The 72,089-nt window shown below is 35.3% G+C and overlaps 3 protein-coding genes across 3 annotated transcripts; 1 reads left to right on the plus strand and 2 right to left on the minus strand.

Annotated features, from left to right (window-relative positions):
* Positions 1-2,136: 2,136 nt before the first annotated feature.
* On the minus strand, positions 2,137-26,656 carry LOC109083934 (cholecystokinin receptor). Its single transcript, XM_042763377.1, has 5 exons — positions 26,128-26,656; positions 10,537-10,785; positions 7,752-8,013; positions 5,837-5,964; positions 2,137-2,871 (listed from the first exon to the last, which is right to left on the minus strand). The coding sequence occupies exons 1-5, from the start codon at positions 26,288-26,290 to the stop codon at positions 2,342-2,344; spliced, it is 1,332 nt and encodes a 443-aa protein (XP_042619311.1). The 5' UTR covers positions 26,291-26,656; the 3' UTR covers positions 2,137-2,341.
* Positions 26,657-31,468: 4,812 nt separating this feature from the next.
* pdzk1 (PDZ domain containing 1) lies at positions 31,469-38,684 on the plus strand. Its single transcript, XM_042763378.1, has 9 exons — positions 31,469-31,598; positions 33,310-33,521; positions 33,613-33,841; positions 34,456-34,592; positions 35,036-35,231; positions 36,583-36,779; positions 36,936-37,148; positions 37,341-37,667; positions 38,288-38,684. Exons 2-9 carry the CDS (start codon positions 33,315-33,317, stop codon positions 38,357-38,359), a joined length of 1,578 nt encoding a protein of 525 aa, XP_042619312.1. The 5' UTR covers positions 31,469-31,598; positions 33,310-33,314; the 3' UTR covers positions 38,360-38,684.
* A 9,343-nt stretch (positions 38,685-48,027) lies between these two features.
* Positions 48,028-59,927, minus strand: LOC109053761 (Golgi pH regulator-like). Its single transcript, XM_042763379.1, is given in 14 exon segments — positions 48,028-48,995; positions 49,984-50,049; positions 50,295-50,384; positions 51,254-51,349; positions 51,439-51,531; positions 51,779-51,867; positions 52,486-52,595; positions 53,124-53,202; positions 53,302-53,430; positions 53,714-53,815; positions 54,104-54,210; positions 54,289-54,392; positions 54,477-54,536; positions 59,743-59,927. Coding segments are annotated over 14 exon segments (1,374 nt in total). The 5' UTR covers positions 59,785-59,927; the 3' UTR covers positions 48,028-48,788.
* Positions 59,928-72,089: the final 12,162 nt, after the last annotated feature.

Raw genomic sequence — 72,089 nt, forward strand, 5'->3', positions numbered from 1 at the left:
TGATACATAGCAAACAAAGTTTTGCTCTTTGGTGGAATTTATGCTCAACTGTACCAATTGATGTAAGGAATCATTTTGCACATGATGTTTGAATTGAGCATGAACAATGTAAGTACAAAGACAAAAGGGACTCAATACCATGTTTTAAAGAAGTGTTTCACATCCATTTTTGCCTTATGTATCCCAAAGCCCCATCTGTAAAGCTCAAGCATCCCTTCACCAACACCAAACCTGAATTGTAAATTTTGGTGAAAACAAGTCTTCGTAGTCATCAAGGATCATAACGCAAGTCTGATAACTGAAATGTATGCTGTTCAAATCAATCATTTATGTAAGAATTATTTTTTGCCCCTTATTTTGTTTTCTTTCTTTACAAAGGAACTGAAAAACATCATGACATGAATCATGATTAATTATTCTTATTTCTGTTTCATAGGTTTAAAAACAATATCCCATGGGATAGTCATCTGTGACCATTTGAGGAATTGTAATGTTTGAATTTGAATCTTAAATGAGTTACTTGATGAGTAATGAGTTCATGCAAATTATTGGAGTTTTTTTTTCTTTCTTTCTTTCACGTTAGCTGTTAGAAAAATAAATCAATGTAGAGGAAATACGTTGTAAAACTATTTCCATAATTATGACAAAAATAATATTTGTATACATACATTCAAAGTGTCATAACTTCCTGATTAATTTTATTAATCAGTTTTTGGATTTTCAGCTTGATTTTTTCATTAGTAATTAAAATCAAAGTGGCTGTAAAAGTACAATGAACTCATCACAGGTTGTCACATTAACACTTAAACTTGTCATTTAATTTTTACTAAAAGTCAACCATTAAATTTTTAATTTTAGTAGCTTGAAATATTCAACAGTCACTGAATCGTGTCTGACTTTCCATGGGTCCCACGACACTCAAAAATATCTGACATTTAACCAAGCCTCTCTCTCTAACCTGCCTAAAAAAAAAAAAAAAAAAAAAAAAAAAAAAAAAAATTCTCTTCTAAAAGAAGGACAAAAACACAAATCAGGTTTAAGTGTTCTTTGCTTTTTGTTTGATGAGGACAGTTTGGGAGGACCTTAATATGCTTATAGCTATGAATTTATGAGGACATTTGAAAGCAGTCATAAATCAATCTGTGAGATTATGATAGATTGGAATGAGTTCATCCCAATTAAGGGGTTTAAGCTCATTCAGTTGAAGTCACCTACAGCCACAGACTGTGAAGGCCATGAAGGACAGCTTCAAAAACAAAACAAAACCTCTTCAGCCCCAAAAATGAAGATGAAGCCAACTGCCAAAAGCATTGTCCTCTCTAGCAACCGACATCATTAACCACATTATAATATTGTAGAATATTGTGACTTTCAGTATAAGCGTGTTGGCTCAGACTTTGGAAAGCTGCTATATGCCATTGTTTTAGAGTTCTGATCTTATGAATGAAATCTCTCCTGATGAACACTGACCTCAGAAAAGATTTTAAAAACACTATGCAGGCACTTAAAACTACAACATAAGGATAACAACATTAAGTGTAAGGCTTGCATTCTTCTAGCCATTTTCAGTCATTTACATAGTCGTTTGAGCAAGTCGGTTAATGCAGCCATTTCTCAGTGAACACTAACAGCTCCAGAAACTCTGCTTCCTGCTGAGTTGATTGTCTTGCTGACTTTGACAACATCTAGCAAGTTCAACATCATCACTCAGTCAATAAAGGTCACCAGTGAGCACCATCCAACCCCTAACAATCATTAACATTCACTCACCTGATCCAAACTTATCCAAAAAACTCCCTCAAACGCAGATTGTTATTCATGGTAAAAATTACAATTTAGGGTTCTTCTGCACCAAAACGATATTCCAATTCAGTCAGAAAGAAATGTCCCAGGCAGTCATTTGGTTTCTTTTTGGTTTTTAATGGGTGCGAGTAACAGACCTTTGACAGGAGAGGGTGAGGTTGGTGTGACCTTTCCTACCAAGTTGTTAGATGCCACCTTACATGTATACATTTATACAAGTCTGTAGAGTATATGTGTAACAACATGATGATAAAACAATGACTGATGTTAATGTAGCATGTGGTTTGCTTTGCTGTTGTTTCAACCCAACTTTGGGTCAAATATGGACTAACCCAACTTTGGGGTTAAAAATTTAATGTAAAAAATTAACCCATGGTTGGGTTAGTCCATATTTGACCCAAAGTTGGGTTGAAAAAACCAAGCATTTTTTAGAGTGTAGGTGATAAACAATCTAAGCCTTCTACCAAAGTAAACCCTCACCACGTGTCAACAACAACCCAATTCTTCTCCATCTTGCCCAGCCTGGGTCCTCTGAGAATCAGCATGGTCCCATTGTGCTGACAGTGGTGTAGCTGAACTTAGACATGGACGCTCCGGTGGCAGTAACCTCATCGTCACCTTCCCTGAAGCCTTTTCTGTGGCAGGGCAAGCAGCAGCAGGAGAAGGTGGTGAGAAGCGCCTTTCGAAAGCGCTTGTTCATAAAGCAGTAGATAACTGGGTTGACACAGGCGGATGTGTAGGACAGCAGGTGGATGAATGAGATGGGGGCTCCAGAAAGAGCCCTGTGGGCCGAGGCAAGGTCGAACGCTTTCCAGGTGTTGACGGAGTACAGGGGCATCCAGCAGATAAAGAACATAGCCACAATGACAATGAGCATACGGATCACTCGCTTCTTGGCCATTAGTGTAGCCTCGGACGTGTTGCTACGAGGTCGGTCCACTTTTGCGGAGCCCGTTGGGGAGAGGGATGACATCTCCATTGAGTTGGGCCTCTTGGACACCTGGATGTAGCAGCCGTCTCCATCATCACTGCTATATAAGACAGTGGTGCTGATACCATTTTTCATTCCTAAAGAGGAAACATTGCACATTCCTCAAGAAAAATCTCTGAGGGATTATTTAGATAAATACAGATCAAGGGGAAGCTTACATTTTGAACCACATTTGCATTTCCTGCAAAGTCAGTGTGTAAAGGCCGTTCAATACTGAGCGCGGAAAAGCGAAATGAATATCGGACGCAATGACGCGTTAGAATAAACAGATTCCTATGGTATCTTTCACATAGACCGCGAATATAAGCACACCGAAAATGCAAATGTTTTTTTTTTTTTAAACCAGTCCGACAAATCTTTTCAGTTTCGCAAAGCGAAAACACGGGCTGTCCAATAAGATTTGAGCATTACATCATATGGCCAGATCAACCGCTGTTACCCAAAAGGTCGACGCAGTGGCACTAAGAGCTCAGAAGACTGTATTGAGCACGAGCGAACAAACACCGAAGTAGAGGACTTGTTTCCCGGAAGAGAGAAGAGTGGATGCTAAGTTCTTTTTATCATTGGTATTTAAGAACATACTTATTCTCCCATGTTCTTTATATGGAATAACATTTCTATTAATTCTCCACTGAATTATGTGATCTGAAGAGCACCGTCCATTTTCTTCCACGAGTGCGAGTGTTAGAGCACGTTCACTCTAGACCTGTCAGTCATGTAATCATATCTCTTGCCCTTCCGTATATAAAAAAGAGAAAAAAAATTCTACACATGAAATATGAAATCAAATAGACCTATGATTATGAAGATATATTTTCTGTATATGTTTTTTTGAAGCTCATGGTATTTATTTTTTTTTTAAATAAAGGATGTTTATGACACATGACAAGCAGATAGTATTCTATCCATTATAAAACATACAAATAGTGCATATCTGCCTATTATAGAATCAAAATACATTTTAGATCACAATCGGAAGTTATTACAAGCACTCAGTGATGCTTTTAAAGTGGGTTTTGAGCAAACATGTTAATAATTACATACATTTTGAATGTAGCTTGATGCTAATTATACCTTTAATTATATTTCCAGATGTATTATTGTAAGCATTATGGATAGTTTGTGTTTCTGATGAAGAATCAAAAGTTATTTATATTAATTTAATGCTGAATATTGAACAGCGGACGGTGTTAACCATACGAGATACAAACGCTACATGAAGAAAAAATGCATTGCTGGTCAGCGCCACCTAGTGGCCAGCATGCATTAGCAGAAAGCAAAAAATCTTTCGCGCTCGGTGTGAAAGCATCGTTCATCTGCGATTCGCCTCGCGTTTTTGCATCACATCAGTGTGAAACAGCCTTTAGGCAGTTTGGCTAAATTAACACTTGTGGCAATGTTAGACTTAAAATTTTAACATTTTGATTTTTTTTTACTTCATCAGAATGGTATGAAACTTGGTGAGTTCTGTGGTACTTGCTATATGCACATAAACATTGTCGACATGAATAGAAAAGGCTAAATGGTCTTAAAGACTTGTAATCTTTCTTGTCAAAAAATGGCCGCCTTAGGAAATGAATGGTAAAATACGAAAATACAAAGCAATTTTTTTGGGAAGGGGTACAATCTACATCCTTTGCTATGTTTTTATTTAAACTAAATTAATTGAAAATACTATGATTTTTTTTTCTTGTATGTGTATTATTTTATGTAGAAATAAACAGTCCATAATTTAGAGGTGAATGTTGTGTAGTACTGTGAAATATCCTCAAAATATGAAATATTAAAGAATACATATTATTGAAACAAAATACATTATTATTATTAATAATAATAATAATAATAATTTTAGTGGACTATCACACTTGACCATTAAGTGACAAATACCAATGGGATAATGGTAAAATATTGTGGAGAAAAAAAGGAAATAAAAAAATAATACACAATTTCATGCCCTAAAAAATGAATCAAATCAGTCACAATCCAATGCCTTACAATCAGATTCATTTTAATAAATTAGTCAAAATGACTCACAACTCAGCCTAAATCTCTGAATGAGTTATGAGTCTGAATTGCTTTAATGACTCATTCAATTACTGAATCAGTTTGAACAGTTTTTGGCTGAATCATTACTTCCATCATATCCTAGTGGAAATAATTTAAGAATTTGTTCTGTAGTGTGTATAATTAAGGCTCATGAGACTTAAATAAATGTACTGATCTAAGTAGTAGTTAAACATTTGGAAAAAACTTTAGATTTTTTTTAATACTCTATGAAAAGGGGGGTATTCTTCTGTAATATATAGGACAAATTTAGACTAATTCTTTAACAATTCCATTAATGAAATAAATCAGTAAGGAACTGTAATCAAAAAAATGGAATCAGAATCATTACATTCTTTATGATTCCCACCCCTTGTGTCTTTCACTAAACAATAACCTTCATAAGCAGGTTGTATTTTGACGTTCTTGAGTTCAAATTGTTACTTATAAAATGGGAAAGGAAACAACATTTCACTAATTCAAATGAAAACATTAATGGGCAGAGTGGTGACTCAGCGCTGGAGTGTTTGAATGTTAGATTACTGCAGTGCTGGGGAAATGGGGGCATATTTGTAACATTAATTGAATTTGATTTAACGTAGAACAGCGGGATTCAGGAGGAGACATAACCTAAGCAATCCAGCAGTGAATTCAACTTGTAAGAACTCCATCAATGAGCAATTTAAGGGTAATATTCAAGTTTATATTTCCTGATTTTTTTTCTTATTGCTTTTTTATGGGTGGTTGCGGAAATGTTGCACAGCTGCAATTTTATTTTTCGAAAATCCAATAGGTCACATTTCATTACTTGGGAAATTGAGCCTCATTCACAAACAGATGGACATGACTGTACACACAAACAATTAAATCCTCAGGGTAGGTCATCTAATACAATCACAGTGACTAGCATGGTTAGTACCCTATGGGACAGTCTGAGGCTTACTAAAACATGACACTAAATTAGACTGTAATGTGTAATTGACTTCATAAATGTCTCACCACTCTGTCCCATCTTCTGCTCCAATTCAAACTGTATTCCACGGTAGAGTTCTCGAGAAATGAGCCCATAAGCAATGATCATCACCACTCCAGGAATGAAGAACAGAACAAATAGCAACAGGATGCACCTGAAACACAAGGGGACATGAAAATAATTTGAAACCTTGTTTAAAGGAATAGTTTACCCAATTGTGAAATGTTCTGAAAATGTAGTCACCCTCAGGCCATTCAAGATTCCAAGATTAATGGGAACATATATGGAGAAATTTAGCATTACATCACTTACTCTGCAGTGAATGGGTGCCGTCAGAATGAGAGTCCAAACAGCTGTCCATCAAGTAACGTCTTGTGAAGTTAAAAGCTGCATGTTTGTACTAAACAAATCCAACAATAAGACTTTTTTTTTTCAAACCGATGCTTACGACTAAAATATGTCTTCTATCCATAATATTGTTTTCTCCAATAAAATATTGGTCTCATCTGAATCAGGAGAGAAATATGCCAGATCAGACACCGTTTACAAGTGAAAACAGTCCACAAATATGCCAGTGTTTTTTGATGAGATGACAACAGGGGATGTGCTTTTTCACTAGACGAAGCGTTAATATAGGTTATGGCCAGAAGTGATAGTTTAAAGTCAAAATGCCTTAATGATTTATTTGTTTCTTAATTGCTGGACTGGAGTCATGTACATTACTTGTTGAATATTGTGATGTTTTTATCAGCTGTTTGGACTCTCATTCTGACGGCACCCATTCGCTACAGAGGATCCACTAGTGGGCAAGTGATGTAATGCTAAATTTCCTTAAATCTGTTCAGATAAAGAAACTAACCCATTTACATTTTGGATGACCAAAAAGATTGTTTGTTCTACAAAAGTTTTATTTATTCTGATTATAATTCTGAATTAATTTAAATATTGATAATTATTCCAAGAAATGTGTGGTCATGCATTCTCAGAGCTTGAAGGGAACATTATCGTGATGTGCCTAACAACACCTCTTCCCTGTAGTAAAACCCTTATTATGCCCACCCTCTCATGGGTTATTGCTGTAACAGAATATGTAGAAAGGATAAAAAAAATTTTTACAAGCAAACTCAGAGCACTGAACATGGAGAAAGAGTACTGTTGTTGTACCTTGCTGTCTAGCTAGCAACAGCTGTCATAAAACATAAATGTACCACAAGAGCTGATGTTTAAGACCCCGGCTCCTTAGTGCTGCAGAATGACCCTGTTTCTGTCTTTGCCTCTCATATTGAGACAAACGCAGATAGTCAGTGATGTTATATGAGTGATAACAGGATTATTTCCCATTAAAGGAGATTTCAGAGTTCAAAACAACTTAAGCTCTAAGGACAGCATCTGTGACATGCTCTTGATAAGAACTGACAATCGTTTTAAGTATGTTAGTACACAAATAAACATTGTGCTTAAAGATGTTTTTATGTTTTTGATCAAAAGTACAGTAAAAATTGTAATATTGTTAAATATTAGAATACTAAAATAACTCTTTTATTTGTTTGTTTTTATTTACAAAGTTGCAATTTCAGCATCATTACGCCAGTCTTCAGTGTCACATGATCCTTCAGAAATCATTATAATATGCTGATTTGCTGCTCAAGAATCATTTCATGTGTTGAAAACAATGGTTGCTGCTTAATATTTTTTATGGAAATCTTTGGTAGTGTAAACTCTATGACCCTATCAAAAAAATTGTTTAAAATATTGTTAGTTCATGCATCACAGCCGACACTTGATGTAAACTGTCCGAGCAGTGTTGTAGTGGTTTTTGCATGTGCTCAGGACATATATATATGCACTGCTGGCTCTGGAGGAACCAGGTTTGAGTCTGATCTAGGTCATGTCCTTTTTCCACTTAACTGTCATATAAAATAAAAGCATATGAGCACTCACCATGCTTGCTCCACCTCACTTTTTGGCCAGTCATGGCGGCACATGTGAGCAGTAATATTGTTGGGCTTGGTGAACTTCACCAGCGTGCTGAAGATGGGATAGGGTGTCATAATAAGGAAGGATAGGACCCAGGTAGAAGCGATGACTTTGTAGGCATGGGATCGGGTCTGCCATGCCCGGGACTTTAATGGGTCGCAAATGGCACTGTACCTCTCAGTGGCTATAGCCACCAGACTGAAGGTAGATATGCAGACAGAAATTCCTGTAATAAAGCAAAAATTACACTGAAAAACAATATATATATATTTTGTAATTTTAACTGTAAAAGACTGTAAAAATGCTATGGTAAGAACCTGTTGACTGGTTGATTAGTAAGTTATCTTACTATATGTGGTGGCAAACTGTAAGAAATCTAACAAGAAATTTCCCAATTTACAGTAATTTTGCAATATAAAATTTTACAGTAAAAAACTGTTAAATGTAGAGGTTTTGGAAGTGAACAAATCATCTTGTAATTTACAGTGGAAACCCTAAATTGGCATTCACAGAATTCCCTGTGTAACAGCTCATATTTGATGGTTTTTCATTTAAATTTCTTAGTTTTTATTACCTTGTGTCTTTCACTAAACGATAACCTTCATAAGGTTGTATTTTGACATTACTGAGTTTCCTTTTTTTGCACAAATTGTTACTTATAAAATGGGAAAGGAAACAACATTTCACTAATTCAAATGAAAACATTAATGGGTAGAGTGGTGACTCAGCGCTGGAGTGTTTGCATTTTAGATTACAGCAGTGCTGGGAAAATGGGGGCATATTTATAACATTAATAGAATGTGATTTAGCGTAGAACAGCGAATTCAGGAGGGGACATAATCTAAGCAATCCAGCAGATATTAACTTGTAAGAGCTCCATCAATGAGCAATTTAAGGGTAATATTCAAGTTTATATTTCCTGCTTTTTTTTCTTATTTCTTTTTTATGGGTGGTTGTGGAAATGTTGCACAGCTGCAATTATATTTTCGAAAATCCAATAGGTCACATTTCATTACTTGGGAAATTGAGCCTCATTCACAAACAGATGGACATGACTGTACACACAAACAATTAAATCCTCAGGGTAGGTCATCTAATACAATCACAGTGACTAGCATAGGTTAGTACCCTATGGGACAGTCTGAGGCTTACTAAAACATGACACTAAATTAGACTGTAATGTGTAATTGACTTCATAAATGTCTCACCACTCTGTCCCATCTTCTGCTCCAATTCAAACTGTATTCCACAGTAGAGTTCTTCCTTTTTCTTAGTATTTATTATTTATTATGTAGTTTAGGGTTTTATGTTGATGTTTATTGCATTATTTTAGTGTCAAGCTTTTTGTCAATATATCCTATACATTAGTAATTAACCTTGTAAATTTAACTTAAATCCATAATAAAATAATGCTCCCATGTTTTATACATGTCACTTTTTCCCATACATTTTAGTGATTTTATTTTTTATTTTTTACAAAGAAATTGGCACATTTGCATTGAGCCACGAGTCAAGATCTTGTCTAAATGGTTTATCCACCAAGTTTTCTGATTCAGTTACAAAACTAAAAGCGACAAAATGCTTAATATGTTCTTCAAAAATATAAAACTTAGTAAGAAACACTGGGAAATGGCATTCTTGTTGGCAGGTGCTGTAAAGCGAGATTTCAGACAGCCCCTCATGTCTGAGGAATTACTGCCCCGCTGACCCAAGAGCTTTGATCTGATATCGCCCTCCACAGCAGAGCTCATACCAAGGAAATCATTCTTTCCTTTACAAATCCCCTTCCTTCTCCGCCCACTCAAAAATACAAACAGTGGGAAGGAGTTTGTGGTTGGCACAGCGTGTTGGATGTGCTGCCCTGTCGCACTCTGACACTGCGTGGGCCGCGGGCAGTCGCACACACTCAAGCAAATAAGATCTGCTCACTTGTGAACTGTCACCTCCAGGGCCTCCAGCAGACAGTCAACATAATGCAGGAGAAAAACATCCTTTAGAAATGCTATCTGATCACCCGTGTATGCCATAAAAAAAATAAAATAAAAAAGAAGAAAAAAAAAGAACATGACAGTGTAATTGTTTTCAGGCCAACATACCTGAATCGTTCCTTGTGCCTGTGACTTTTATGCAAATGCAAAACAATATTGTCCACTAATGTCCTAAACAGAACTGTCTTTTGAATTTTTCTTTTTTTTTTTCTTCCCTTCAAGTCATTTGCCAGCAGACCATGTGTGTCAGATCTGACCTTGGCATTGGGTCGGCTGATGCTGGGTGAGCCCTGACTTTTATTTAGGGAAGTAGTGATCCATGAAACAGTGCAGATCAAGATGGATGCATGCATACGCATGTGACAAATTTCTCAAAGCGAGTGTGGGTGCCAAAATCTAAAGAGCAGATGAAAAGATGAAGAGCAGTCTCATCTAGCCAGTTTGACTTGTGTTTTATAGTCTGGCTCATATTGCAGATTATTTGTGTTGTTTTTACAGTCCAGTATTGTTAATGAGCCAAACCTCATTAGATAAACAAGTCTTTAGATTTAAAGCAACATAAAGTTCTGAAGATCTAGGCAAGAGCACTTGAAGCTTGTGATTTTTACCAGTGATTATGAAGACAGTCAGTAAACAGACTTTCCCTGGGTCCCATATTTCAGCAGGATATCACGTGCAAAGAAATTATGTTCTTTGTGATTTAGTGGGCTACATTAATAACATGCTCATTTAAGGTTAGAAGACATGAAAGTCCATCTCACCCATAAGATAGGCCACAATCTTGCACATGGCAGCTCCAAAAATGAAATCCTCCAACAGGTTTGGAATAAGAGTGAAGGGCATGCAGAAAACAGCCATCATGAGATCACTAATAGCCAGGGAGAGCAGGAATGAGTTGGTCACCGTCCGCATTCGCTTGTTCACCACCAGAACCACAATGATGAGCAGGTTACCAAACACACTCAGCAGGAATATGAGAGAGTATAGCAGTATGCGCAGCGAATCCATTTCTGAAAGACAAAGATCAAATAACAGATTAACATATTAAAGGCAATTGCGAAATATAAGCAATGCTTATCCTTATAAAGTCTAGATGGTCATATTAGCAAGTATTCTCACTAATTGAAAGATTTTTCTGTTATTTCATATGCAAGGCTTTACAGGGTTAATAATAAGAAAACAAGGAAAACTGGTCAGCCAATGATGAGTTAAAAAAACTATAGACTGTGAAGATGTGGGAGGAGGGTTTAAGAGGCATTTAACTGCTCAGTTTAAAATCACTAACACTTTTAAATATATCAGATCATTGCATACACATTTCATTTTTATAATGTTTAAAAGGCCTCAGTTAATGAAACTCGCCACACTCTCCTTTGATTATTTTTTGAGTTAATCTTTCAAACAGTCCACAATTTCTTGATGTTTAATTATATATAATTGCTAGCACATGGTAATTTCTAAATGTTGTGCTGCCAAAAAAAAAAAAAACTGAAATCTTCGTTCCTGAAGAGAGGTAAGATATGACCAAAGAAAACAGAACAATTTGTAACAATTAAATGAATCGTTGTGACATGTTAGGTAGAGGGTTTAATTAACAAGCAACAAGACTGGGATTCAAATTCAGTTAATAAACTAAAAGAAATGTACAGTACTGGACTGACTTAAATTAGACTGAATGATTCCTGCCACTGTGTTTTACTATTTAGTTATTTATTTAATTAATTACAATGAACTAAATAATTACTTTTATTTATTTATTTCTTGTACTCCACAGTGACTGGATCTAAACCCCCCAGATAATATACATTGTTTCAGCAAGTTAATCAATAAATTTGCTATGTGCTGTCAGGTTTTCTTGCTAATTTGCTGAATATTTAGAAGTTATGAGTGCCTCTAATGGTCCTCAATGCAACCTCTAGCTGGTAATAGAAAAAATCCAGACATCATCAGATAACATCCTCAGAATGTAACAACTCACTCGAACACTTAAAGCTCTGCATTTTTTTCCAGACCTGACTGATGGATTGTGTTTTTCTAGCTGATCTCTGTGGCCATAAATCTGAATTTTACACAGGGAATGATACTTTCTGACACAGCCCATCACTTTGTTTAAGCAGTGAGGTGGAAACTTGATAACTGTAACTGAAATGCTAATGTATAATTGGAAAGCTGTCTGATTGTGAATCGATCAGGGTGAACTACAAAAATTGCAGGATTGGCACAAAACAGTATTAAATCATCACTCTGCAGGAATGTCATAAACTTACAATGAATTCATTTTATAGCATCATAAATACTGAGTCCTTCAAAAGCCACTTCATGTTTATAGATGAAATCGAAAGTTTCAGAGTATTCATAATCTAAATGATACAGATCTATCTATACAGGAAAATTTATTAGTGTTACATTTATATATATATTTTTCGTGGGTATATATATATATATATATATATTATATATATATATATACACACACACACACAGGCATTGTTGCTGTGGAAAAAATAAAAATAAATAAAAACATCTGCAAATAGACTAGTTAAATTTTGCATAAATGTTTCAACATATGCAAAGAAATACATTTATCGGAAATACACTGGCCATCTTATCAGAATTGCTGTATGTAATTCATGTCTTCTAACCATAAAGAGCTGACATGGCCTGGTTTCCACTGAGTTTAATAAAGACAAGCCATTTCACACCAGACAAGAAAATGACACAAAATTAAAAACAAATAAAAAGAAACTGGAAAAAGCTATTAAAATATATCTGATCAGAAAAGTAATTAGTTGGACGGGAAAAAATAACAGATTTAGGAAAGCAAATGTAAGAAACCAGACATTGAGCATGCAAAATGTAAGAAACCAGTTAGATGTGTTAAGTCACTGTTACATTAGACTTTGAGCATGCAAAATATCTACAGACACAGCAATGGTCGTAATATGACATCATGCTCTGCAGCGTCTTTTTTTTAAAACATCATTTATATATAAATTTCTACATATTATACATCCAAAAGGTAAAAATAAGTAAAAACACTTTAATCCTGAAAATTTAAAGTTTGCATTCTTTTAGGTCAACTAAGAGCTCATGCTGATATTCTATTGGTCGCATGTCTTCACGCAATATAAATTCGCAGGGCAGAGTTCACCAAACTTTTACTTTGGAACGTAACAAAACGCAAAACTTCTTTGAGGTTGTGTGTCTGGCCTCCCACATTTGCATGCACATGTAAGGAAGTCAAGAAAGGAAAAGTTCAGTGTGACCAGCCCTTAAGAATGAGCCGTTGAAAAAAACATATTTGATGAGTCATTATTCTGAATACGAGCACTATTCAGAATACACCTTAATGTCTACAGTGGTTATAGCCTGACATACAGTATATGTGAAGTTCTTTATTAAAATTCCTCTGAAATTGCATATTTTTGGTCAATTTGGCAATTTTGGTAGATTTCTTTCTTTTGTGGAACACAACATTTTTAAGAAACTGTTTTCAAACGTTTTTTTGTTCACAGTGAATATCAATGGATCCATTGACTGTATGAGACATTTTTCAAAGTCCTAAAGGTGAACTGTCATTTTAAGGCTTATTTTGCTCCTGCTCTAATGACTTAAGAACTAAAAAATAAGCCTTAATTTTGGGGCACATCAGACATTGAAAAGTAATTTTTTTGTCAAAGTGTGACATATTCCAACTGCTTTCCTTTACAACCTCAGCAAACATCAGCAAATATGAAAGTAATTTTTTTGTCAAAGTGTGACATATTCCAACTGCTTTCCTTTACTGCCTCTGCAGAGAGCAGTCAATGTGAGCCAGCATGAGCAGAGAGGATTATGGGATGTGAACAGTCATATCCTGTTTGTGGCTTAGTCAGGCTAAAGCAACCAATTGAGGCCACTACAGATTTGACTACAGCACAGGGTTCTGTGTGTGCTCCATTACTGATCGCCTGTAGCCACTGGTCTTAAAGGATTAGATCCACCAAAATGCTGCTGATATCCTCAGGACTCATGAGAGATGTGGTCCACATGAGTGGCTTGACTAAAATCGATCTCTCACTTTCTCTGTCGTTGTTTATCAAGTATCCTCCACATGGCACTATACTCTCTGGTACACATTAGCCTCACTATGTGGGTGAAGCGTGAACTAAACTGTTTGAGGATTGCTGTGAATTCTGTTATAGTCGTTGGTTCCACAGACCTTGTTAGATAACCGCGGTGTGTTGCCTTGGGATGGGATTGACTTGATTTAGGGTTAAAACAGGATGCGTCAAGAAAAAATAGAAAAAAATGCATAAATGTACAAAGGTGTCCATTTGAGTGTACTGCCCCAGTGACAAGCTGTTTTTGCACATTTTTTTCTGAGTGTATATATTTGTGCAAGCTTTACCATTTCAAAAGTGACTAAGAACCCATCTAGAGCTGACCTTTTTCTAACAGTTGGTACAGTACTTCTCTGAAAATTGATACCAGTTCCTTGTGAAAAGAAGTGCACTTCAGCATACTTAAGTGTTTTTTTTTTTTGGACAATTAACTGCAGGTTAATTGCAAATAAATAATTTATAGTTACAGTTTAAATATGATAGTTAACATGCTGAAGTGTCTATAAGTGTAATTTTTAAAGCATGACACATTATGTGTGTTAAGAAACAGTCATGAAAGTGTACTTAGTAGGTGGCTTTTTGTTTAATTAATCTTATATTATCATCAAGTGCAGGTTTTTAAAATTATAGTTTTAAGATTTGAGTTACACTACAAGTGCACGTTCAATACAATTAAGTTTTCACAAGGGTTGTTGAGCTATCTTAGGGTATGTTTACACAACAACAATGTACTTTTTTTTTTCCTTTGCATTGTTAAATAATTGAATGTACAGACATTGTTAAAAAGATCGCCATTCACATAGATCCGCAAAAAAAAAAAAAAAAATCCTGTATTGTGCATGTCAGGCCAGTGGTTGGCGATGTCACTTTGTAAAGAAACAAAGCAATCCCCTTGCAAATTGAAATGTGACAAAGGGGCCGTCTAATCGACTTCAATTACTCTATCCTCTGCGCTCTACCCCTGTGGTTGGATGTCTCCCTCAGCATATTTCACCATGCAATCTTGGCATCTGTGACAGATGTTTGTTTTAGGATGATCTCTCAACACGTCCTATTTCGCACAAACCTGTACTGTGGTCCTTCGTAAGTCACATTGCTATTAAAACCATCCAAGACTGAATGGAGTATAAAACTGCCAATAACTCGCAGCACACGAGGAACCGACAATCCAGAATGAGGTCATCATAAAACTAAACACTGTAGGTCATTGATCATTTATTAAACCATATGAGACTGGTATCCACTGGTGGACAGATCTGTAAAAAGCCATTTTGAAACATTCAGGGGAGTGATGGTTCATTATAACCACCATACACTCTTAAAAATAAAGGTTCTTTATTGGTTTCTATGGTTCCAAGAAGAATCTTTAACATCCATGGAATCTTTCCATTAACAGACTTTCCATTAAAGTTCTTAAAATTGGTTAACATGTTCTGCATACTATAATAAAAAAGAACTGTTCATTGAAATGGTTCTTTAACATTGCTGCAAAAACCCTGTTTTAGAATCCTTATTTTTTTTAAGGGTTCATGGGATGGCCTTTTATTTGATCAATGCCCATTCATAATTTATTAGTACATTGTTTTAAACAATATGCATGTATGGTTCAAGGTTTAAAAAAGAGTATATTGCTTACCAACATTGCTTACATAATGTTAAGGCATTACATTACATCATATTAAATTACAATCCCAAATCAACAGGGTCAGATTTACCAACAGCTTGTGCTTGTGCAAACCCTCTTTTGGCATTTCTACCATCTACTGTCAGGATTTACTAAAGAAATGCAGTGAAAAGTGATGAAAAATCATGGACAGTTATTTTTGTAGCTGGCCTTATAATGCATTTGAAGGAAATTCTCTTTCAGATTCTTTTCAGAATTTATGAGAGTAAACAATGTGACTTACTAAGGTTTGCAATAGTTGGTTTACTGGTATTTGTGCCCAAGACTCTCTCAAAGTAAATCATTCAGAAAGAAAGAAAGAAAGAAAGAAAGAAAGAAAGAAAGAAAGAAAGAAAGAAAGAAAGAAAGAGAGAGTCTGGTATGCCTCTGGGGTGTTTTTATGATATAGCTAGATGTCCCCCATACTTAATTATCAAGAATGTGGATACAAGATATACAGATCGTTAAATTAGATGTATATTGTTTAAAAGTGAACTGAATATTTATTCCAGGATGGGATAAACTGCAGCTCATGTCATTAAATGCCTTGGCTGTGTGTCATGTAAACAAAACATTACTATGATTTCTCATCATCCATTTCCATCTCGCAACACATCACCTTTAGAGCAGCACAGCTACTGTTTCAGCTTTTGAACTTCTCCTTTCCTCTACCATTTACTGGCTTTGGCCTCATGATCAATTCATGAGAAGACTGAACTTGGTTATAAATACAGGTCTCAAACCAGAGAAGGAATGCATGAATAAAATTACAATAAAGAAGAATCAAGATATCATGAAAGGTAGTCGCATGAATTGTGAATCTGAGGCCAAATTTGAGTACATAAATATTTTAGATTTGTGTGAATTGTGTTTTCTCACATATCTAAGACTAAGTCATTGTTATAACCAGTGCTATATACTGGAGGGCAATAACTATCTCAAATTAGAGATGGTACTGATGGTACTGAATTAAGGAGATATTTCTATTTTTTACATCTATACCTTCATATTCTAACTTTTTAGTTAGTAATATAGTCATTTTCTTTATTTTCTTTATTTTTGTAATGTATTTATTATTAAGCTTAGAGCTGTACAATAATGGTTAAACTGATTATTAATTCATTAATTGTGAAAGTACAATAATTCTGATCAAATGTATATTGATTAATAAATTATAATTATTATAATTAAATGTTTTTTTACATTTCATCAGAATTATTGTATTTTCATATAAGCACAAATCAAGAGTGTCTAGTTGCATGGTTTGCTCACAGATATAGCTGCAGCAAACAATGCAAAACAAAAAGAAAAAGAAAAGATACTTTTACTTGAGCAAAATATCTCAATGAAGATCACTAAACTCCAACTTACATGTTTGCCAGATGATTTTGCTTAATAAATCGAGAGAAGCAGAAATTGTGATCATGATTTAAATACAACTTATTGTGCAGGCCTAGTTGTGTCCGTAAATTACCCTTTTTTGAGCCACATAAATATATTAAAATAATGAAATTTAAAATATAACATAAAATCTGAGAATAATAAATTGCCCTCTTAAATAGCATCTTTTTTTTTTTTTTTTTTTTTTTTTCAAGAGCAGTAGAACTCCTGAGTTACTTAGCTTGACATTTAGTTTAAAAGTAGTATTTCACCGACATTGATAAAGCTGTGAGTTACAAATAGTTGCAGCACGTACTGTTGCAGCAAAAAGGGATCAATTCTAAAATAGATGGATGTCTAATCACGGATTTTGGGATACATTTCGATTGTCAGGGAAAGTCAGAGTTTAATAGTCCATTTAGGCTTTAATCAATATTCCCAAAGCAGTGAAGCAATCCATGCTGTTTATAATTGGTGTCCACAAAGAGGCCAAGTGCTTGCCCGTAATTGAAATAATCAACTGTTTGCTAATTAACCCTTAAATGCATACCTCGGGTCTTTAGGGACCCGGGACATCATTCACTACCCTTTCCCTCCTTCATATATATATATATTTTTTTTTTAAGTTACACATCAAATTTCTTAGTATCCCTCAATCTATTCATTATAAACAAGATAAAAAGAAAAAAATAATAAAACATAAAAGAATGCCTGTTTTTGTAAAAAAAAATTATAGGGTCGTGAGAGGCCCGAGGTATGTAAATGTGTATGTATATTTTTCCTTCCCAGCCACATACAATAAATAAATAATCAATAAATAAAAAGTCATAATTACCGCAGGCATAAAACAAACAATGACAATGTGATGTTTCAGTCATAATTACCGCAGGCATAAAACAAAAGAATATCAGCAAAAACTGAACTGATTTGAATAGCTTTACTGCAGAGCAATTACTGTACGCAAATGTCACTGTCATTTGATGGTGGAGATGGTGAATAAGCTGCCAGTGATCAAAATATTGATTCTGAAGTCTGTGAAAATGATGGTTTTGAGAATATGGTTGAGATCACGAATATGAACCAAATGCTGAATGTACTGTGGAAATGCGCTCTGACGATGACAATGGTAAAATCATCTGCTCAAACTGAACCCTTCTAAGTTTCAAAAGGTAACGAAATATGCTTTATTTTATTCTTCTGTAATTGTTCTTAAAATATCATGAAAGTTTTTGCTATTGCAGCAGTTAGAGATCTATCCGTGCTCGATATATTGGTCCGGTCACTAAAGACCCGAATATGTAATAGGGATTGGCAAACTTTTATGCATTTAAGGGTTAAAATCCACAGGACAAAGCACACGAGAAGCATCAGGAAAAACATTTACCTGCAGCTTGTTTTTTGTTAGTCATGTACTGCGGTATATTTTGTAGAAATCCAGTTTAGTCTATGTGTATTTTGTGAATTAGTGAAACTAGAATAGTTTCACCTATTCAGAGCACAATACACTGTGTACCATGATGCCACAACGAAATCTGCACGATTGGACCTTCTGTTTTCAGTATAATGAATGAACTGTTATATTTGTTCACTTACTATTTTTAAAGAATAGTAGGCAGCTCACAATGTACAGTATATTGTGTGCCATTGAGTAAATACTAAACTGATGGAACAGCAGCCTGTCTCTCTCCAATCTTGTGACTGAATACCCAGCATTCCTCCATACAGTAGTGTTCAGAGTCCTCAAGCTGTGTCCTTAGAGAGATTCATGGCTGTAGCTCATTGCAAACTGATGACCTTCAGTGATCCCCCAGTGTTCTTATCTCCTGTATTATTCAGACCTACTGTGTAGTGTAAACTGTTGTATAGTACTTGAAAAAAAATATATACATTTAAAGTCTCTATCACAACAGAAACCGTTAATTTTCTCCCCAACATCATAACATCAATCTACATAGAGTCTGGGAGCTTTGCAGGTGTTAATAACCATAAAACTGTCAGAGAATGAGATTGCATCAGGACAGGCTGTGTCTGAGTGGAAGAGCACACACAAGTTTACAACTCAACAGTCTCAAGTGTCAGGTGAAGTCATTATCGATGGCAACAATTGTATAAACATTCAGACAATGTTGAAGTTATTAGGAACATGTAAGAATAAACAGTGGAAGAATTTAACCTGGACTCTGGGCAAAAATGTCACTGAAACTGGCAAAAGCACCACAAACAATTAAACTTTAGGAGCAAAACAAAAATGCCCCTTTAGTCATTTTCTCTATTTTAACAATTATAATGACGCATTTCATTATTTAATTAAATTATATTATAATTATTATATTTAATATATACTCTAATTATATTCCATTACAGTATATATAAAAGTATCTTTAAAGATTTAAAGTATCTTTATTTTTATATTTACAGATTTATTTTGATTTCCACTTAGCTTCAGCTTACTTTTATTTCACTTTTAGTAAGTTTTGTACTTTAACTTAAACTTCTTTTGTTTCAGTTAGGCAACATTCATAATTTTTTTTTTTTTTCATGTAACTTGTTTTATTTCATATTATTTCATTTTTTCTTCAATTGATTCAATTCAGATATTTAAAAAATCAACAGTAGGCTGCATGATATTATACAAATAGAAAAATCCCAATACAGAGGTAAAAATGCCGCTTGTAAATACCGTTCCCTTTAAAAACAATTAATTTCAGACACTGGCTTTGATGGTCTGTTTCACCAATAAATGAAAATTTTAAAAAGGATAAGTAATGCAGTGTGGGAAGCAAAGGTTTATAATATAATATGGCTCTTAAATTACTGGAGCAAGCAATGCTTGTGAGTTGATTTGCTTCTAAATTAAGAGCCAAAACCAAAGGTAAATTCCCTAAATTGGAATTAGATCACTGTCTGAGTGTCCTGAGGACAACCAAACCCCACATTTGTCCAATTAAGAACCATTACACCTTCCTCAGGGGCCTCTTTACTGGCAATAATAACACACCACACTGTCTTATTCTTTCTTTTTTTTCTGTGACCCCCCTGGTGAAAATATTTATTCTGCTTTGTTATTTTGATTTCCACTTAGCTTAAGCTTACTTTTATTTCACTTTTAGTAAGTTTTGTACTTTAACTTAAACTTCTTTTGTTTCAGTTAGGCAACATTCATAATTTTTTTTTTTTTTCATGTAACTTGTTTTATTTCATATTATTTCATTTTTTCTTCAATTGATTCAATTCAGATATTTAAAAAATCAACAGTAGGCTGCATGCTATTATACAAATAGAAAAATCCCAATACAGAGGTAAAAATGCCGCTTGTAAATACTTCCCTTTAAAAACAATTAATTTCAGACACTGCTTTGATGGTCTGTTTCACAAATAAATGAAAATTTTAAAAAGGATAAGTAATGCAGTGTGGAAGCAAATTTATAATAAATGGGCTCTTAAATTACTGAGCAGCAAATGCTTGTGAGTTATTTGCTTCTACATTAGAGCCAAAAACAAAGGTAATTCCATAATTTGGAATTAGATCACTGTCTGATGTGCTGAGGACAACCAAACAACACATTTGTCAATTAAGACCATTACAACTTCTCAGGCACTCTGTATACTGCAATAATAACACCACAATGTCTTATTCTTTCTTTTTTTTCTGTGAACAGTGTGAAATATTTATTCTGCTTTGCTGACTGCTGATTCATTGTATATGAAGCCATATAGCATCCATAAGATCCATAAGAGAACCCTCATAACCTATTATGAAGACAAATTTAAAGCAGTAAATTATCTAATGATTCGATTCAATCATTGGTGTCAATCATCTAAGGCTGGACCAGAATATTTGATTATTCAAATATTCGTTCGATGGGTTGGCATTCGATTTTCAATTTTGAGATTTGAATAAACCGAAACTCCTATAGCATCCCCTGCGAAACGCTTTTCATTCACGCTTGAATATGAATCGCCCATGAGTGAAAGTCATGAACGTCCTGATTCATTCATCTGGAAGAGAAGACGAAAATGGCGAAGACCTCAGCTTTGTGGGAGCACTTTAATTTGAGCGAGGACAAGACAAAGGCAGTGTGCCAAATATGCGATTTGAAATGGTCACTGAACGAATCAGTAAACAAATCTGAACAAATCATTTTGGTGAATGAACTGAAAATGAACAAATCTCTTGAAAGAATCAAAATTTCCACCACTAGTTCCCTGATAATAGGAAACAAGACAATGCAAACCCTAGGGGCCATTATGGGGAGCACCTTCAACGTGACCAGTGTCTGAAGCATGAATGCCGAAACGACAATGAACTTGACATTGACAGGCAGCAGCCTATGGCGTCACTACTGGTGGGACTGCAAGTATAAAAAGGCACCTGTGGAACACATCATCTGCTTCTTTGTCTGAAGGAGACGTAAGCAGAAATACCTGAGGCATGGCAAAGAGAAGCAGCATCTTGTTCCCTATTTTTAGGGAACCATGGTTACATGTGTAACCTGAGACGTTCCCTTTCGAAAGGGAACTCTATGCTGCATCCTCTAGCATGGAATACCCATGCTGCCATGCTGAAGGAATGAGTGCTAAAGAATTTGATCTGAGTCAACTCAAAGTAATGAGCATCCCTAAATCCCCCGGCAGTCATAGACTAGCGCTCCTGAATGGAGGCCTCAACCAAGTTAGTGAAGCCTAACTATTCCGGCGCCCTTCAGAGTGGAAGCTTCAGAACTCTCATGGTGAGAGGAAGTCTACCAACACTCTAAATTAAGATCAATAGCCAAAGAGGCTCCCAGAGAACCTCCAGCACATTAATCTACCGCACTACCATGTGGCTCCAAGGAGTGAAGGTCTCAGCATAACGACTCTCTAAAATGAGAGGAGACCTGCTACACTCAACGCCAGAGATAACTGGTGAGGCTCACAACATTCTCTTGAATGAGAGGAAGCCTGACGACACTCACCAAAGTTACAGATCTCTAAAAGTGAGGTCTCAGCATAATTATTCTCTAAAGTGAGAGGAGACCCCAGACCGCTGACTGCGTCTGTACTTGATCACTTCCCTTATATTTTTTTTCTTTTTCCGATGTCCACCATGTTCACTCACAGATGTCTCTCAGTGGCCACTATTGCTGCCATTTATCTGCTGATCATTGTGGCAGTTTGCTTGCCTGAGAGCCAGATCTGTGGTGCGGCGCAACTCATCCACTACCTCACAGGAGATATCCTGACCCTGGTCCAAGTCTTTCAGCAGATCTGCCTGGTATGCTTGCAACACTGCCACTGTGTACAAGACAGCACCAGCCTGACCTGCTGCCACATATGCCCTACCATTCAAATGTGATGTACTCTGAAGTGGTTTGGATGACAGGGCTAGAGCCTTCAGTGTTGATTTCACCCCAGCCGAGATATATCTCGCAGTAGTATCGCGATCCATAACCTCCTGGAGGCAGGCTGAGAAGGCTCAGAGTTCCCTTCTTCGCCCTCACCCACCACATCCTGCTCACCCTGGCTGGAAGGTAGCAGAACACTTTCAGCAGGATCAGAGAATGTGAGAGAAAGCCTCATCTAGTAGGTTATTCTCTTCAGCCACTGACGAATAAGAGAGATTCACACCTCTCTCAGACTTGTCAGCAAGCTCCATCTGAGAACCCCATGATTTTAGTCTCCTTGCTGCCTCGGGCAGGACCCCGAACTGCAGGGAGCAGATGTTTATCCCAATTACCCCAAGAAAAAGGACAAATGAGAGTGGAGTTTCCTCAATGAGAAACACTCAATGAATGCACTCTATTCCCTTGAGAACAGAGCATGTGTTCTCCTCGCCCAAACACATAACACAAAGGTCGTGTGCATCATCAGGTATCCGATAGCATTGACACGGATCCGCACACTTCCTAAAACATTTAACAGATATTGCTTTCTTACCTTAAACACTTCAGAACCGCTGAAGACAAAGAAGAGGATGATGTGTTCCACAGGTGCCTTTTTATACTTGCAGTCGCACCAGTAGTGACATCAAAGGCTGCTGCTTGCCAGTGTAAATGTCATTGACGTTTTTGCATTCATGCATCAGACACTGGTCACGCTGAAGGCGTTCCCCATAGCAGCCCCTAAGGGACGCAGCATAGAGTTCCCTTTCAAAAGGGAAATCAGAATTGTGAAACATAAACTCGCAATTCAGAGAAAAAAAACTGTGATAAGTTTACTCATAATTGTGAGATATAAACTCACAATTCTTAGAAAATAATCTGAGGCTATAAACTTGCAATTGCAAAAAAAAAGACAGAATTGTGAGATAAAAGTCCAAATTCTGAGAACTCTGAATTGTGGGATATAAACTCGGAATTCTCCAGAAAAAAAACTTCATAATTGTGAAGATGTTAAATCACATTTGTGAGATATAAACTTGCAATTATGAAAAAAAATTTTAAAAAAAGTTTGAATTTTGAGATATAAATTTGCAACTAGAAAAGTCAGACTTGTGAGATAAAAGTTCACAGTTATCATTTTTAACTGGAAATAAATAAATTAACTTTTAATTTATTTATGTCCATGGTGGAAATAAGCTTCTATACAAAACAAGTATCCTTAATTGATCTATTCACAATGGAACTCATTGTGATGCCAAGTACAGTGATTAGATGATCTTAGATTCACAGAAAATCACTGAAATGACTGATTGCCTGAAGCATGCCTGGAGTCATCATACAGAAGAATGAATGAGTGTGCAGTGTAAGCTAACACTCGAGAATCTGTGGATTTGAAGAGCACTGTTGGAGCACTGTGTAATGGCGATAATGACAGACATGTGTTTTATGATCAGGGTTTATACTGAACACAAGAACAGAGAGCCCAACAGCCTCTGCTGATGGAAATGGACAACAAATATGTGCATTGTCAAGCAGTCTCTGATTAGGCTCCTCAGTGGCAATGCAGTAAATTTAGCCTGCACCCGGAGGTATACTGAATGCTTTCATCAAAGCGCCCAGAGAGAAAGAGGAGAAATCACTTGTTTTTGCTGTAAAATGTGAACGTGTAGTAGTGTGTATCAAAGAGCTGTTTCAACTTCAGTTGACTTTTTAAAATTACGTTTATAGGGGTAACCTAATGAAGAAGTCAGGTTGATTTAAGTGAACATTTCATAATAAAACCAGTTCATTTAGATGTTGAAAGCACATTTTCCGAATTTCTGTTATCTAGCAAAGTATTTTTATAGCAATGAACAATGACTTGTTTTCATTATCTATTTTTTTCTTTTTTTGTCATTTTTAAGTCATATCTAATTACTGTTGTTTTGTTTTCTTCTGCATGTAAGTTATTCATAGTGAAATTAGTCTAAAATAGATATAAAAATGACCAAATTTAATATTCAGATTTAGATTTTTAAAAATTCAGTCAGAACCATGAAGTTTACAATCCTGTTATAAAGCCCACAACAGCATGAAGCCTTGGAAACCCTGTGGTTATGGCTTGATATGTTGCAAGTGGCAGTTGGAGCCTGACATGTAATGTCCATCACTAATCTATTGTAAGGACAATTTGTCTAAGTCATTTTTAACATCTGCTTTCTTCCCAGCAAAGTATTATTGCTAATATTGGTTTTCCTCTCTTTAATACTTTGGAATATTTTAAACTGTAATTTACAGTTTTATGTTTTACAGTTAACATTCAATGTGGATATGTAGAATTTGCACTTTATCACTTCATTTCCACAAGATAAATAATCTCTGCATGTCATAAAATGCCCAGAGGGGTGATGCAGTGAGGTCTGCTGAATTATTCACTTACTTTGGCAGTGATTCCAACATCAGTGGAAAGACTGCAAACTGTTTCTTGAATAGACACCGCTGGCTTCATTTATATTTGTGTTTATTATTATTATTATTATTATTATTATTATTATTATTATTATTATGTTTTTTTTCTCATCAGTGTGAGCACATATTATATTTTTTGGATAGCACGATGAAACAACTGCATGCCTTTATAAGGGTTGCTGAAAGTTTTTTTTTTTATATTCCTCATTTGGAAACAGTTGGAAACTACAAAGTAAAAAAATTCTTGGTTGCTCATCAAGACCCAAAATAATGTTGCAGAAAATGAAGTATGTATATGTATCTACTGTATGTATTTACTTATTTACTATCAATGCTATGAATATTTTATAAAACTATAAAATGCATGTTTATTTTACTTTTACCTTGTCTCTTTTAAATATAATTTGAAATCTACAACTTTTATCATTTTAATTGACATTTGTTCAAAATGGGGCTCTGTGTTTCCCCACTGGTCATGAATGTGACCACTGATGTGTTTGCATGTATTTATTCTATTGAATGATTTATATGAGTTGGGACATCTTCAAACCTAAATATGTGTCACAAATATGGCATGTTATATAGAGCATGACCGAGATTGTAATTTAAAAGTTCTACAGCAGCCATAAAAAATGTTTACATGAAACTAATACACTAACAACTCTTCATAGATCCTACATTCAAACATAAAAGTTGTTCACAGGTGTATAATTAAATAGCTATTCAGGTTTCCACATACTGACGCACTTCATTATCCCTGTGTAGTAGCATCTCTCTTGGGCTGACGGGGTACAGAAACGTCAAAAACTTAATAAACCGTATAGGATTATAATCACATCTGAATTACCCCTGCAGTGAAAAAAATCAAGCTGTAGCGATGCTGGTAGAAATTAATTTACAATTTTCCAAGATATAACAAGGATCGTCCTTTCCCTTACACTCCATACAGTGAGTGTAGTATGGCAATACTCTGGCAATTTGATATATAAATGGATGCTGAATGATTATTCTTACTCTCAAAGGTAAGTATTGCAATGATATATAGGACAAAAACACGGCATTACTATGGTATGACATTTATGTCCAGTATGCGAAATATTAAGTGACTTTTCACTAACATTTGAGGACATTTCTTTCAGTAACCTGATTTTCTGGAAGCAATCTCTTAGGTTTGCCTTGCGCAACCGAATTGTATTTGGCGTTTCTAAAGCGCAAACGTAGACTATATATATATATATCCTAATTTTACTTCAAGCTGGAGGGTGCTGCAACCTCTCCATAATGTCAAAACATGGTCATGACAAGCTTTGGTACCTCAGAGTGAAGGAGATGGAGTGTCTTGAACGAACGAGAGCGAAACAGCTTTCTGGTGCTGAATGTGTGTCGGGAGATTCTCACCTTTAGGTCGCGCCGGCTCTGTCTTGGGCAGAAGAGGCGCGTCTCTGCAGGTGCCGTTGGGAATCTCCAGACTCCCGTTTAAGGTCCCGTTCAGACCCGAGCTGTTCTGAAGCTGAAGGCATGCCCAAATCCCAAACGTATCATTTAGCGTTTGTAAATCCATTTCGGACCTAACCACAACTGTTTTATATTAGCGGTTCCTCGCAGTCATTCGTCAACAGTAAGTGTCTAATGAGAGCGCAAACAGTAGCATAAGTGGCTTAGAGAGCAGAAATTTAAAGAGGATCAATTAAAAACCAATAAAAAGTTGAGTAGGGAGAAATAAGATCAGCTTATGCTGAAATAAAACGTTTGAGTCGTTGCTGCTCAGCAGTGTTGAAGGCACAGTTGCTCTGTATGATAATGTGATGAAACGCGGAGCGCCACTGAGCCTCTTCTCGCGCGTGGACTGAGCTGAGGGTTTGTTGATGAGCTCTTAACCAGCAGGGGTGGGAGTTTGCAGGTGAGTCAGGGATTTAAGCATCCTGGAGAGGAGGGGACATTAAAAGGAGTTTGTGAAGTACGTGCACAGGGAGTTTTAGGGAAAGTTATGAATGATGAGGCAGGTGGAGTGAAGCATCCGCGCCCTCTTGTGGAAGCAGAACTGGTTGTAAAGTGGATTTGGTAAAACCCTTGTACTTTTTGAAAAGGGATTAAGTACATTTTTACTAGGACTTTAAACATTATAACAAACATAATGCATTTTAGTATTAATAAATTGCACGCCATTTAATCTTCAATTAATACATATCCATAGTACAGACAAGGTGTAGTTGTCACAAACTCAGTAAACATATTTCATGGTAGGTTTTTTGATTATACATTTCTATGTCACATATTGACAGAATTTTTTTTTTTCATCATTTGATTCAATAATATGATTCTAACATTTTTGTATGATTAATACATATATCTTAATTTGCTTGTCTATGAAAATGTCTTTGTAGATTTTGATCTGTTTGGTCAAGTATTGTATCTTGCATCTTATATAGTCAATGAGCAGTTTAAGCACAGACTTCAGGTGTGAATGAAGTGCCTGAGTCGATGTGTACATTTGTAGAGGCAACACAAACAAATTTGTGAATATACTCCTATTCATGGTCCACTTGACTCTATCACAGGATTTAGGATTTAGATTTAATGAGTTTGCTAATACTCAGATCATTTGAGTGGCCTACTAAAAACACCAATTACGTTAAGAGGGTATGCTTTACCAGAAGAATGACCTGTGAATCAGTGCCATGATCCCAGTTATTTGCACAGGCATCTGTTCTTTATTGGAATAGAGAGAAAGTCATAAACATTGTGGCACCCAGGGCCGGCGCTCCGCACACGCACATCACGCACTGCGCGTAGGGCACCAAGTGCTTGGGGGGGCACCAAAAAATCTGGGTCGTGAAAAAATCATCACAATAGGCTACTAGTATAAATAACAAATAAAATATTTCTAAAAGCATGTTAATATACAAAAGCAATACAAAAGTAATATAGGCCTAGACCAAATTAGTCGAGAAAAAGGTGAATCTCTGTGCCAGTCTCCCTCTGGTGCCCCCCCTTCCCCACCTCCCATGGTCTCTGTCCGATTATGCCTCAATCAATGTCAAATTTGGCAGACACCGACCTCAGACATGGCCTCGAAAAGGCACCAAGAGTCGGGGGGCGGAAAAAAAAAAAAAGAAGAGACACAGCGGGATGATGCTCGCGCGTCGCTTTGCAGGTAAGACAATGTTTTAAATAAAAATGTTAGTTTTATAGCCCTTGCGTGTAGTATGCATGTCCAGGGGCGTCGGCGCGTCCGCGTCGCTAGTAGTGCAAAAGATCCGGGGCTTTTAGCCCTGCATGTTTGAGTCTTTTATTTTAACGGGGTCCGGGGAAAAAAATATGTGAAACTTGGGCTGTTAAAGATGCAGTTTGTTTGAGAAGGAAAGGAAGGCCAATCGTTGGGGTCCTCATCGTCATATTTGAATGACAAATAAAGCTAATTTTCCCCGTACGTTACAGATGTGTCACGTCTGCATATAGCTATTAGTGCAGAACGTTCCCTATTGTAATTTCTTCGCTTCAATACAATGTCTATCTGCCTCAGTCTGAACTTTAGAAAAACCCTGCAACTGAACGTGATGTGATTTTGCCAAAATTAGACCCGCTTAGATAAAGATTTTTTCGTTGTTGTACTATGGCATGCGGTCATTTTCAAGATGTTCGGCCAAGGGCGACATCTGTTGGTGAAACTGCAATTAGAAAAAAAAAAAAACACAATCTCAGTGTTTGTATATTTTCATATTCACAGAGTTGTCAAATTATTAGGGCTGGGAAAAGATTAATCTCGATTAATCGCATCCAAAATAAAAGTTTGTGTCTACATGATATATGTGTGTGTACTGTGTATAATTATTTTGTATATATAAATTATATATATTTCAAAGCTCAAACTCATCCAAAACGTACCTGCGTTCATCAGTGGGGAAGGAACGTTTAAGTGGTCTGGCTGTCATCAACATCAATGGGGACGTGGCTCAGAAACTGTCATATGATGACCTGATAGCTGATTTTGCAGCTAGGAAATGTAGGCGTACCTCTGTAGGGCCTCTGACAACTGATGGTAGTGAAAATGTTTAATATAGTTCTATAGAATAGCAGAATGGTCTCTTTATAGAGATGTAGTCCCTGTGTTGAGTAATTTCTACTGTGCAGTTATGCATGGTTATTTGCAGTTTAAAATGTGCACTAGGTGGGGGCACCGCCAAGCATTTGTGCTTAGGGCACCCAAATGGCTAGCGCTGGCCCTGGTGGCACCTGCTTCTCTTTTTTATTGTAATCTTCTTTTGATCATGAAGGACAGTGACATTGCATCAAACCTTAATGGGCGTTTTTATCTTGACTGAATGTAATCTTTTTTATAATTATTATGTAAAACAAATAATAAAAAGGTCAATAATTGGAATGAAATTATATATATATATATATATATATATATATATATATATATATATATATATATATATATATATGCATACATTTATATAGATAGATAGATAGATAGATTTTTTAAATGAAGTGTCTTATGCACACTAATTTTATGTAATCTAAATTACAGCAAAAACCTTAATATTGTGAAATATTGTTACAACTTTATATATATAACTCCAGTCTTTAGTGTCACGTGATCCTTCAGAAATCATTCAAATATGCTGATTTAATGCTCAGTTATTATCAGTTATATTACAATGATGATCAGTTGGTTCTTATTATTATAAATGTTGAAAACAGTTGTCGCCTGTGTTGGATTCTGTGATGAAGCTCAAAAGAACAGTATTTATTTGAAATACTTTGACTTTTTTACTGTTGCTTTTGATAAATGTTATGTGTTTTTACTGAATAAAATGTGTTAATTCTTTGCTTTTTTCAACTTTTGAATAGTAGTGCATCATGGTTTCCACAAAAAAAAAAAAAAAAAAAGCTTAAAAAATGTTAACATTGATAATAATAATAAATGTTTCTTGAGCACCAAATCAGTATATTATAATGATTTCCAAAGGCTCATGTGACACTGAAGACTGGAGTAATGATGCTGAAAACATTTGAAATATCTGAAACATGAACACAATTATTTTAAACTGTAATAATATTTTACAATATTACTGTTTCTCCTGTATTTTGTTCAAATAAATGCAGCTTTAGTGAGCATAAAATACTTATTTAAAAAAAAAAATGTATTTTTTTTTACTTTAAAAATGTATGGGTAATGTATATTTAAATTAAAAAATATATTTAAATTAAAAGTCTCTCATAGACAAAAATTGAGGAAGTTTTAATACTTTAATGTGTTGTGCGGTCTGTTTACTTTGCTTGGATTTTGATATTGTGGACTAGATGACATTAAAATCTAGAGCCATCCATCTGCACAAGTGGCACATTGCAGTTTGCTTAGTGAACACACCTTACCGGCCCAAAGACCAAGTAAGAAAGAGGGCCAACGTAAATTAGCTAAAATTGCTTATGTATTGTAATCTTCTTTTGATCATGAAGGACAGTGACATTGCATCAAACCTTAATGGGCGTTTTTTATCTTGACTGAATTAATCTTTTTTATAAAAACAGCTCTATGAAATGATATATATATATATATATATATATGAAATGATATATATATATATATATATATATATTATATATATATATATATATATATATATCATACATTTATATAGATAGATAGATAGATAGATTTTTAAATGAAGTGTCTTATGCACACTAATTTTATGTAATCTAAATTACAGCAAAAACCTTAATATTGTGAAATATTGTTAAACTTTATATATATAACTCCAGTCTTTAGTGTCAGTCACGTGATCCTTCAGAAATCATTCAAATATGCTGATTTAATGCTCAGTTATTATCAGTTATATTACAATGATGAAGTCAGTTTGGTTCTTATTATTATAAATGTTGAAAACAGTTGTCGCCTGTGTTGGATTCTGTGATGAAGCTCAAAAGAACAGTATTTATTTGAAATACTTTGACTTTTTTACTGTTGCTTTTGATAAATGTTATGTGTTTTTACTGAATAAAATGTGTTAATTCTTTGCTTTTTTCAACTTTTGAATAGTAGTGCATCATGGTTTCCACAAAAAAAAAAAAAAAGCTTAAAAAATGTTTAACATTGTAAAGAATAATAAAGTTTCTTGAGCACCAAATCAGTATATATAATGATTTCCAAAGGCTCATGTGGACACTGAAGACTGGAGTAATGATGCTGAAAACATTGAAATATCTGAAACATGAACACAATTATTTTAAACTGTAATAATATTTTACAATATTACTGTTTCTCCTGTATTTTGTTCAAATAAATGCAGCTTTAGTGAGCATAAAATACTTATTTAAAAAAAAAAATGTATTTTTTTTTACTTTAAAAATGTATGGTAATGTATATTTAAATTAAAAAATATATTTAAATTAAAAGTCTCTCATAGACAAAAATTGAGGAAGTTTTAATACTTTAATGTGTTGTGCGGTCTGTTTACTTTGCTTGGATTTTGATATTGTGGACTAGATGACATTAAAATCTAGAGCCATCCATCTGTCACAAGTGGCACATTGCAGTGCTTAAAGTGAACACACTCTTACCGCCCAGTAAACCAAGTAAAAAGAGTGAATAAGAAATATCCTTGCAGACTTCAGATTTACAAATGAAAATGTCTTATTAAAAACATGATATTTTTGTTTAAATTTCTTTAGGGAAAAATATAATCACTCGTTGCAACAGAGAATATACCTCCAGCCACGGGACATGGTTAAATAACTCACCTTTTAGATCAACCTTTGGCCTGTCAAAGTCCTTCACACACACTTACACAGCGCTAGATAACACCTGAGCAGAAGCAGGCAGCCACCTCCTTTAGACCGGGACACTGAGGAGACTGCAGCTGGTGAGTGACACACACTTCTTTTCACAACATAGATGTACGTTTAGAAAAATCATGTGCTTTAAGAAAAAAATATGTGCTTTGATGTGTACCTTAGTATTAGAAAAATATATTCAAAGTGATTTGAATAGATTTTAGTTTATCAGAATAGAATAGAATAGAATAGAATAGAATAAAATAGAATAGAATAGAATAAAGTGAAGACGCCCAGGGAATCATGTTAATAAATTTTACAATGCAGTTTGATGGAATATTTTGTTTTCATATTATTGGTACAGATGAGAAACTTGACGCAAGTAACATTAATTATTAAACCCCGGCAAGTAGGTGGTTTTAGGCATAATGTGATGATGTGAAAGCATTAGCAGCTCATAGAGCAGTTCATGGAGCACTCAAGTGTGAGAAGTGTACTTCAGCTCTCAGCTGATGTGTGAGGTATTGTGTAATTGATATGGAATCTGTTGTGCTTGAACCTACAGCTAGATGCTTGTGCTTTTTCCCCTGGTAAAACATTTATCAAAATGAACCAAGGCTATAGGCAATCTTTCTAAAGCCTTAAAAGCCTTGATGATGGTTCCTCCCATTAGAGATTTCATGATCGCCATTCATTATTACTTAGACAAGCTGAAAGGAAGGCTTTAAATAAAAAAATAAACAAAGAAAACTTAATCAAGCACACACCACTTTGTAAACAATTGTGGAGTCAACACACTTACTCTTATTTGTTTGTTTGTTTGTTTGTTGGTTTGCCATCTGTAATTGTAGAGACAAGGCACAAGCATTTTAAAAGCGAAATATGCTTCGACAAACACATTCAGGCACTTCATCAGAGAGTTAATTCTCACTGTTTTGTTTGTTTCTTTGTTTATATATGTATGTACAGAATGTATTATTTATTTGTTTGTTTAATTGTGCTGCTTCTATTTAAATTTAACATGAAATCACAATGTGCTATATTTGTTAATACACATTCTCGGTCTTATTGTGCATGGTTAATTAGGCCATATTATAAAAAAAAGTTTGAAAATTGAAAAGTTTAATGCAATTTATACATCAATTTAATACAGTATTCTTTGCTCTAATAATTTAATTAGTTTGAAGTATTTTAACAACTATTTTTTTTTTTATTTAATTTATATTTAAATCAGAATATGTATATGCTTTGCCTCTGAAATGTTTATATATATATATATATATATATATATATATATATATATATATATACTGTATATTAATCTATATTTTATGAAATGTTTTTGGATACCCAGTTTTGCACAGCATTTTAAGTTAATTACTTTACAAATGTCATTTTACGTTGACTTTAAAACTTCTGTGATTTAGTTCAGCAGATGCACCCTAAAACAGGGCAGTGATTATATGGCCTTTGATAATTCTATATAACCCCAGTTATCACTCCATTTCAAGGACATAAGATTACATAATCATGTTCACCTCTGTGTCTAATCTGCAGCAGTCTGTTGCCATTGATTACTAACACCTGTGATTTATCAAACAATATTTTTTTCATTATAACACTGGTATATATTGCCACATTGCTGGATTGTAATTACCAATTGTATCACCAGACGACTGGTATATAATGAATTGTGTGCATCTATGATGTGATAACATCAGATGTACCAAGAAGAGCATATTATCACATCAGATGACCTCAGCATGAAAGCAACACTGATCGATGGATCTCTCCTGACAGGAAAAATGGCTGGGCCAAAACTACGTATCATTACTCTGACTAAGCGAGAGGGACAGGGCTATGGCTTCTACCTCCGAGTGGAGCACGGCGAAGATGGTCACCTGATCAGAGCCCTGGAAATGGGGGGTGCGGCTGAACTGGCCGGTCTGAAGGACGGAGACCGCATTATCAGAGTCAATGGAACATTTGTGGACCGTATGGAGCACAGTCAGGTTTGATGCATTTGAAAATTGACTTTCTTTCAAATGAATTTATTTCAATAGTTTGGTGGTAAATCTCACACTCGTCTTTTTCTCTGGTCAGGTTGCAGATTTGGTGAGAAAGAGTGGGATGAGTGTCACATTGCACGTCCTTGGAGAAGAGGCATATAAGACGGCCAAAGCCAATGGTGTGAATCTTGCTGAGCCTCAGTCTCAGTCAGGTCAGATCCAGCCCACCATGAATGGAGTGTCTGCACCAGCTGCAAAAGCCAAACTTTGTTATCTGCCAAAAGCCAGCAGTGGATTTGGGTTCTCCTTAAAGTCCACCAAAGGTAAGCAAAAAAACTCCCATAGCCAGGTCCCATTTTATGTACCATTTATCTGAACATACAAATTTAAATAAATGGTGAAAATGACAGAAATATTAAATGTGAGGAGACTTTGTGATTTGAATTTATTACATTCTTAAAATTAAACACTTGAAAATAAAGGTTCCAAAAGAGGGTTTTTGCAGCGATCCCACAGAAAAAACATTTTCAATTCCCAAAAGAACCATCTTAGCAGAACTATTTGACGACGAAGAAGAAGAGTTTAATAATAATGGAAAAAGCATATTTTTCCATTATAAAAAACCCTTCTGTGCAGTGGAAAGGTTCCTTGGATGTTAAACCCTCTCAATGGAACCTGCCAAACTTTGTAAAATCCAGTTATTAGCTCATCCTCATAAGTCCTCATGGTTAGCTTGTCAGCTCAAGAAAGTGTTTCCCATTACTTTCAGTCAGTCAGTGAATGGTCATCTGAGCCTGAGAAAGTTAAACTTTAACTAATTTTCTTAGACGTGTTTTGAATTAATCTACCCATGTTGATCATTGTCAGAAATATTTTGTCTGACATGTGAGATGAAGCGCTAACAGGAGTGATTTGATGCAACCCTGTTTTCTCTCAGGTACTCAAGGCATATTCATGACAGACGTGGTGTCTGGAGGAACAGCTGATCAGGCCGGTGTGAAGCTGAATGATCGTATAGTGGAGATAAACAGTGAAAATGTGGAGAATCTCTCACATGATCAGATTGTGCAAAAGGTACATTAAAATTATTCTTTATTCTAACTGCAAAAACTTCTTACATTACCTTCTTATCACCAATTTTATAATACAGTAGCATTGTCATTTTAAAAAATCTTTAAAGGGATAGTCCACCCAAAAATCATTCACTCATGCTCATGTTGTTTCAAACCTGTATGACTTCATTTATTTCATGGAACACAAAAGAAGATATTTTGAAGAATGTTGGTTAATCAAACAGTTCTGGGTTCCACTGACTTCTGTTATGTTTTTGTCCATGTTGTGCAAGTCAGTGGGACCCAGAATGTTTTGGTTACCAACATTCTTTAAAATATAATTTTTTCTTTGCAACCTGAATGGATGCTGCTGGAGACCTTGACTCTACTGTTTTACCCTACATTACCCCAAATATCAGTGTTAGAGGAAAATATTAGAATAATGTACTCCTATTATTATTGTAGGTGAAAGCAGCCGGGGACAAACTGATGCTTCTGTTGGTAGATGAGGACACTGACAAATTCTTCAAGAGCAAAGGCATTCAACCAAGTATGTCTCATGCCACAGTCAGGCACCTCCCACATAAGCCACGCATTGCAGACATGACTAAGAGATCAGATGGTTATGGTTTTGTCCTGAAGGAAGATCCTAAACATGCAGGTAAGTGCTTGCCATGTGTCATGGTGAGGAAGTCAACATGAAATTTAGCCTATTACACATTGTATTATCAAACTGATTTAAGGCCCTGTCAAATTTAGCCTAATTGCAGTCTAAATTAAATCTGCTTCAGTTGTTCAAAAAACAGTTTAGAATAGAATATTGGTGAGACTTTTATTTTAGATATACAAAACCTTTCCAAAAGCACCTTATTCCTTTCTGAGCATTATGTTCTTTTCAGATTTGACTTGGTGGCTTATCTTTTGGTTCCTGCTGAGGGAAATGTTTTATCAGTTCATCTGTATCTGACCAGCCAAGAAATGTAAAAGAGTTGCAGATAATAATTTTAAAAAGGGTCACAAGCTGTTTATTCATTATTTTGAAAGTTTAAAGAATTTCATCCTTTATTTAATTTCATCCAAAATGACTTACTGTACATTAATTGCATAGACGCCTCTCTGGAGCAACCTGAGGTTAAGTGCGCTGCTCACAGACATGAACTCAGTGGGACTGTAGTGGGTCCTGGAATTTTGGTGTTAGCAGCCCAAATTCTCTTTACATTACCACTGCATTACTTTCAGTAGTTCTTCTGTTTATTTTTCTTTCTAGCATGGTGGTGCATAATGAACTTACTGAAGTTAATTGCAGTGTAAGGACAATGTGTTCATGGTGTATAACTGACATTGCATAACTGTGATTCAGAGGAATGTTGATGACACATACAGTGATATGCAAAGGTTATCTACTGAAACGTATCTAAGATGCTGTAAAAAAAAAAAAAAAAAAAAAAAAAAAAAAGATTAGCATTTTACTATGGTTTAATATCACAAGATGTTCTTATGTACAGTAAATACTGTAGGGTGCATAAGAGGGCATTTTAACAATATTGTTAAAAACGTATTTAACTAGCACTGACTTTTCATTAAAAAAAAAAATTAACAAATACTTTTCACTACAAATATTTTAAAAACACATAAATTAAATTGGTTAAATTATTATTCTTAATTACGATCAATAAATAAATTCCAATACTATTAAAATACTATGAAAAGATAAAATAAGGCAGCCATACGCACTTTCTTTTTAAAATACATGTCCAGATGAGGATTTATAAATTGCCTAGAATGTCATGGTTTTTGTTTTGCTTTTCTACTGGCATGTCCTTTTTCCCCTTTTTCGCATATTTGAATTCCCTTGTATGTTCTCTGTAGATCCCACCTTCATACATGCCATGCTTGGTCGATTATGTATGTACAGTATACATTTTAGGAAATTTATAAATCCAGGGCATGTGGTCACCCTAGATAAACTGTTTTAATATTTGATTCATGTCATATTTTGTTATCTGTTTTAGGTCATTACATTGGAGAAATAGACAAAGGAAGTCCTGCAGAGCGAGCAGGACTGAAGAATATGGACAGACTAGTGGCTGTAAATGGACAGGAAATAGATAACTGCAGGCATGAACAGGTGGTGGAAAAAATATCTCAACAAGGAAACAAGTGCTCCCTCCTGGTGCTGGATGCTGAAACAGAGAAAATGTACAAATTGGTGAGTTCTTTTCATTCACTAAAATTGCTGCAATGCAGCAATAAATAGTGATTTGAAATATTTACACTGATACTGAAGAGTACACTGGTGTACTCTTGTAAAATTTGAATCTTAAATTGCATTCTGTATTAAATTGTATAATACTTTGTTGTATAGGGTGGTGTTTCTCCACTTCTGTACTGGGAGGAAATGAAAGTATCTCCGCCCAGCTATCCTGCACATGAAGCTGAAGCTATACCTGCTCCAGCGGTACCTGCCCCAGCAGATGTGGACCACAAACCCAAACTGTGCCGGCTGGAGAAGACCGCTGCTGGATTTGGTTTCCATCTCAATGGCATCCAGGGAGTTAACGGACAGTACGTCAAAGAGGTGGGACATCAAGAGGTTCACAAAAAAACAGATTTATGCTGATTTTAAGCAATTTGAATATCTATTTTTTGGAAACATGAAAACAAATTTTCAGTGAATGAACAATTGATTTTCATTTTGGCGTTTGATAGATTCACCCAGTCACTTTCATTATGAATTATTGAATTAACCTGTTAATGTGTTTTCTGTCAGGTGGTGAAAGGTGGAGCAGCAGACAGAGCTGGACTGGAGGATGATGACATTGTTGTGGAGGTGAATGGGGTGAACGTGGAAATGAGCACACATGAGGAGGTTGTTAACCTCATCCGCAAGAGCGGGGACACTCTGGTCCTCCTAGTGGCTGAGAGGACAGCTTATGATCGCCTGAAAGCACAGGGAATTGCCATCACCCCTCAACTGCTAAATAAAGAGCCCTCAGCTGATGTTCCAGCACCAGCTTATGCACAGGATGATGAGAGGAAAGATACAGAAAGTGACAACGAAAGACCGGCCACTCCACCTGCTCAAACCCGGTCAAGGGTCAGTACTGCTTTTCAGCATTTCTAAATGGTTTCAATATTCACAATATACCTCACAATACTAAGTTTTTCATTCTGCCATCATTTACTCATTAAGTCACTTACTCACACCCATGCCATTCAAAACCTGTGGAACGTAAAATAAATTTTGAAGAACTGTATGCTGGCCGAATTTCCTATTTCTATTTTAATAGATTTCTATTTTAAATAAATGTTGTTCTTTTTCATTATGCATCAAAGAATCTGAAAAAAAGTCTCATGATTTCCACAAAAATATTAAGCATTATCACTTGTTTTCAACATTGATAATAATAAGAAATGTTTCTCGAACACCAAATCAGCATTTTAGAGTGATAGCCGTCACAGGAATAAATTACTTTTTAAACTATTTTAAATTATAATAATAATATAATAATATTTTGCAACTTTACTGTATTTTTGATCAAATAAATGCAGCCTTGGTGAGCATGAGAGACTACTTTCAAAAACATTAAAAAATCTAGTGGTAGTGTATATTGTGATTAGCTTATTTTGTCATATTCTGAGGTAAATCTATTAACTCTTCCTTTAAGGGTACAAACCATGACCTACTCACTGTAACATTTTTTTTTTTCACCCTAGTCATCATCTTCTTCGTCTTCTTCATCATCATCATCTTCAGCATCAGATGCGAGTGAGGACGAAAAACTCTGAACACACCACACTTCTGTACTAACAGATAGTTCCAATACTGTGATTTAGTGACAGGTTGACACACTCACCTGATCAACTACTGTACAATCTGTTAAGAGGGCAAAAAAGACCCTTACAATGATTATTTCTGTGCTGCTTTCATTGGGATCTACAACAACAATGATCTATTTGAACTGGCTTTATTATGCTTGTGATCCATGAAATATAAAATTACAAGTAGTTATGGTCTTTCAGACAATGCATACTTCTTGATATATAATTTATTCTACAGAATGCTTTGTCATTTTCTCATGCCTATTGAATAAAATCTCTTTATTTGGTGTGATCAAATGTGAAAACCATTCTTATTTTAAAGGTGCAATCGGTAGTTCTTTAACAAGCAGTTGTGATGAATATGGTGAGATTTAATGAAACACTACATGAGTGGTGTCCTGTGTGTACAGTAAAAAAAAAAAAAAAACACTTCTGAATTCATCAGTCCATCATCCAGGTTTTTCAGTGCATGCAAGCCTTAAGAGCTGTCACACTGTAGTATGGCCTATTACTTACACTGCCACAGCTTCATCAGAGGCTAAGATTCATAGCAAAAACCATGAATTCGCCATCAGAAAACATATCACACTCGCCGACATAAGAATTTAAGAACTCGACTCAAGAATTTTTGATGGCAAAATTGTAGCCAAAATTGTACAGTGTGCAGTGTTAAGTTGGCCCATTAATACAAGACTCGACAACTAAATTCCATACTCTTTTTTTTTTTTAATTCAGTTTACTCAGCTCATCTCTTCCCTCTCTTTTTCTATCACAAGGTTTCACAAATCTAGATAGTGTTCTAATAAAAAAGAACCAAAAAAACCAAAACCTCTTTTCATATCATAGATCATATCACCTACCACAATCTAACAACCCAATACACCTACACAACATGACAATGAGGCAGGAGAAACCTCATGACTCTTCTGTACAAGGAGCATCGCTGCCCTACAAAGGCAAAATACCTTAACTCGCTAGAGTGTGAAACTAAGAAAAATTACCTTTAAAGCCATATTTATATAGGTACTGTAGGACACTGGAAATTTAACAGTTAGATGTTTTAGTAATGAAAATTATCTACATTACAAAATTATGAGCTCAAACTTGATTTTTTACTCCTATTTTGAAATTAATGTACTCTGCCTTTGCGTTGCCTGCCAAACGTGAGAAGTCACACCAAGGCAAAAAGCAGTAGCTTCCACATTATCAATATTTGGTTGCTAATCACTATTACAAAATCGTTATAGTAACACCTGTATAAAATCTAGTGATCATGGGCTATCTCATATAGGCTATTGCATATAGTAATGTGACTGTATTAATTTCTTCTTTTTTTTTATTTTTTTTTTTGACTAAAAGTTAAACGTGAGTGGATACCATGGATACAAATTAATTTTCTATGCTCATTAACGTAAAATAATGCTAGACATAGCATAATTGGTTTTACATTGACTTGTATTAAATAGCCTAAACTAAAAGAACGACATGTGGATTGATGTGAATGCCAGAAAGCAGGAATAATGCTCAGAATGCTTGTGGATTAAACATCTCAGATGATGTTCATTGCTATGGATTGATTTTATCGGGTTACAAGAAAATGTAGGATATGGATTTAATTGCATACTGTTGTAGGTTACTGATTTTATGGTTGATCATGCTAGCTGCGGTATTCGAGTCCACACACATCCAACTAAGTGACAGTTTAGTTTAGTAGCCAACCAAATCTGCATTACAAAAAAAAAAAAACTAGTCTTTAAAGGTTATTCATGATTATGTATTGCTGCCAAGGTATCTAGTCTGTACAGTGCTTTGTTTTATGGTGCTGTTTGGTAGATCGTGATCTATCTAATTCATTTGTCTACACCGTAAATGTGGCAGACTTTAATGGACAGTAAAAAAGGCAGAAAACCGTATAACTCCCAACCGCCACCATAACTTCATTTTGAAGTGCAGTTAAACAAAGGCAGAATGTCATAACTCAATTTGAGCATTCTAAACAAAGTGAAAGAGCAGTAACTGGTGTTATAAGGTCTTCTGCCTTGGTTCCTCCAGGGCTTTTCAAAGTTACGGTTGAGACGACCAGGGGCGTCGCACCCGTGGGGGATGTGGGTGTTTTAACACTAGGGCTGCAACTAACGATTATTTTGATAATCGATTAATCGGTCGATTATTTTTACGATTAATTTGAAATCGGTTTTATGTACTTATATTTTAGTTTTGCCCATTTTTTTTCCCCCAAGTAAATTATTAACAAAGGTCTTTATCATTCAACATAGACTTTTTTTAGAGATTTTTAATTGTCATATCCTTTACCTGGAGTTGTTGTTTTTTTATGTGTTAGTTATCCTTTGTCAAACTCTTCTGCAATCAAAACACTGACCCATACATACTCTAGCAAATTTTTCAAATAATGTTTTCACCATGGCAATCCTTTAGGGCTCCTAAAGTAGTTTAACATCCCGAACAAAGCTTATTAAGGAATCTTTCAGAACATATTATCACGAAGAATAAGAATAAAACAGAATTAAAATTGCAGTAAATTGCATTTTATTATTTTTTTCCTGTAAACACACAGCTTATACCTGGGAAACAGCTTTATAGCTTATGCTGTGAAATTGTAAACAATCCTTCCAATAAAGTGCCAATGGCATGAAACCTGAATGGAACTCACATTTTAAAGTAAAATTTAAAGTAAAATCCATCAGAAGGTTGTCCAGAAAAAAAATTGGACACACAAAAAACCTGCTGTGTGAAAAAAGGCAGTGAATGCTTAGAAAAAAGTGCATTTCAATACATTTAAACATTATCTCTCAGTCAGTCATAATTAGGCTGCATAACTGAATTATTAATGGTAAACGACAAAGCTTTAAATGTTAATTGTTAAAAAGCAATGTTCTCAGCTTTTACGACTAAACATTTGCAAACAAACATTGTACTGCAGAATCTGCACAAATAAAAGTCTTTGCACACTGTGGATTGTCATCGGATTTAAATATGTAGTGGTGGTCCTTATAACAGTGCAAAATTCAAAAAATGTAATAAAGCGATAAAATTTTAACAAAACAGCTTATGCCTGAACTGACCGGAATTCGAACTACCTGTGGAAATGAGGCAGAACAATGCATTATTTGAGAAAAAACTTTGCATTTGCATGCAAAAAGGTCAACATTCCAAATGTTCAGGGCTTAACAGGTAGGCTTGCTCTCTTTTTGCTCCCACACTTTTGGATGACTTCGTCCCGATTTTTTATCTACCGCTTTTTTTCTTGTTCTTACTCGAGCTTACTCCACTGCCGCCTGCCTCACCCCATCACGCTGAATGCTGCAGACAGAGAGACGCTGTGCGGGAAAGCACGTGACATAAAACGAGGCCAGCTATTGGCTATTCGCTACTTCTCCTGCTGTACTGGCTGAGTAAAACCTCCGGTGGCTCATTACTGCCACACTTTGGTCACCGCAGATTTAAAATATGCACGAAATGAGCCGCTTACGGCAAATAAAAATTATTTAGCAACGAATCGATTACTAAATGACAACTATTTTAATAATCGATTTTAAATCGATTAAATCGAGGCTATTGTTTTCAGCTCTATTTAACACCCACACTTTCCCCGGTGAGAGGGTGACTTTTTCTGCAGTTTTTCCGCAGTTTTGCACAAATGGCTTACTACAGTCGCTCCTCTGTTTCTCTGCTGCGGCTGCCTCCTCTCCCCCTCCCTCTCAAACATGACACCGGCTTCAAATGTGACCGGCTGATGATTGGCTTGTCTGCCTTAAGTCCCGCCTCTCTTGGTGTGTTAGATTTATCGGTCAGCTCGTGCTGAGGAGGCGGGAAATTATGGTTATGGTTATTTTACATCTCCCTTTTCCAGGTACTTTGAATGAGTGTGTATCCTTTCGAGGTTTTTAAATAAGCTTGATATGTGTTTGGGAAGATGTTCTGTTATTGTTTTGTTGACATGTCGTGTGTTTTCGGTATTATATTTTGATTTTTATTACTAATGCTAATTGCATTGGAATATTGTTCAGCAGCTAGCTAAATTCGGTTATGTAACGTAATGTGGCATGCAATGTATAACATACTGTGATGAAGAAGGCAGGGATTTTAAGAGTTACAACAAATTGCCATAGCAGTGCATTTATGGATTGTCATGCAATGATTTTGACTTTGATTGTAACCTGAATACGTTTTTGGATACAGTGCTCCTGTAGCTCAATGTTAGGGGTTCGATTCCCTGAGAACACATGATAGGTTAAAACTGATAGCCTGAATGCACTTTGATTGTAACTTTACCTGTTGAGGAGAAAAAAGTGAGAAAGGATGACATTGTTTGCATACCTGTTGAAGAAATGAAGGAAAGTGTAATTATTTTAATGTTTATACTAGGGGCTTGCGATAAAAATCGTAATAAAATCATGATTTTTTATAGCACGATTTTCCGCATCCCGACCTAGTATGCTATCCGATCCAATCAGAATGCAGCGCAAAAAGTGGAGCGCGAGAACAGAAAAGACTGGGCTATGCCATATGCAGGTTCACACACTCTGTCTTGATGTATTTTTTTCTGAGCCCATTTTAATGGATTGCGTAGCACACGGTCTGAACAGAAAAGAGAAATTGAAAGGTGCGAAAAGAATGAATATCTATGAGCATAGAGAGAGTTTAAAGGTGAGTGAGAGGAGACATGTTTTTTAAGTGCGCGCGCTACGAAAGCAGCGGTATCTGAGCATCGCATCTGGTTTTGTGACAAAATAAGAAAATCTGTGTGCGAACGGAGAGATTTCGCTGCTACACCGTAAACATACTGGCACTGCTGAGACTGTGAACCTTGGGCAATAAAAAAAAGCACAGAACTACCATACAGTATAACCGTCCCATCAAGCTTACGCCACCATAACTTCATTTTGAAGTGCAGTTAAAGCGCTTTAATCAGAATGTCGAAACTCAATTTGAGCATTCTAAACAATACTGGTGAAAGAGCGGTAATATATATAGGCTATAGTGTTATAAGGTCTTCTGCCTTGGTTCCTCCAGGGCTTTTCAATATTTCGACAAAAATCGAAGTTACAGACCCCTGGGACGACCCATTATTTTCTCAGAAAAACAACAAAATTGACTCAAGATACTTATGCACATGATAAAGGATGTCTTGAATGTCCCAAAATATTTCGACAAAAATCGAAGTTACAGACTTTTGCCTTTGCACGGCAGATCTGTACCCACCAGGCTCCCAAAGAGAGGAAAGTGGAGGCAACAGAAGTCTTATCAAACCTTTTTGCCCCAGGGAGCCAGGTACCCACAAAAAGCATCCATGTCCATAAGGTTCCACCAGGGAGCACCTGTATCTGTTGGGTACCCAAAGAGAAGAAAGTGGAGACAGCAAAACCCTCAAGCTTCTTTCCCAGTAGGAGCACGGTTTCTACAAGGAACATCCCATGCCTGCCTGTTCCCGACAGGGAAGAAAGTGGAGGCAGCTGAAGTCTCGGATCTCTGTCCCACGGCAGTACCTCTACCCGCCAGGGCCCCACAGGGAGGAGCCATGTCTGCCAGGCTGGAATTAGAGCCTAGAGCCTCTCTAAATTTACCGGTTACACAAAAGAGGCCATTTACCTGGAGCACAGAAGCACTGGTTAGTCCATCTTGTCTCTCATTTGTAATCTTAGATTCATTAAAAAAGTTGAAACACTGCCTTTAACTAATCTTCCATGTTTTCTAAATCCTGCTTTGTATTTCATTTATTTATTTATTTATTTATTTATTTATTTATTTTTCAATATACACTTTTCAATTCATAGATCTTCATGTTGAAAGGGTAAAACCAATGTCTTTAGATTACCTCTATGAAACACCTTTTTCCACAAGAAGCACCCATGCTCACCAGGTCCCCACAAAGATCAACCCTGCCCATCGGGACCCCACAGGGAGCACCAGAGAACACCTTTTCCAACATGGAGCACCCCATACTGCCTTGTCCCTAGAGGTAGCGCCCAAGCCTGTCATGTTCCCACAAGGATCAGCTGTGCCTACTTCTTTGCCACAGGCAACTCGCAAGTAGTTCACTCAAAAAGAGGCCATATCCATGGAGCACAGGTGCATCAATTTCAGACATTTTACTTTCAGATGTAACACTGCCTCTAAACTGTCATATATTCTAGATTTCTAGATTTGAAATCTTTTGTATTGTTTTAATACATACTTTAATCTCATACACTTTTCAGTTCATAGACCCTTCATGCTGACCCATTACGGTAAAAGTGATATGCCTTCATATAGTGTCTATGGAACACTTACCTTTCTGTTCCCTCAACAGGACAATGTTGATGCTGATCAGCCACCTCCATGTAAAAAGCGGTGCATGCAAATCAAATGAGGAACAAAAGTTCACCCACATTTTCTGAATACCCTTACAAAAAATAAGTTTATTAAAGTGTGCTATTACTATACTTCTTTTAAACTAAGGGAAAGTATGCTTTTATTTTACTTTTTATGTACTTCTCAGAAGTAGGCTTTATGTACTCTTCAGAAATATACTTAAAATGACATTTAAGTATACTTGACTTTTACTTACAAAAAGTCTAAATATATTTGAGCTATACTTGTGCTCCTAGAATCAGTGTTTTCATTGTTATATGGTAGAGGGCGCTAGTACACATCTTCTGTACAGAATTTCCAAAAAAACACAAGTGAAGAAGAAAAAGAAACACCAGATACTAACACATGTAATCTAACTCGATCATCTGACATGAAACAGTATCAAAACTGTAATGTTATGGAATAAAATGTCAACCGATGAAGAGGTAATAGTTACAGTCAAGCTTTGGAGTGTTGATCTTTTTGACTCCATCTACGTTTTGATTATTATTTTGAATCCAATTCATGGTCTCTTTTTTTCAGTTTTTTGTTCAAAATGTTATTTCTTTCTTTCTTATTTTTTTTTTTAAACTTACCCACATTAAAGTGTTTAAAAAAAGAATGCATGAAGCTAGAATAAAATGTTTTTGTTTACAATCAGATACCATGTTCTTTCTTTGGATGTGTTGTATGTTCAGATATTCATATAACAAAATATATACAAAATAAAACCTAAATAGGGACATAGTAGTATACTTAAAGTATGATGTAAATTTCACTTAAATAAATCTTATGAGTATGCTTGCAGTATAAAACTACTAAACTAGTAGTTTACTAAGACTATACTTCCAAGTGTACAAAGTATTTAATTAGTAAACTATCAGTATACCTATAAGTTCACGTTTAGTATAATTGCAGTACAAACTACAAACATAGAGGTAAACTAGTTGTGTACTTAAAGTTTGATACTGTTATACTTAAAGTATACTTAAAAGTAAACTTTTATATACTAGAAAGTGGGCCAATTTAGTCCCAAGGAGTATTAAACAGTACACTTACAAGTATACTACTAGAACACTGACTTACTTTAAATAACACTGTATACTTAAAAAATATACTTGAACTTTACTTAAGTATACTTAATAAAATAAACTTGAAGTATACTACTTTTGGTAAGGGTATGTATTATACTTATATTTGTATATTTGTGCACATATTTCATACATATATTTTTATATTTGTACATATGTTATTTGCGAAAAGCATGCACATCACTGGCAAAATGCTCAAGTTGGGTGCTCAGCAAAAAGATATGATTTGTGTGTGTGTGTGTGTGTGTGTGTGTGTGTGTGTGTGTGTGTGTCATGTTATTAATCACCTGGTAGTATAAATGCTTGTTGTTTTTAATTTGTAATTGTCTGATGAAGAGCCTGCATGCTCGAAACATCATCTGTGTGATAGTCTGGTAGTAAATTTTTGCATTTTTTGGAGTTTTGGTGTGCCAACTTTTGTTTTGTTTTCTTATATACATTTTATATACATACCAAGTTCTGTCATGAAACTCTAGATGGCACAGCCTTAACCCGCATATACGTGAACACATGCGCACATGCAATGCAGACAGTTCGGAAGAGAAACCTCACTCTTGTTGCATACATAGTCAATGAGCTTGCTGCTTTACAATTAAATGGCATTCGCTTGAGCATTGTATCATGCTTTCAGAGTTTCTCTGAAACTCAACAGCCAGATAAGTGAACAGTCTTTTCTTCTCATTTCAGTGCATTATTGTGTTTATTAGCTTTTTCTAAACTTGCCGACATATAAGTCGTAGAATTACTTGCAGGTTCGGGATTTAAGTGGGATCAGTTTGCAGTTGGTGTTTCAAAGCTTTATTCCAACCTAGAAATCAGTGGTTGCAACACTGTTCCAGAACAGTTCAACCCAAATATTCAGATGTGTGCTGTACATTTTATGGAGGACTGTTTCCTGATCCTGAGAGAGAAGACTACAATGCCGGCTGTTCTGACTCACAGACTGTAAGTATGTTTACATATTTAAAGGATTTGCCACTGATGATTCAAACGCAAGTTTTAAGCAGTGTAGAATAGCGTTTGTTTGTCGTTTCTCCGATCACAAATGCAAGGCATGTTTCACAGTTGTAATATCATAACGTGGCAACGCATAAAAAACACAGTATAAGTCATTATAATCTGTAATTATGACACCACTGGATGCATCAAATGGCTTGTTTGTAATGAGTTTCTTTTTTTTTTTTTTTTCTTGTCGCCCCGGTGTTCTGACGATTTGTGCTACCTCTCAGATTTTGCTTCCAGCATGATATTAATAAGGTGTGAGCAGTGGCGGCTCATCGGGGGAGGCAGGGAGGGCACCGCTTCCCCATAATTTTGAGGTGAAAAAATGGGAGGAGGACGTTTTAATGTTTATAAAATTCACAATTCATTTCAGTTCATGTCTCAGAATATGTATTTTTTGTTTGAAATTTCACAGTTGTAATATCATAACGTGAAAGCGCAGCTTTTCTATCGTGAATTTGCCAAATCTGCTGATGTAATTATAAACACTAGGTGATGGAGAAGGGTAGGGGGACTCCCGGGGAAAAAATAAAAAACAAAAAAACTCATCATGGTTAAAAAAAAAAAAAAACAAAAAAAAAAACAACAACATTGCCAATCACCATCAGGTTTTCTCTTTCAGCGCTGAGGAGTGTTGAGAAAAGAAAACCAAGTACTTATGATGAATAGCGATATTGAATATTTACTTCATCATAGAGATGTAAATTACGTGATGTGAATTAGTTTGAACATCTACCGCTGCACTGATAATGTACCAAGTACTTATGATGAATAGCGATATTGAATATTTACTTGCCAACAGATTTACCAAGCTGTCATTCAAACAGTATATATACAAATTTAAAATAAAGGTAGCTGATATAGGCTACAGCAGTCAGCTTAATTAAATGGTGCAACAGGCAGCTCTCTTTTAACACAGACTTTTAAGAAGGGATGGATATTTGTGTCAAGTGATAGGCCAGGTAAGTAAAATTATATTATCTTGCTGTATGTGTGTCGTTTTCTTTATGTTTTCTGAATACAAGCAACCAAAAAAGCCATTTTAAAGTGGTTAAGGGTTTTTTCAGGGTTGGAGCTAAACTCTGCAGAAAAGTGGCCCTCCAGGATCGACCGTTCCCCACCCCTGGTGTACACCACTCAGATGACTCTTCACAAAACACTGCTGAATGTACCAATAAGAAACAGTGGAAATGCCTGAAAAAGCCTTTTAATTGCAGTCTGAGCTTTCTGTATTTGAACATAAATAGGAGACAGTTACATCTCTGGCATGTAGACAGTGCCTTTTCAGTAAATCAAAAGCACCTGTCCATCTACCACAAAAGAATAACACAAAAGCCCAACTAAGTACAATTATTCCATATATAACCATTTTTTAGTTGACATGATTTCAGTAGAAGATTATGACTCCCACTCAATACAGTATCCACGTGTGAATTATTACAGTTCTTAATGAGACATGGAATGATAGTAACAATTAACAGGCCTGAAAGAAAAACAAGAGACCAACTGTCCACTGTAACATCTCTGGGTGTTGCTGAGATAAATATGTGATGTCTATTAATGATAAAAGTTGGCTCAAGAGTAATTGATTTAATGGCAAACAAACTAGTGAGAGCAATTAGTTTGTTCACCTACCGTGGTAAACATAATAACACCTGGTTTGGAAAATGTTGTTCTTTTTTATTTAAAAATAAAAATAAAAATAAACCCACACTGTATACCATTCTGTCCCCTCCATTAATATGAGTCTATTTAAATGATACAGCAAATCAACATTTTTTGAACCCAAAGTCAAATAAACACTTTGTTTCTGGGCCCCTCCTGATTCAGGAAATACAGACCCAATAATGCTCATTACAGGACAGAGGCATAGAAGTCCTTCTAAAAGGAGAGACAAAAGAAGGAGAAACTTCAGTCCTGTGCGTCTCTCTCTGATGAGGTCACTTGTGAGGTCACAGGGTCATGTGCTTCTCTGGTGCCTGCTTATGGGCCAGGTAGAGAAAAAGGATGCTGGAGAGAGCACTGACCAGGAAGATCACGTCAAACCAGCGGTGGTAGAAGTTAAACTGCAGTTCTCCCAGTACCTCCGTCACTATAGTGCGGTATTCTAAAGGCATGCTCATCCGCATCAGGAGCACAGACGACACAAAATACATCCCCTACAAACAGACAGCAGAGAGAGAGATGTCATACCATTTTGTTGGTGGAAATGGGAATCAAAAACAGTTATTATTCAGAATTGGCTGATCTTTTTTAATCAAAACATGAACCAAATGATTTTTATGACATCTGATTCTGTTAATGGTTCTGGAACATACAGTATTGTGAAATGAATTCAGAATTAGAACTGAAAAAGTTCCTTTATGACTCCTGTCTCTGGAGACTATAATACTATGTCATATATTTAATGAGAAATATTAATTCTAATATAATATTACACTCATTTTGACACTAGATTAAAAAAAAAGTATTAAAGTTATCCATTATTTCTGCTGAACACTGAACTGTTTTTACACTACCGTTCATAAATCTTTATTTTTAAAAAAATTATAACAATCTCAAAATAACTAAATCTGTAAAAATAAAAACAGTAATATTGTAAAATTTAATAAAAACTGAAATAACTGTTTTCTATTTGAAAATAAGTTAAACTGTAATTTATTCCTATGATGGCAAATCGAAATTTTCAACATCATTACTCCATTCTTCTGCTGATTTGCTGCTAAAATACTTATAATTATTATTATTATTATTATTATTATTATTATCATTATTATTATTATTATTATCATCAATGCTGAAAACAGTTCAGCTTAATATTTTTTTATGGAAACCATGAGACTTTTTTTTCAGGATTCTTTGATGAACAAAGAAAAGCATTCATTTGAAATCGAAATCTTTTGCAAGATTATAAATGTCTGTACTGTCATTTCTAATAAATTTAATGCAACCTTGATTAATAAAAAGTGTTAATTTCTTTCAAAAATAAATAAATATAAAAATATATATCTTACTGAGCCCAAACTTTTAAATGTGTGTGAAATGTATGATTTTTTTTTTTATTGACTATGACGGCCCAACTTTTGCTGATATATGGATGTCTTAAATTAACGTTTAATTAAAAGCAATTCTTCTAAAATGTCTCACCATGATCTGAGCCAGGACGAGCACAATGACATTGGAGGACTTGCTGCTGGAGATGGCGTAGAAAAACTGTGAACAAAAAATAAAGAGATACCAAACCAAAACTGTTTTTTATGAGCTTTAAACATCATTATTGCTTCTCAGAAACTGAATTTGGGCAAGACAATGTTGCAGTTGCTCAAGGAAACCTTCTTCTACAATGGTTGAACTAACACACCCATGCACACCAACAGTAATATGTGACCGTTTCCCCTTAAGTGATAAGACTGAATGAGAAAAAAAAAAAAAAAAAAAAAACGTTCACCCTTTATTACCTTGGTGAGTGTGATTAAAAGGCCTCGTATTGACGTGACTATGATGATTCCCACCAGGATAAAAGAAATGTGCTGAGACCAGAACTTGACCTGTGGGAAAACAAAGGTTTAAGTTCTGCTGCACATAAATTGCGAGGCTTTATCCCTTAGAAAGGGATGAGTAGCATTTGCACTTATCAGTAGTGAGCAAGAATGAAGCCGGATCCAGATTACATGTTTAAGAGGCTGAATCATTACCTCCTCATGGGGAAAGATTAAACCGTCATTTAACAGGCTGGGGAACAATTAACTGCCAACCAAAGCAGTAAATGTCAGCTGACACAGCACACACAATCACAGCATGCATATACAACCACAGTCAGGAGTTTAAAGTCTATTACAGTAGATACACAACAATTACATGCACGAGTGTGGACTAACTAATGTAATCAGACAACGCAGTGCTAACATCTGATTAAATAAGTAAACAAACAACTGGTATCTGGTATTGTCCTGCTGTGACAACGCAGTGCTAACATCTGATTTATATATATATAATATATATATATATTCACTATATATATATATCTATATATATATATATATATATATATATATATATATATAGGCCAATAGGGGGCATAGAAAGCAACCCCACACACCTGCTTTTATGCAGGGAGGTGCCACTTGCCCATAAAATAGTTTTTTTTCTAAAGTTTGGTGCCAGTAAGATTTAAATGATGATAGAATTTTACTTTTTGGGTGAACTATTCCTTTAAACAGTATTTTTTTTTTTTATTTTAATAATTTTAAAAGAGTTTAAATCAGTAAAAAACACTAATATAACTCAAAAGAATTATAATACAGATATAAAAAGAGTAAAAGTTAAAAATAAAATAAAATGAACTCAAAACGGAGAATTTTAAAAGAGATTTAGTCAGCCAAAATGTATAAAGCAGCTTAAGCTGACGATAACATACATCAAACTGAATGCCGAGATAATTGACTGTGATCTCGATTCCTCTTGTCACTGGGTCATTCTTCCCCACACGGTCAAACACTATGTTTATAGTGGCCTACAAAGAATACATTAGAGTATGTCACTGATTAAGACACATTTTTACAATAATACATGGCAAACAAAATGAGCAAAAACAATTCATACCATGAATATTTTCCACACACAGTAGATGGAGAAGAAATAGCCTAAGAAGTTGAAGTATTTCCCTTGAAATGTTTTTGAGTACTCTATGCGTTCCTTGGGGTACAGAGATATAAGATCATTATTGTATTTATAATACTTACTTTTATTTCTATAAAGGATTTCCACACATTTTGCGTGATTACTAGATATTTTAAAGCCAAAAAAAATTTCTAGATATTTTAAAGCCAAAAAAAAGGCTACATTAACTACATTTGCTTACTTCCAGGTTTTACATGAGCATGGTATCTCTGTATATAGAAACAAAACTAATCATCATTTCAAAATTTATTTTGTTAAATACCTTGGTGGCTTGTAGGTCGACGGTCTCCAGGAAAAGCTGTCTACTGAGTTCCTCCAGAGCATCCACTTCCTGCTGGATCACAAAAAGATCTGCAGTGCCAAAGTTAAGAAACAAACAACCCTCAGAAGATCCACAAGTCACAGCAGCAATCAAACTTTAAGCCTGTGGTCCTAAACTAGTGCATCACAATCCCCCGAAAATTAGTGCTCTCAGCCTCGAAAACAATAAACAATATTACTAAAAGAAAATACAACCCAGACTACATTAAATATGGATTTGTAGTCAGTTAAAAACCATTTCAAAGTCTGATTTCATTAAATATATTATTTGCTTTTGTAGAATCTGGAAACTGAACCAAAACCAAGTGAGAAGCATTGTTTTTAGCCAGCTGGTTAATAGCGTTCCATTTAGGCATCTTAGGCTAATTTTACAGTAAAGGGTTAACCAATCCATTTAACATGCACATGCTCACATATACACACATTATTTACTGCCCATTAGATACTGTTTTAAATTAAAATGCTGTGGCAGTCCTCCAGGGCCGAACAGGGGTTAAGTTCTTTGTTTACACACTTGGAGCACAATGGTGATGAAATGTGATCTCAGTAACTCTCCAGTTGCTAAATGAGACTACTGTAAATTACTAACTCAGTTCCTGCACTATTAACCTGTTGCCTGCCTCCAATCAACTGGCTCATTAAGGATACTCTCACTGCCTGATGGTGAGGAGGTCACACTCTTGATCATCCCCCAGAATCCCGTCTGTTTATTCTGCTCCTCTCCACGCTGGTACATTTGCCTTCTTGTCATGGCAATCCTACAAATATTAAAAAGTTCTTAAAAAGGAAAATCTTGTTCTGTTATGACAAAATTAAAGAAAACACTACATTGGGTTAATATACCATCCATAAATGTAGGGTCAGAATTTTTTTTTTCAACATAATAAGGATAACGTGACAATGAAGACTGGATTTAATAGCTGCTGTAAAATCCGCATTACCAACACATGAATAAATAACATTTTCAAATATATGAATAGAGAAAACCGTTATTTGAAATTGTAATAATATTTCACAGTATTATTGTGTTTACTGTATTTTTCATGATCAAATAAACACAGCCTCTGTGAACAAAAGAGACTACTTTCCAAAATAAAATAATAACTTTTGAACAGTAACGTGTCTAAATAGAGTGATTTATTTCTGTTAATATTTTATTTTACATGTAAAATATAAATTAATAGTACATTAAATATACAACAGGCATTTTGAGTCTTGTGTAAATAAATAAATAGAAATTCCTGTGATCTTGTGACTGGATCCCTCTCTTTATACTGCTTGCTTACCTTTTCTTTTTACTGACAATCATGTCCATAGTCTGGAGAAGTCTTCTCTCAACACCCACGACACCACTATCGTATCACACTACTAACAAAAAAAACCAAACAAATGCCCAGTATCTTACATATACAATATAAACACAATACAACACGCTCGTCTCTGTTATTGTATGTGTCTAGGAGCACAGATACCTCAGGAAATATGACATGTATGTGTAAGGACAGTTCACAGCACCAAAGCCAGACAGCAGAGCCATCAGTGTGACCCCAATGACCCCCACACGACTGATCAGCTGCTCTATGGACAGAATGCCTGAGAATACAAGAAAAAAAAGATACACATCTACATATCAGGCTGCAAGGCTGCAAGGCAATAAGGCATATTATTATTATTATTTCAATATGTTTACTTTATTAATGCACATTTCTGGTCTTAATGTGCTTGAAGGTGCACATTAATCTAAACATAACAAATGATTGTTCTTAAAAATCTACTAATTTGCATACACCAGTCAATTATTTATTTATTTTTTGTTAAATATTATGTTACATTCATAAATGCATAGACAGAAATGTTTCATGTTGACAGTGCCTACCATGTTTTGGACTGAGTATAGGGAAAGGATCGCCCAGTTTCCAGAAGAAATACATGAACGTGAACCAGACCACGCATGAAAAAAGCAACCGTTGTCTCTGCACTAGAAAAGAGCAAATTTAAAGGAATTCTAACTCACCCAAAAATAAAAACTAGTTGAAAATGTACTCAATCTGACGGCACCCATTCACTGCAGAGGCTCTATTTGTGAGCAAGTGATAATGCTAAATTTCTTCAAAACTGTTCAAATGAAAAAAATAAAAATAAACAATGGATGGTCTGAAGGAGAGTATATACATTTTCATCAGATTTTGATTTTTGGGTGAACTATTCCTTTTGACAAACAAATGGAAAAGCTACAGAATGCACAGAGAGAACAAAATCTACTTACATAATCGTATATTACTGACCACAAAGTAGCCAATGTAGAACGGCACCACAAAGATTAGAACTAGTAATATAACATACAAATTCAGCTTCCAGTGGAAATATCTGGACCTGTTTAGAAACAAACAGCATGTGAGCATCTGATCTACAGTTCTCATCATCCAATAGTTGTACATCAAGAATACTTACGTGCTGCTTAATACACCGAGGATCTCAAAGATAATGAGCTCAAACATAGTGCAAGAAAAGGCAAATGTGACGGAGAAGACCACCTGCACAACATACTGTCGAACCTGGGGAGGAATAGAGACAGACCTGCATGATAAACACTGAAAGTCAACAAGACTGGTCTAAATCGACACTCTTATGCACGATACCTCATAATCTTTAAACAACTGCCTCATGAAAAACAGCCACCCGAACCCAAAAAACAGCACCTGTGGATGGAAATCATGTCAGTGAGTGTATGAATGTGTTGCAATATTCACAAAACATAAACCAATCACCTTTAAAACACCTTCAGATTGGACACAAGATTTTGAAATATTCACGTGGAGAAGATCCACTCCCATAGAGCTCTAATCAACTGTTTGTTTATTTTTTATAATAATTATAATACACACACAGACACACACACACACACACAGAGAGAGAGAGAGACAGTCAGGCAGACAGCTTTTACATGATTTAATTGCTTTTTATAATTCAAACCATTTAATCTAGGTAACATGTTGTTCACTGTACAAAGAATTTAGTATTTGTGTTAGTGTTGTAGCGAATATGCTTTTTTTATATATATATAATGAAAGAGAGATGACACAAACCACAAAAAAAAACATGATCACTGAATCCAACAAGAAATACATAATATCGCGTGTAGTATGGGATTTATACACAGAAAAATGACAAACGTGCTCTCAGCTCATTATGTTGAAAACGCTCTGTTAATATAGAGAAACAAACATTGAACAGAACAAGAATCCGACTGAGCTGTCAAGCTGCCGACGTCATGACATGTTTTCCGGCGCACAGTAATGCCATCATCAACTGGTTCATAATTCGACCGCTAGAGGGCGCCACCGTCTCAAAAATTATTAAAGACTTTTTGACCCGAGATGTTTATTATTAGTAGTAGTATTGTTGTTGTTGCTGCTGCTGCTGTTGGTTATAAATAATAATAATCAGAAATAATTAATTAATTTATTTATTTACAAATGCTTTGCCAATGCACTATCATTAGAGAGAGAGAGAGACACATAAAATGAGAGAGAGAGAGAGAGAGCATGCATTATGGTGTGTGATTGAGGCCAGGGGCTGGGTGTTTCATTATTAAGACGGAAAGTCTCATCAGACTGAAGCGACATATGGGACAGAGAGCATGGGAGTCTTGGCTAAATCTCATCCTGTGGAAGCTGTTACCACACATCAGTCCCAGCGGCATAGTCCCCAACAGATTACACTTCCGTTAAGCCTGTGGTGTTATTTTAATAACATATAAACATCAAAACATTGCTTACATCATTTGCAGTTTCTTTGCATCATTATGTTTAGTTACAAGTCAAAATTCTATTAAAAACGTGGTGTTGCCTATTTTTGCATATTGATAGGCCTTTTTATATAATTACAGGAATTGTTTGTTATAGAGAGCAACATTATTAAACTGTGATCAAATGAAGTTTTTTACAGTTGTTATAAAACATATTTCTCAATAGTTATGTCAGATTTTTCAAAACCCTTAATGCAGTGCTCCTCACTAAGCCTCAGCTTGGCACAGATGTAAAGTTCACGTCAAAATTACATGAAAACTACAAATACGCTTACAAGTCTCAAATGAAGTCATTTTTCCCATAACACTAGCAAAGGTTGTCACTTTGTCACAGTTTGCATAATAGCCTGTTTTTAGCGATCTAATAAGCAACTAACAACAGAGTATTATATGTTTTCTTTTATAAACAAGAACGGCTGCTCTCTGCTGTTAGAATCCAGTGTAGTATATGGTACACGGTCCTTGTTTACATTATGGTGCAAAATTATTCCTAAGATGTCCCCTTACTTTAGATTGTTAAAGAAAATGAAAGACCACCTATAAATCTAATTGTTTTGATAGTATTTAATTTTTTTAGATCTGGAATAAATTTCAGTATTACAGAAATATAGTAGGCTATTATAGAAAATAGTACTATGGAAGTCAATGGGGGCCAGAAACTGTTTGGTTACTAACAGTCTTCAAAATATCTTCTTTTATGTTCATCACAGTTTTGGAACACTTTGAGGGTGAGAGTAATGATTGACAGAGTTTTTCATTTTTAGGTGAACTATCCTTTTATTTTTAATATTTTTGAGAAACATGCCCCAATTGGTTTGTAGGTACATACAGTTTTGATGGTGGTTGTGTTAAAAATATTTAATTAGTTAATGTATATTAAAAAGATATAGTCACTGAATGCATGATAAACTGATCCACAGTTTTAAGTCCATATAGACTGCTGTTTGTGCTTACTGTGTGAAGAGTTTTGAAAAAGCTATCTAAAATGGCTCCTGGTGATTGTAAAAGAAAAAAAAATAAAACTTATATTGTAGCGCTTTACTTGTATTGTGTGTCAAAGTTATCTAAAAAAAAACTTTTAGTAAAAACGTGTGAAAAGTTGACCTAGAAAATAATGTGAGATCCTGTGAGCTTCAAAAAGCAGCTTCTGTGCAATAAAAACCTGTTTCCTGAAGCAAAACCCGTTGAAAGCAGCTGTTTTTCCTCCATCACTCTCTTTGTTTTAGCCAGCTGGTTAATAGCTGCCCATTTAGGCATCTTTAGGCTAATTTTTACAGTAAAGGGTTAAACCAATTCTATTTAACATGCACATGCTCACATATACACACATTATTTACTGTACCATTTAGATACGTTTTAAATTAAAAATGCTTGTGGCAGTCATCCAGGGCCGAACAGGGGTTAAGTTCTTGTGTTCAGCACACTTCGCGCAACAATGGTGATGAAATTGTGGATCTCAGTAACTCTCCAGGTGCTAAAGAGACTACTTGTAACATTACTACAACTCAGTTCCTGCACCTATTAACCTGCTGCCTCCAATCAACTGGCTTCAGTAAGGTATACTCTCACTGCCTGATGGTGAGGAGGTCACACTCTTGATCATCCCCAGAATCCCGTCTGTTATCGGGATACTCTCTCCTACGATGGTAACATTTGCCTTCTTGTCATGGACAATCTTACAAATATAAATAACGTTTCTTAAAAAGAAAAATCTTGTTCTGTTATGACAAACATTAAAGAAAACACTTACTTTAAGGTTGAATATACCATACATAAATGTAGAGTTCAGAATTTTTTTGTAAACACAAGGTTTTCAACCTAATAAGATAATGTCGACGCTGAAGACTGGATTTAATAGCTGCTGTAAAATCAGCATTACCAACACAGAATAAACTAAACATTTTCAAATACTATGAATAGAGAAAACCGTTAATTTGAAATTGTAAATAATATTTCACAAGTATTTTTGTGTTTACTGTTTTTTTCATGATCAAAATAAACACAGCCCTGGTGAACAAAGAGACTACTGTTCCAAAATAAAATATTAACTTTTGAACAGGTAACGTGTCTAAATTAGAGTGATTTATTTCGTAAATATTTTATTTTTAAAAATATTAAATATTAAATATTTTTATTTTAATAGTAAAACATTAAATATACAACAGGCATTTTGAGTCTTGTGTAAATAAATAAATAGAAAATTCCTGTGATTGGACTCCCTCACTTTATACTGCTTGCTTACCTTTTCTTTTTACTGACAATCATGTCCATAGTCTGGAGAAGTCTTCTCTCCAGGGCCAGGATATCACTGTCGGTCACATTTCTGAGCAAATAAACCAAACAAATGCCCAGTATCTTACATATACAATATAAACACAATACAACACGCTCGTCTCTGTTATTGTATGTTTCTAAGAGCACAGACATACCTGCAGAAATATGACATGTATGGGTAAGGACAGTTCACAGCCATGCACCAAAAGCCAGACAGCAGAGCCATCAGTGTGACCCCAATGACCCCCACCACGACTAATCACGCGTGCTCTATGGACAGAAATTGCCTGAGAACACAATAAAAAAGATACACATCTACATATCAGGCGGCAAGGCATTAGGCATATTATTATTATTTCAATATATTTATTAATATATTATTAATGCACATTTCCTCTCTTAATGTGCTTGAAGGTGCACATTAATCTAATATAAAAAAATGACTTGTTCTTAAAAATCTACTAATTTCAAACACGAGTACAATAATGTATTTGATTTTTTGTTAAATATTATGTTACATTCATAAATGCATAGATAGAAAAGTTTTCATGTTGACAGTGCCTACCAGTTTTTGGACTAAGTAATAGGAAAAGGATCGCCCAGTTTCCAGAAGAAAATACATGAACGTGAACCGAGACCACGCATGAAAAAAGCAACCTTTGGTCTACTGCACTAGAAAAGAGCACATTTAAAGGAATGATAACTCACCCAAAAATAAAAAACTAGTTGAAAATGTACTCAATCTGACGGCACCCATTCCCTGCAGAGGCTCTATTGTGAGCAAGTGATAATGCCTTAATTTCTCAAAACTGTTCAAATGAAAAGAAAAAAAATAAACAATGCATGTCTGAAGGAGAGTATATACATTTTCAGCGATTTGATTTTGGGGGTGAAACCCTATTTCTTTGACAAACAAAATGGAAAAACTACAGAATGCACAGAGAGAACAAATCTACTTTACTAATCGTATATTACTGGACCACAAAGTAAGCCAATGTAAACGGCAACCACAAAGATTAGAACTAGTAAATATAACATACAAAAAAAACATCTTCCAGTGAAAATTAAGGGAATTCCTGGACCTGTTGTAGAAACAAACAGCAATGTGAGCATCTGATTCTACAGTTCTCATCCATCCATAGTTGTACATCAAAGAATATCTTACGTGCTGCTAATAATCACCGAGGATCTCAAAGATAAGAGCTCAAACATAGTGCAAAAACGAGGCGAATGGAGACGGGAGAAAAGACCACCCTGGCACAACGTACTGTCGAACCTGGGGAGAATTGAGACAGACCTGCATGATAAAACACTGAAAGTCAACAAGGACTGGTCCCTAAATCTACCTCTTATGCACGATACCTCATAAATCGTTTAAACAACTGCTCCTCATGAAACAACAGCCCCCCGAACCCAAAAACAGCACCTGTGGATGGAATCATGTCAGTGAGTGATGAATGTGTTGCAATATCCCACAAAACATAAACCAATCACCTTTTAAAACACCTTGCAGATTGGCACACAAGATTTGAAATATTCCCGTGGAGAAGATCCACTCCCATAGAGCTCTAATCAACTGTTTGTTTATTTTTTATAATTAATTATTAATACACACACAGACACACACACACACACACACAGAGAGAGAGAACAGAGACGTCAGGCAGGACAGCTTTTACATATTTAATTGCGGTTTATAATTCAAAGCCCTTTAATCTAGGCAACATGGTTGTTCACTGTACAAAGAATTTTAGTATTTGTGTTAGTGTTGTAGCGAATATGCTTTTTTTATATATATATAATGAAAGAGAGATGAGACTTACCTGAGAAGTGAACATGATCACTGAATCTACTAAGAAAGACATGGTGTCGCGTGTAGTATGGGATTTATACACAGAAAAATGACAAACGTGCTCTCAGCTCATTATGTTGAAAACGCTCCTGTTAATATAGAGAAAGAAACATTGAACAGAACAAGAATCCGACTGAGCTGTCAAGCTGCCGACGTCATGACATTGTTTTCCGCGCACAGTAATGCCATCATCAACTGGTTCATATTCGACCGCTAGAGGCGCCACCGTCTCAAAAATTATTAAAGACTTTTGACCCGAGAGGTGTTATTATTAAGAGTAGGTTGCTGTTGCTGGACTTGTCTTTGTCTCTTCTATTTAAATAATAATAATATCAGAAATAATTAACTAATTAAGGTAATTGATTTATTTACAAATGCTTTGCCAATGCACTGAGAAGAGAGAGTGCAGAGAGAGAGAGTAGAGAGGAGCGAGAGAGAGAGAGCATGCATTATGGTGTGTGATTGAGGCCAGGGGCTGGTGTTTCATTATTAAGACAGGAAAGTCTCATCAGAGGTGAAGTGACATATGGGACAGAGAGCATGGGAGTCTTGGCTAAATCTCATCCTGTGGAAGCTGTTACCACACACCAGTCCCAGCGGCATAGTCCCCAACAGATTACACTTCCGTTTCAGCCTGTGGTGTTATTTTAATAACATTCATAACCAATCAAAACAGTGCTTACATCATTTGCAGTTTCTTTGCATCATTATGTTTAGTTACAAGTCAAAATTCTATTAAAACGTGGTGTAGCCTATTTTTGCATATTGATAGGCCTTTTTATATAATTACAGGAATTGTTTATAATATAAAGCAACATAATCAAAAAAACATAAAACTGAGACTTTGAAGTTTTTTATGCTATAAAACATATTTCTCAATAGTTATGTCAGATTTTTCAAAACCCTTAATGCAGTGCTCCTCACTAACCCTCAGCTTGGCACAGATGTAAAGTTCACGTCAAAATTACATGACAACTACAAATACGCTTACAAGTCTCAAATGAAGTAATTTTTCCCATAACACTAGCAAAGGTTGTCACTTTGTCACAGTTTGCATAATAGCCTGTTTTTAGCGATCTAATAAGCAACTAACAACAGAGTATTATATGTTTTCTTTTATAAACAAGAACGGCTGCTCTCGGCTGTAAAAAATCCAGTGTAGTATATGTTACACGGTCCTTGTTTACATTATGGTGCAAAATTATTCCTAAGATGTCCCCTTACTTTACATCATAAAGAAAATAAAAGACGGGGGAAGTCCTGGCCTAATGGTTAGAGAGTCAGACTCCCAATCGAAGGGTTGTGAGTTCGAGTCTCGGGCCGGCAGGAAACAGGGTGGGGGGGGAGTGCATGTACAGTTATCTCTCCACCTTAATACCATGAATTAGGTGCCCTTGAGCAAGGCATCGAACCCCCAACTGCTCCCTGGGCGCCGCAGCATAAAATGGCTGCCCCCTGCTCCGGGTGTGTGTTCATGGGGTGTGTGTGTGTCACTGCTCTGTGTGTGGTGCACTTTGGATGGGTTAAATGCAGAGCACGAATTCTGAGTATGGGTCACCATACTTGGCTGAATGTCACGTCACTTTCACTTTCACCTATAAATCTAATTGTTATTATACTATTAAATAAAATAGAACTATAAAAAACAACAGTATCACAGAAACATATTATTCAATAATATAAAAAATAACAATCTAAAACAGTCTTAAATAGAAGTTAAATAGAAGTCTTAACAGTCTTCAAAATATCTTCTTTTATGTTCATCACAGTTTTGGAACACTTTGAGGGTGAGAGTAATGATTGACAGAGTTTTTCATTTTTAGGTGAACTATCCTTTTATTTTTAATATTTTTGAGAAACATGCAAATTGGTTTGTAGGTACATACAGTTTTGATGGTGGTTGTGTTTGAGTGAAAAAATAGTTAATGTATATTAAAAGATATAGTCACTGAATGCATGATAAATGATCCACAGTTTAGTCCATATAGACTGCTGTTGTGCTTACTGTGTGAAGAGTTTTGAAAAAGCTATCTAAAATGGCTCCTGGTGATTGTAAAAGAAAAAAAAATAAAACTTATATTGTAGCGCTTTACTTGTATTGTGTGTCAAAGTTATCTAAAAAAAAACTTTTAGTAAAAACATGTGTGAAAAGTTGACTAGAACATATGTGAGATCCTGTGAGCTTCAAAAAGCAGCTTCTGTGCAATAAAAACCTGTTTCCTGAAGCAAAACCCGTTGAAAGCAGCTGTTTTTCTCCATCACTCTCCTTTTGCTACAACTCGCCCAAAGAAAATAAGCATTAAGTCAAGAACCTTCCACAACACCACAAAAGACTTGACTTCCTCCCGGCCCCTGAAGAGCTTCCCGACAGTGCTGAGGTGTGAATTGAAACAGATGCTCAGGTGTCCCACAGCACTGTCAGCACACAATTGGAGTTGACATTAAGTTTTCTAATTCATTGGTTGATTTATGCATATACTGCAGGAGTCTAGGACTGATGTGTGGGGAAGCATCCGCGGCTATGAAGCGATGTAAGCGCTAAAGTGTTTCTGATGAGCTTTTGGGACTCTTGGGAAAGCAATATTGTTTGAATGTGAGAGGGCTTAAGAAAGAGACAGTCTCTCAGGTCTCTTTCAGCTCCCAGCTTTTATTTTCATATTTAATAAATTTATGCAGCGACACATTGATTGTCTGTTTTATTTTATTTTATTTATTTATTTTGAATATGCTTTGTATATGCTAACTGAGAAAACAGTAAACACAATACTGCACAACAAGCGTAGAGAAGTACTACACTATGCAAACAGTTTTAACATAATCCATTTTTTAAGGTATAAATAAGTTTAATTGGCTTTAAAGTCACATACTAATTATCAGCATCTGGGTTTCTCATCCTTGTCTCAATGGTTCACCTTTGACCTTTCACCCATCTTACATTTACTCATTTCAATTTTTCATTTTTTAAATGGTAATTTTATTTTCCAGAGGAAGGTTTTTATCTATAAAGGGGTTGTGTGTCTGTGTGCATATGAGCGGGAGGAAAAGAGAAAGTCTGAAAGATGTTTGTGTATTTGTGGGAGGAAACAGTTGTCACACACAATCTGTGTCAGAATCCTCTTCTGTGAGAGCTAAATTAAGCCTGTCCCACATGGGCGCTCCTTAAAGACACCTCCATAGTGGTGTACACACAGCTCAAAAGTCCATTTCATGGTTCAGGGCGATTAATGCTATAATTCTACACATATCAGCTTATTTTTCAGTCTAAACCTATGCATATACAACCTCTACACCGTATTAAAAAATAACAGTAAAAGACAGTATAAAAATGTTAATTACAGTGAATAACTTTAATTATGTTTAACATTAAAATAAAAGACAGTATAAAAATGTTAATTGGTTATCTGTAAGTTTCCATACTCTATACAGTGAATAACTTTAATTATGTTTAACAGTAAAGTACTGTTAAAATTACAGTTTTTGGAAGTGAAAAAGAACGCATTGTTGTATAATTTACAGTGTAAAATGTAAACTGACACTCCCAGAATTCCTTGCATGACACTTCATATTTTATGTTTTTTCATTGAAATAACTTTCTTCTTATTTTTATTTTTCTTATCAATTACATATGTTAGGGTTTTATCTTACCTCTAATGTTGTTAAATTAATGTTTATTGCATTATTTTAGTATCATGTGTGTTGCCATGCTGGTGTTTAGTATTTGCTTGAATGACACTGTGCATTCTATAAGCATGTCTCTTCTCACTTTGTGGAAGAGCTGTTTGTGATGAGCTTTGATTCACCATGGGACTTTCTTGTAAATTCTTTAAGATGCTACAAGGGGTTTAGGGGGTCAGGAGAGGATAATACTAGCTGTTGGCAGTCCGAGAAAAGACTGTACATTGACTGAATATAAGAGACTGGGTAGAAAACTGCACTACAATAGCTAATTTTCCTTTTTTGTTTGCCCGTTCATCTACAGGTCATCTGGAATTTGCATTTTGTAAAGTAATTTGTGTTGTTTTACTGTACATCACATTTCTATTTGGTTTGGCTGTATACATGCATTAGTTATCATTACCAACAATAAACAAATAAACCTTTTATTTATTTATTTTATGGCATTTATATATTACTATTGTTTTGTGCTCTAAATCTGTTCATTAAATGTGTAGTGGGCCGATATAGTAGTTTAACATTTCTATTGTAATTGTCATTTCATTAACTAATGTTAATTTTGAAAAGCGATCAAAATGTTGTTTTTGAAGATGTTGAACACGATAGTTTTGAGAATATGGTTGAGATCGTGAATGTTGAATAAGTGTGCTCTGACTATAAGAGTGATGGTAACATCGTCTGCTCACATTGAACACTTCCGAGTTTAAAAAGGTAAGGGGATATGCATTATTTTATTTCTTTGTAATTGTTAATAAAATATCAGGAGAGTTTTATGCTGCTGCAGCAGTTAGAGATTCAATCCATCTTCTGGGTTGGTATAACTTAGACCCGATATTTAATGACAACAATTTTGCTAAAGCATTGTGTTTTCTTGAAGTTTAAAGTCTTAAAATGCCTTAAATTTTACATTATTAAGCTTTAAAGGTCAAATGGTCAACAATCAAAAATATAATTTATTAATCAAAAACAAAAAACACTAAACCTTTAACCAATAAAAAACAAAATTCAGAAATCAGGAGGCCTTTAAACAAAGAACTGGTAAATCACACTTTATAAACAACACATAACAAAGAAAGAGATGTGTTAAACGTTAAATAAAACAACAGAGTATTTGAACATATAATATATAAAATGTTACTTTTATGAGATTTCGTATGAATTTGTAGCATGTGAATCATATGAAAATGTGTGATTTAAAAAAAGAAGAAAAAAGAGAAAGAAAAAGAAAGAAAAAGCATGAAAGTCCATCCCTAAATTGACAGTGGATCGTAAGAAGATTGAACAAAAATGTGAGATTACACAAATTAATATGAATTAGTCACCAATTTGGCAAAACAAGTTCATACTTAGCAAGAAACTTGAGGAGAACAGACTTCATCCACTAAAAATTACATTGTACAGGCTTGTGAAATTACTTTAAAGCAAATAGGTTGAGTGACTTTCCAATGTAATGAAAAAAAAAAAAAAAAAGTTTAGCCTGTACTGAGGTTCTGACTGATCTCTATACCTAATTTAAAATCTGTGTGGTGAGATAGAGAAACTTTTAGTGGGCAAATGATCCAAGGACCTCTGGACTTCAAAGTCAGAGAGAATGAAAAGAACAGACATGAGAAAGTGTGAGAGCTGAGTTCAAATTAAGTTCATTCAGTTCGAATTAATTGCAGATAGGTTTCTTGTGAAGCGTGAGACACTGAATGATTACACAGACAGAATTTTGCTAGGAAGTCACTTGCTGACGTATATGTGAGAGATTACAGGGACAAAAGCAGCCGGCTGAAAATGGTTAATCTCTTAGTAGTGATTTACTGTACGTCAAGCACTCATCTCACTTTAAGCTTTATGCTTTGACCTTTGTCTCTCTCGCTGTACTCCAGATGTTGAGTGGTTTCTCTAATACTCCCTCTGGGCCAGACTCATAGCACTACACAACTCAAATATATTTAACTTGATCAAAAAGGATAAAACTGTAACTGAGAAATAATTCTTCAGTTGGTGGATTATGTCTTATCAGCTTATGAGGAATAATGTTTCACTAGCCAGGGAACTAGTAAACTCTAAAAACAGCTTTTAAATGATAATGTTATTTATTCAAGGAAAAAGTTATGTAATAACAACTAGGCCAGTGTAAAAATGTATGTGCTCTTTCAGTTACTAATTCCCAAATCTATGAAACTGAAGTTATAATGGGATTCAGATGGACTAGACACAAACAGTTCTGGTTACTGCCAGCCCTGTTCAGTTCAATCAACAATTAAATATCATCTCAACAGCATGAAGTTGGTAAAAGGTCTTAACACACTATGCCAAAGGTAAAAGAAAAACACCAACCTGGGAAGGGTTACAAAGCTAATTCAAAGGCTCTTGGAGTCTAAAGAACCACAGTGAGAGACATTATCTCAAATGGAAGAAATCTCAGCTAAGTAGCCGACATCCTTAGAAGTGACGGTTTTTCTGAAATTCCTCTAAGAGCACAGTGACTACTCATCCAGGAAGCCACAAAAGACCCAAGAACAACAGTGAAGGAACTGCAGGCCTCTGTTGCATCAATAAAGGTCACCGTTTGTGACACGACTATCTGAAAGACACTGGCCAAAAATGGAATCCATGGAAGAGTGGTGACGCAAACACCACTGCTAACACAGAAGAACACACCTCCACGCTTCTCAAATGAACTGCATGTTCGTTAATATGATAAACTGTTTCTTTCCATTTATTTTGAATTTATTGTCAGTTGTGGGTATGCAGTAGTGATTTCATTGTATAAATACATTAAAATGAAATAGTTCAAAAAGAAAGTTTTTTTGTACACATTATGGTTGTCAAATTAAAAGGGTCATTAAATTTGCTCAGAAAAGTGGTTAGCTCTGTACATCTAGATGTTCAGGTATTTTTAAGTTTGAATAAATGATCAGAATCATTTTTTGCCCACGTTTCTAAGTTGCACTATTAATCTGTCCTCTCTTTCTCTCTAATTTTGTGGTTCTCTCTTGGTTGTAACTAAAGTCTGTTAGTCTGGGCTTTCTCGGCTACTAATGAGAGGGCATTTGATTTATGATTACAGGAGAAATCACCAGTTTCCCATTTCAACATGGTCTTCATGATCCACATACAAACCAGAGTCTTTTCATGATTCCAGTGTCTTCCCAAGGATCTCATTCTGTTCGCTTTTATACTACTATCCTGCTCTTTATTCCCACCCTCCTGGGTTTTTAAATGTACATACAGTATGCGAATATGAGACTGAATTGTGGGATTTCGTTTGTACTTTAAGCTGCAGGAGAAAAGAGATTATACACAGATTTTATTCTGATGAATCTTGTGTCTTTCATTACTGGTCACACTGAAGCCAGTTTTCAAGGATTTTCATATGACATTTTAGTAAGAGAAATACATATCCTGCTATGGAGGAACCGCCTTTCGCTATCTTCTGTTTCCTTCCTCCTTGTGGACAAGAAATGTTGGACCTGTATTCATAGAGCAATATGTATGGTAATAAATTATAAAAATTGGTTTGAGAAAACTGTGTGTGTGTGTGTGTGTGTGTGTGGGTGGGTGTGTGTGTATATATATATAATATATATATATATATATATATATATATATATATATATATATATATAATATAAAATTTCCTAAGTGACCTGTAGCTGACACATATCTGTATTCACTTTTTCAGAGGTGAGAGTTATTGAATGTGAAGCTGAAAGTGTTTTCTGATGAAATTTTTTTTAAATAAAAATAAAAGAAAGAGAGAGAGAAAAGCAACAAAAACCACAATAACAAAAGAGAGGGAAATCAATTGAAATCAGCACTGAAAACATACATGAAAACTCTAAAACTGAATTCAGTTAAACTCTGAGATTAAAAAATAAATAGTTTAAATTGTATTTATATGTAAAAAGTATTTATTAAGGTATTTCAATTGTATGTATGTATGTATATGTATATGTATATTATAATTAACAGCCATATCACATGAGAAGTTTCAGAAGAAGAATTTAATTCTGTTGATTGATTTAATTTAAGTTTTTTTAAACACACACACACACACACACACACACACACACACACACACACACACACACACACACACAAAAACACACAAAATCACTTCCAGGGGCACTGACCCTGCAATAGAGTACAGTACAATATGACTTTATAAACCCACAATAGGCCGTTTAGTAGTGTTACAGTATATTTTAGTATAATTTTAGTTACGAAAGCTTCAGAGGAGTGTAAACTCCTCAGGGAGTGCACAAAATATCCTATGATCCCACCCTCACCCGAATACAAAATCTACATATAAACATGCAGAGAAAAAGAGGAAAATACAGAATGATCCTCCTGCATTCTCTATTATAAATACCCATAAATCAGTGTAAGCAACTCGAAGGCCGCGTGGTGGCCCAATTTATGGCCTTTATTTTGGATTGACAGACTCTTATCAGTCTTTCTATCAGCTGCAATATTTCTCTCCTTTCCTGTTTCCCATCGTCCTATACCTTTCCTTCAGTTTCTCTCAAATACAACTCTCAGCATTTATTAGACAGAACATAGTGAGGACCAGAATGCATGTTAGAATGACTCATTCCTTGGATGAACAAGAGATTTTCATCAGCAGCCATTTGCTGATTATTTTATTTTTTTATGTTAAAAGACATACATATTTGGAATGAAATGAGGGTGAAAATGAGGAGTAGAATAATGATGACATTTTCATGTTTATCAAAAATAAATAAATAAACAAACAAATAACAAAACAAAACAAAACAAAAAAAAACTAATTTGTTGCTGCCAAAATTATTAGCTTTTCTCGATTTATATGTATGGTTTGGTTCAAACCGTAAATATTTTTTTAAAATGAATCTAAAATATTTATTTTCCCAACCACAAAAACATTCAAAAAGATTTACTGTTTATCATAAAGACCATTTACCAATATATTTTCTTCAGGCAGAGGCTAAAATGTTACTTAATGTAGGCCAATAAATAATTTTTTTGTTTTTTTACAATTTATTTTACAGATATGCTAAATTAGCTATAATATGAAAGTAGAATTTTAGGGTAAAACTGATAAAATTTAGGAAAAACTAAAATTATTTTGTTGGCCAATGTTTAATTTAGTTTACTTACAATAAAGACAATGAAAAATAAAAACTTTGAAATATGGTCATCTTTATTGTGAGGTCTTTTTAAAATGCACATCATATTTATGTAGGAAGAAAAAAATGCAGAAAAATAATAAAAATGAATACAAAATGAATAATTTCTGCAAGCAGTAAAGCTGCAGTACCCAGTATTTCTTTTGGACATCATCTTTCTGATGTCAAGCAAAAAATACTATTGCTTTTAGACATATGGAACAAATCAGGTTTAAACAGAAAAAATAATTAAATTGATTAAACCAATATAAAAATTAATTTTAAATAAATAGCACAGTCATTTCTTCATTTTTTAGTTGACAACTTACAGTGTATTTGTATTTGGTTGTATTTTCTGGCTTCTTGAACACCCACTGATTATGGTTGTCTGCATCTCACTTCTGTAGTTTGAAAGTGAAAGTGAAGTAGCCAAGTATGGTGACCCATACTCAGAATTTGTGCTCTGCATTTAACCCATCCAAGCGCACATAGACAGTAGTGAACAAACACACACACACACACACACACACACACACACCGTGACCACACACACACACACACACACCGTGACCACACACCCGGAGCAGTGGGCAGTCATATTGCTGCAGTGCCTGGCGAGCAGTTTCATACTTAACACTCATAACTGCTTTGGCACTTTTTTCTTAGCTTCTTTCAGTGTAATAGCATTCTTTTCCCTGTTCATGATACTTTAATTCTTTTGTCTGCCTGCCTGTAATTCTTTGTCTTCCTGTCCCTCATTCTCTGGTTCGGTATATGTCATGCCCTGCTGTCTCCGGCTCAGGAAGGGAAAAACAGACAGTGGCAGCTTCAGCACTTTTTCTGCTGCATCAGGGAATATCTCAAAGAAATCACCCCAGTATACACACACTTAACAACAGCATCATTATATTTTAGTTAATTCACATAACAAATCCCAGTTCTGTCCCACTCATGTTGTTCCATTTGTTAATATTAGTTAACTATTAACATAAACTAACAAACTGACAAATGGAAAATACTTCTAAGTGTGTGTGTGTGTGTGTGTGTGTGTGTGTGTGTGTACCTACTTAACCACATGTTGGGGACAAATTTGTATCCAAAAGTGAGCTAAACCTGACAAAATCTCCAAAAACCTCCCTCTGGGGACATCCTCTTTTGTAAACCTGGTATAAAAATAAAGTAAACAAATTTTTTTTTTTTTTTTTTTTTAAATGCAGAAAGTTTACAGATTGTACAGTATAAAAACCATTACACCTATGGAATGTCCCCATTTAGATAGCTAAGTAAACGTGTGTGTGTGTGTGTCACAGATCACTGAAACATTGCCACATATCCTGAATGGCTCTCATGCTTCCAAGAGATTGTACATAGCGCGCCATAACAGAATAGTGGACCTGATAGTGAAAAACATATCAAACCATTTACCACCTTTAGCAAGAATATACAAACATTCTTGTGTAAAATCATCCATGTTTCAGTATTGCAACAGTAACCCTGAAATCTTTTCATGTCTGTCTGCCAGTACACCAGATGTTGTTATGATTAATGAAGAGTGTAGAGAGGTGTTCGTTTTGGAAGTTGCATGCACCTTTGATTCTAGTATGGAGCAAGCTTTCATGACTAAAGTCATTAAAGGGGTCATATGATGCGATTTCAAGTTTTCCTTTCTCTTTGGAGTGTTACAAGCTGTTCGTGAATAGATAAGATCCCTAAAGTTGCAAAGACTAAAGTCTCAAACCCAATTCTTTATAAAAGTTGAGACTTATCCACGCCCTCCTAAAATGGCTCGTTCTAACACGCCCCCACATGTCTACGTCACGATGTGGGAAGATTTGCATAATGCCGCCCAAATGTTCACGCAAAGAAGGCCTTTCAACTTTACAACTTTATTGTTGCTGCCACCATTGCCGCCAAGTCATATAAATGTGGTGTATAACGTTACGAAAGCGAAAATACTTTGTTTGGCCTTCCGAAAGAGGACACAACTAGAAATCAGTTGATAAGTTGTATTTACAACACAGTTCCAAAACAGTTCAACCCAAATATTCAGATGAGTGCAGCACATTTTTATGGAGGACTGTTTCCTGATCCTGGGAGATTAGATTACAATGCCAACTGTTCTGCCAACTGTCCTTTTCAAATTTAATGGATTTGCCACTGATGATTCAAACGCGAGTTTTGAGCAGTGTAGAGTAGTGCTTGTTGTTTGTCATTTCTCTGATCACAAATACAGACATGGTTTTATGTTACAGTATAAGTACATTATACTGTATTATGGATTATAATGACTTATACAATACAATATAAGTCATTATAATCCATAATTGGGTTTTAACCTACCCCACCAAACACCTACCCCACCGATCTCACCGATGTTCTGACGATTTGTGCTACCCTGTCAGATTTTGCTACCTCCCATTAAAACAGATGGTAGCATAATTCGGAAGCAAAATCCTTTATTAACATGTACACCTACCCCAGCAGTTCTCAATTCCAGTCCTCACCATGTCTTGCACACTTTAATGCACTTTGAATGGAACATACGTTCGCTTCGAACTGTAATCATGGTGGAATATCCTGGGATGTCCACTTCGCAGGGCACTTAGGTTCAAATAGAACAAACATCTGAAGCCATAAGAGAAACATACAAAATGTGCTTAGCAAGGGGGCATGAGGACTGGAATTGAGAACTGCTGACCTACCCCAACCCTAAACCTACCCTTACAGTAGGATAAATACAGTGTTGGTAGCATTATTTGTTAGAACACCGGGACACGGCATAACAGTATGTTAAGGGTCTCATTGTTTGGGCCAAAATGATTGATTTTTCTTTTATGCCAAAAATCATTATGATATTAAGTAAAAATCATGTTCCATGAAGGTATTTTGTAAATTTCATACTGTAAATATATTAAAACTTAATTTTTGATTAATAATATGCTTTGCTAAGGACTTCATTTGGAGAACTTGAAAGGTGATTTTCTCAATATTTATTTTTTTATTTTTTTATTTTTTTGCACCCTTAGATTCCAGATTTTCAAATAGTTGTATCTCGGCCAAATATTTTCCTATCATAACATCAACATAAATCAATGGAAAGCTTATTTATTCAGCTTTCAGATGTGCTTGCTTGACACACAAGAACCATTGAGGCTTGTTCTCGCATGTCAAGCTTTTATGTTTGAGCTTGTCTGTTTCGCATGTTTGATGGGCTCTGAATGTGTGTTCATCAATGTCAATGAGTAACTAATGACTAATGAATTTTTGGGTGAACTTTTTAGGGTGAATCATTTTAACAGCTTACAACAGGGAAAGATTCACAGAGCTATATTATGACTTTAAGTTATAATTCACGAGTAGCATAGACCAATTTTATTATAATTTAACCATAAATCACATTTATACATTCCTCAGATTGTCTCCTGGATGACAGATTTTCTCCTGAATTGTATTGTGTCCTGTTGTTTTTGTCTTTTCCTGTGTTTGAGGGTTCCTTGGTTAC

This window comes from Cyprinus carpio, chromosome A9 (assembly GCF_018340385.1).
Source record: "Cyprinus carpio isolate SPL01 chromosome A9, ASM1834038v1, whole genome shotgun sequence".
NCBI lineage: Eukaryota > Metazoa > Chordata > Actinopteri > Cypriniformes > Cyprinidae > Cyprinus > Cyprinus carpio.

Bases quoted from the DNA above. Each gene is read 5' to 3' on its own strand.
- LOC109083934 (XM_042763377.1), bottom strand. From the start codon at position 26,290: ATGGATTTACAAACGCTAAATGATACGTTTGGGATTTGGGCATGCCTT. The intron at 10,786-26,127 runs GTGAGAATCTCC...TTTGTCTTTCAG, and splicing joins AGAGCCGGCGCGACCTAAAG to AAATGGATTCGCTGCGCATA. The intron at 2,872-5,836 runs GTGAGACATTTA...TTTCCTCTTTAG, and splicing joins GCAGAAGATGGGACAGAGTG to GAATGAAAAATGGTATCAGC.
- pdzk1 (XM_042763378.1), top strand. From the start codon at position 33,315: ATGGCTGGGCCAAAACTACGTATCATTACTCTGACTAAGCGAGAGGGA. The intron at 33,842-34,455 runs GTAAGCAAAAAA...GTTTTCTCTCAG, and splicing joins CTCCTTAAAGTCCACCAAAG to GTACTCAAGGCATATTCATG. The intron at 35,232-36,582 runs GTAAGTGCTTGC...TATCTGTTTTAG, and splicing joins GGAAGATCCTAAACATGCAG to GTCATTACATTGGAGAAATA.